Below are 72,089 nucleotides of genomic sequence, written 5' to 3'. Positions count from 1 at the left end.
GGCTGCGGACATCCGTGTATTAGTTTTGTTATTTGTGATAAGGCTTAAGGACAACTTCAGTTGTTATGTTAGTGTTATTCGGATACTGTGTTTGTGACGAAACCGCAATATAATTTCTATTTCAAACAACTTTTTTATTTATTTACAGTGAGTTCATTAAGCTTGCCTCTTACTGTTTGGAACTAAAATTTGACGCAACTTTGCTGGTTATATATCAGTCCTCATTGGTAAGCAGCTAAACAAAATTTTAGGGCTGTAGCCGCGCAGTGATTTCTTTGTACAACATGCAGCTCAGAGTTTTAATGCAGTCATTAAGGCTGAGAAAAGTAGAGCCGACTCAAACTTCGTGGAGAGGAACTCCGAAGCAATGATTATTTGTATGTTTTTCATGTTACCCATAAGCTGAATTTACAAACACCATAAAGATGTAATATGTGGTAGCTGAAGATTGATACTTTTGCTTGGTGATGCGGAAGTTATTCAGTGTAACACAGATAGTTACTCTTTACATTCAAGTATTTATCATGAAAAGATTGTCAAGCTCGGTTTAGAGTAAATCAATCAGAAATACTTGATAAAACTTGCACAGTTAATGTTTACATCAAAAGTAGTGTAATTATGAGAATTCTAGGTCACGACAAACTGGCAACATTGTAATGAGCAAATGGAACATTTAACCCTGCACTCCAAAAGTGTACTACTATATAAAGAGAAGTCGTTGTTTAACATAGTTACCAAAAATTTCGATAAGTACTTCAAATTTTTAAACATTACTCTAATAAAGCGTGTGACGAACATAGACTATAAGATTGTGAATATATTTATATATGATCAAAGTTTTTAACAAAAATCTTGAAAAGTTATTGACCGATTTTCTTAATGATTTTACACAATACTCTAATAAACCTTCTGTCTGACATGGGCTACATATTTTTAATAAACTTGGTATATAATCTCTTATTTAAAATCCGTACCACTGTCCATAGTAATTTTACAAATGGGAAAAAAAACTGCACAACGCCTTCATGACCAAATTGCTGACCGGATTTTGATGAAATTTGGATGATGTTAGTTTTAACACTTAATTTAGAAACTGCGTAGCACAACATATTTATTAGTTCGGATAATATAACGCAAAATATGGAACAATAATTACTCTTTGTAAAAGCTGTTTACTCTTTGACTTCCAAACTTCATCACATGTGTGAAAATGCTCTTATTATTTGATATGCTCTACATAATACGATTGAACATAATGAATACAATGTTTACACAGTCTTCTACGTGTTAACTCCCTAAGACTCCTTACTTCCGTAGTAATATCAGTCACAGGCCTAAAGCATTTTAGACTCTGAGCGTCACGCGTCTCTTATATCCTCCGAGCTACTTGAATATCACAACGAAGTCATCGGTTAAAGGATGTATGACGAACAGAGAGAGCTGTTCCTTTACATGTGGAACGTGAGAGACTTTTTGTGAGGCTGCATTTGATTATGATCCTTCAGTTTACTATGTAAACCATAAAGTAGTATTTTAGGGAAATGGATAAAAAGTGTAGGCACTTTACTGCATTGACATGGAAGGAAGCAAGGGTTTCCATACGTTGCTCCGGTGGCAAAATCTCATATCCAGTCCTAGGCGACCCAGAGAAACCCATAAAATCTCTACTTCTGTGCGAACGTAATGAATCGACGCGTTTTTCCAATATAATTACAAAATATAATACACGCTTTCAGACTCGACAAACAAAGAAATTACAGAAACGCATTCAGTATGTATGTACATACCATCACTACATAAATTTGTAACACATACGTCTCTTAACCACTACATATATAGACATATATGAATCACTAGCTTGCTTACTAACCATCAATCATCATAACAAAACTAGTAATATGCGGGCGCAGCCGCTGCTAACTACTAGTATTGCATAAAGACAAGTCGACGTTCAAGGTTGTTACCAAAAATCTCTAAAATTTCTTGACCGATGTACTTCAAACTTTACATAAGACTCTAACGAACACTCGGACAACATAGGCTAGGCATATATACATATATAAAATCGGGGTGGAGGGTTGCTACCAAAAACCTCGAGAATTTCACTTTCGATTTACCTCATATTCTAACGTGATACACTAATCATTTATTCGGAGTGACATATATATTTCATAGACATATATTATATATAAATATATAAAGGGGACACCTTACCAAAAATCTCGAAAATTTCTAGACCGATTTACTTCAAATTTTTACTCTATACCCCAGTACACTTTAGAAGGAGATATGCTTTTCTTTGAACAACAACGTACAGATTTTCTGTTAAAAATGAGTGCGAGGATGAAAGTGGTGCTCTGTACGTTAGAAGTTCGCGATTTAGATTTCTTGCCCACGGTCTGTTTCAATCAGGTTAGGAGGGCCTGTCAACATATTGCTTCTCACATATTATACATTTTCGAACTATAATTTCGTTCACAATAATGGGCTGATTTGCTTTCTTCCTTGTCACCAGTTTCACAGAAAACAGAAGAATACCAGTTATGGCTTAACGACTTATAATTAGAGTACCACTACGGGATATGAATAATCCGAAAGTTTGTAATTATAACTGTTCGAAGGTTAAACTATGGAAAATGCTGTCGTTGACTCTACTATCCTCACAGATACAGTAGCTGGAGAGGTCTTATTCCCCGATTACCTATGATCCAAACCGATTTACCCATTCATTTTACGCAGCTTCAACTGCGTTTCTTATAACAGTATACAAGTCTCAGGGTCAGAGAGAGGGGTGAAGACAGAGGGAGCAGTGGGAAGAGGAGGAGATGGACAAAGGGAGGTCGGAGGAAGAGATGAGGAGACAGGAAGGGAGGTCGGAGTTCAGAATGCTTACCTAATTCCCATACATATTTAGCAGTTGTGAAGCATTGCCGGTTTCGCTAGTAACACATAGTCACACACAGACAGAAAAGAATACACAAGGAAACAAGCTGCGACATTGTCGCCAATAAAATGTAATTTTTCCTCCTATCTATGTAATTGTGTAGTTATGTAGTTCTCAATTCGTTTGAGCAATCAATAATTCATAATAGGAAACACAGTAATAACTCAGTCACTTAAAATGATTCAGAAATTTTACTTGTTAGAATGAAATCACGCGATGATTCTTCTTCTCTGCAGGCTCGTGCTTTGCGTCAGTCTGCTAATCTTTACAAATAAAATGCCTCGTATTTTTGGGAGCGTTGTATAATCAGTCAGGAAACCTCAGATCAAGCGGATATTTGGCTTTGATGAAGTTTAACCTTCCTAAGAAGTAATGGAGCTCTTGGATTATTAAATGCAGGTTCGTATCCAGTCTTTCGGAAGTTCCCTTCTGATTAACAACTACGCAATATATCGATGAATATTATTAATTCTCAAATGTCAAGTAATGTAAATTGTTACACACCTTTTGTATGAAGGAGCAAAATATATATATATATATATATATATATATATATATATATATATATATATGACTACTCTGCAATTCACATTTAAGTGCTTGGCAGAGGGATCATCGAACCACAATGATACTATCTCTCTACCATTCCACTCCCTAACAGCGCGCGGGAAAAACGAACACCTAAACCTTTCTGTTAGAGCTCTGATTTCTCGTATTTTATTTTGATGATCATTCCTAGCTATATAGGTTGGGCTCAACAAAATATTTTCGCATTCGGAAGAGAAAGATGGTGACTGAAATTTCGTAAAAATATCTCGCCGCGACGAAAAACGTCTTTGCTGTAATGACTTTCATCCCAACTCGCGTATCATATCTGCCACACTCTCTCCTCTATTACGTGATAATACAAAACGAGCTGCCATTTTTTGCACCCTTTCGATGTCCTCCGTCAATCCCACCTGGTAAGGATCCCACACCGCGCAGCAATATTCTAACAGAGGACGAACGAGTGTAGTGTAAGCTGTCTCTTTAGTGGACTTGTTGCATCTTCTAAGTGTCCTGCCAATGAAACGCAACCTTTGGCTCGCCTTCCCCACAATATTATCTATGTGGTTTTTCCAACTGAATTTGTTCGTAATTTTAACACGCAAGTACTTAGTTGAATTGACAGCCTTGAGAATTGTACTATTTATCGAGCAATCGAATTCCAACGGATTTCTTTTGGAACTCATGTGGATCACCTCACACTTTTCGTTACTTAGCGTCAACTGCCACCTGCCACACCATACAACAATCTTTTCTAAATCGCTTTTCAAATGATACTGGTCTTCGGATGACCTTACTAGACGGTAAATTACAGCATCATCTGCGAACAACGTAAGAGAACTGCTCAGATTGTCACCCAGGTGACAATTCTTTGGTTTTCTGTCAAAATAAGTTCAGTGATAGGTATCTGCCTGTAATGCACCTCAGTTACACACTATTTTGAAGGATGTTTATATCTCTTTTAATCGTACAATTTCGTATCAGTTATCTTTTGTCATAAATCTCAATATTCAGATTACAACTTTTCAAACAATGCTCAGGCCAATCGGCGCGAAGACAATCTCGGAAGCTTTTTTCTAACAACCACCAGAGAGAGTACTGCAAAGAATAATTTTGCGCTCATGGCATAGCTATTGTATGAAACTTCTTTCCTCATGGATTTTGCGAGCATGAAGGTAGAAAATTAGCAAACGCCATTGAAGGGTAGAATTGTATCAGAGTAATTCAAAAAATGGTTGAAATGGCTCTGAGTACTATGGGACTCAACTGCCGTGGTCATCAGTCCCCTAGAACTTAGAACTAATTAAACCTAACTAACCTAAGGACATCACACTCATCCATGCCCGAGGCAGGATTCGAACCTGCGACCGCAGCAGTCTCACGGTTCCAGACTGCGCGCCTAGAACCGCGAGACCACCGCGGCCGGCTCAGAATAATTCATCGAATATACAGAGATATCACAAAAACAAAGACCCATATTTACGTCTACAGTCACAAACTTTTTGTAAACAGATTACCGATTTCGGTCTCTAATGACTATAAACAGATCTGATGATGGTCATTATAAACCGAAACCGTTAAACTGTTAACAAAAAAGTTTGTGACCGTAGACGTAAATTAAAGGAAACTTTATTACACAAGGAAACTTACCGCCTAATCTCGTTTCTTAGTAATGATTAACTCACGGAATCTAGTGTAGAGATGTAGCGCCCGAGATGCTGCCTGTGAACAGCCGGCTGCAGCGATGTGTATTGCGTGGTTGCGTGCCGCAGCGCCTTCGCCGCGCCGCCAGCCGTGCCCGCGCTGGGGAGTGTATGCCGTCGTGCCCAACGGCGGCGCCGGCTCGCCGTGCGGCGCGCTGCCCACCATGGCCGTCGGCTGCGACCAGCCGGACCTCATGCAGTTCCTGCCCGCGCCCTGCCCCGAGGTGCGCTCCGATGCCTCTTCCAGTGAGTACCTCCCACGTTACTCTCTCACTAAACGTCCGTATGACACACGGGATCGAAGGGCCTCGAAGATTATCCATTGAGGAAGGTAGTGGCTCTCCTGTCTTTTTTTTTTTTTCGGTCATCAATCTACTGACTGGTTTGATGCGGCCCGCTACGAATTCCTTTTCATCTCAGAGCTACGTCCTCAATTATTTGCTTGACGTATTCCAATCTCTGTCGTCCTCTACAGTTTTTGCCCTCTACAGCTCCCTCTAGTACCATGGAAGTCATTCCCTCATGTCTTAGCAGATGTCCTATCATCCTGTCCCTTCTCCTTATCAGTGTTTTCCACATATTCCTTTCCTCTCCGATTCTGCGTAGAACCTCCTCATTCCTTACCTTATCAGTCCACCTAATTTTCAACATTCGTCTATAGCACCACATCTAAAAATCCTTCGATTCTCTTCTGTTCCGGTTTTCCCACAGCCCATGTTTCACTACCATACAATGCTGTACTCCAGACGTACATCCTCAGAAATTTCTTCCTGAAATTAAGGCCGGTATTCGATATTAGTAGACTTCTCTTGGCCAGAAATGCCTTTCTTGCCATAGCGAGTCTGCTTTTGATGTCCTCCTTACTCAGTCCGACATTGGTTATTTTACTGCCTATGTACCAGAATTTCTTAACTTTATTGACTTCGTGATCATCAATCCTGATGTTAAGTTTCTCGCTGTTCTCATTTCTACTACTTCTCATTACCTTCGTCCTTCTCCGATTTACTCTCAAACCATACTGTGTACTCATTAGACTGTTCATTCCGTTCAGCAGTTCATTTAATCCTTCTTCACTTTCACTCAGGATAGCAATGTCATCAGCGAATCGTATCATTGATATCCATTCACCTTGTATTTTAATTCCACACCTGAACCTTTCTTTTATTTCCATCATTGCTTCCTCGATGTACAGATTGAAGAGTAGGGGCGAATGGCTACAGCCTTGTCTTACTCCCTTCTTAATACGAGCACTTCGATCTTAATCGTCCACTCTTATTATTCCCTCTTGGTTGTTGTACATATTGTATATGACCGGTCTATCCCTATAGCTTACCCCTACTTTTTTCAGAATCTTGAACAGCTTGCACCATTTTATATTGTCGAACGCTTTTTCCAGGTCTACAAATCCTATGAAGGTGTCTTGATTTTTCTTTAGTCTTGCTTCCATTATTAGCCGTAACGTCAGAATTGCCTCACTCATGCCTTTACTTTTCCTAAAGCCAAACTGATCGTCACCTAGCGCATTCTCAATTTTCTTTTCCATTCTTCTTTATATTATTCTTGTAAGCAGCTTCGATACATGAGGTGTTAAGCTGATTGTGCGATAATTCTCGCACTTGTCAGCTCTTGCCGTCTTCGGAATTGTGTGGATGATGCTTTTCCGAAAGTCAGATGGTATGTCGCCAGACTCATGTATTCTACACAACAACGTGAATATTCGTTTTGTTGCCACTTCCCCCAATCATTTTAGAAATTCTGATGGATGGTTATCTATCCCTTCTGCCTTATTTGACCGTAAGTCCTCCAAAGCTCTTTTAAATTCCGATTCTAATCCTGGATCACCTATCTCTTCTAAATCGACTCCTGTTTCTTCTTCTATCACATCAGACAAATCTTCACCCTCATAGAGGCTTTCAATGTATTCTTTCCACCTATCTGCTCTCTCCTCTACATTTAACAGTGGAATTTCCGTTGCACTCTTAATGTTACCACCGTTGCTTTTAATGTCACAAAAGGTTGTTTTGACTTTCCTGTATGCTGAGTCTGTCCTTCCGACAATCATATCTTTTTCGATGTCTTCACATTTTTCCTGCAGCTATTTCGTCTTAGCTTCCCTGCACTTCCTATTTATTTTATTCCTCAGCGACTTGTATTTCTGTATTCCTGATTTTCCCGGAACATGTTTGTACTTCCTCCTTTCATCAATCAACTGAAGTATTTCTTCTGTTATCCATGGTTTCTTCGCAGCTACCTTCTTTGTACCTATGTTTTCCTTCCCAACTTCCGTGATGGCCCTTTTTAGAGATGTCCATTCCTCTTCAACTGTACTGCCTACTGCGCTATTCCTTATTGCTGTATCTATAGCGTTAGAGAACTTCAAACGTATCTCGTCATTCCTTAGAACTTCCATATCCCACTTCTTAGCGCATTGATTCTTCCTGACTAATGTCTTGAACTTCAGCCTACTCTTCATCACTATTATATTGTGATCTGAGTCTATATCTGCTCCTGGGTACGCCTTACAATCCAGTATCTGATTTCGGAATCTCTGTCTGACCATGATTTAATGTAATTGAAATCTTCCCGTATCTCCCGGCCTTTTCCAAGTATACCTCCTCCTCCTGTGATTCTTGAACAGGGTATTCGCTATTACTAGCTGAAACTTGTTACAGAACTCAATTAGTCTTTCTCCTCTTTCATTCCTTGTCCCAAGCCCATATTCTCCTGTAACGTTTTCTTCTACTCCTTCCCCTACAACTGCATTCCAGTCGCCCATGACTATTAGATTTTCGTCCCCCTTTACATACTGCATTACCCTTTCAATATCCTCATACACTTTCTCTATCTGTTCATCTTCAGCTTGCGACTTCGGCATGTATACCTGAACTATCGTTGTCGGTGTTGATCTGCTGTCGATTCTGATTAGAACAACCCGGTCACTGAACTGTTCACAGTAACAGACCCTCTGCCCTACCTTCCTATTCATAACGAATCCTACACTTGTTATACCATTTTCTGCTGCTGTTGATATTACCCAATACTCATCTGAACAGAAATCCTTGTCTTCCTTCCACTTCACTTCACTGACCCCTACTATATCTAGATTGAGCCTTTGCATTTCCCTTTTCAGATTTTCTAGTTTCCCTACCACGTTCAAGCTTCTGACATTCCACGCCCCAACTCGTAGAACATTATCCTTTCGTTGATTATTCAATCTTTTTCTCATGGTAACCTCCCCCTTGGCAGTCCTCTCCCGGAGATCCGAATGGGGGACTATTCCGGAATCTTTTGCCAATGTAGAGATCATCATGACACTTCTTCAACTACAGGCCACATGTCCTGTGGATACACGTTACGTGTCTTTAATGCAGTGGCTTCCATTGCCTTCTTCATCCTCATGTCGTTGATCACTGTTTATTCTTCCGCCTTTAGGGGCAATTTCCCACCCCTAGGACAAGAGAGTGCCCTGAACCTCTATCCGCTCCTCCGCCCACTTTGACAAGGCCGTTGGCAGAATGAGGCTGACTGCTTATGCCGGAAGTCTTCGGCCGCCAATGCTGATAATTTATCAAAAATTTAGGCAGTGGCGGGGATCGAACCCGGGACCGAAGAAGTTTTTATTATGAATCAAACACGCTACCCCCTTTTTTAATTTTTTATTTTTGCCTGAACCGCTTTCATTTTTTATATCTTTTATATTTTTAACTTTTTTTTACTTTTTTAAAGACGCTACCCATTTTTTATTTTATTTTTAGAAATCATAACACCTTAACCACTTTTTTTAAATTTCCCTTAAAGGCCCTTAGGAAAATGAAACTAAAAAAAACCTAAGTGCCACCGCCACTTTTCATCCTACAACAAAAAATCTGATCTACTTCAGGCGTTGGCTCCTGAGTAAACCCACCCCAGAGAGCTGCCTATATATCAGGGGAAATATGGAAAATCAAGGTTAGGGCTATCCTTCGCCACATCTTTTTTTTTTTTTTTTTTGTTACATGATTACATTTAGGGAACGTGTACAAATGAGAATTGTAGTGACTAAGTGTTACAAGTAAGTGTTACAACAACAAAGGTGGCATAAAAGAGTAATCCAGAAATAAAAACATAAATCACTGATGTAATTCCAACTAAAAGGTTCTACAATAATGTAACTGGTTCTACTTGGAGCCTCGTCATCGTTATCTGATATCTCCAATTGCGCCTTTGAAGGGCATCTGCAACGGAGGCATTCAGCTTCGCTAGTGCCTCAAGGAAAACAGCATCCTTGCAGCAGCTTGTCTCTTCCTTCGCTCATGGCTGACAAGGCAGAACGTTCAGCCGTTTGTGTGATGCGGCACAGAACATTAACCGCAGCTCGGCGCCCCCAGCTGAGTGGGGGGTTAACGAAAATAAATTTGCGAAGAGCGTACTGTATTTTGGTGTTCGTTCGAGGGCATTGTGAGCATTTTGCAGGGACCACCAGTAATCAAGCTGCTCTTTCTCTCCGCCGCTAAAGATGTAGGCGACGACAAGTCCTTTGAACCATGTAAGCGCATGCTATTTTGCAGCCGGAAAGTAAGTTCCATCGGGACAGAGTAGGGTCTGAGGGTCAATCATATCAGGTGTGACCCGGAGGTAACAAGCCAATATCTTCTGTGTTAGTCGCCAAACTCCGGACGATGATACGCAAGTAAAACGATGTTCATCAGTATCCAATAGGTGACAATCTGGGCAATATGGGGAGTCTGCCAGTCCAATAGTGTGAAGTCGCTGCAGTGTGGCATATTTTTTGTTGGCGATCTGATACCACTTCGAACGCAACGTGGATGACAGAAAGTTGTGGTGTATCGTTTTCCACACTCTTGGCCAGTGAACCGTAGGGTACTTGTTTTCCACCACGTTATGGGGAACAGCACGCAGAAGGTTGGTATAAATATCTTTCGCCTTTGGTGGACGTGTGGCGGAGAGGTTCGAGCTGACATAGCTGTAATCAAGAATGAAGGTCGACACATGGGAGAGCTGTGGTGCGACGTGCGCAACCGACACCGGCGGGACGTTAGAGACTGGCATCAGAACCTGTAGTAAACGACCCGTGAGAGAGGTATATTGACTTTTCCATCGATTCCTCATGTTGCTCATGTAAAGACTAGCTGCTCTCGCCCTGACGTTGACCAATCCCAGCCCTCCTTTGTGTACTGGGAGGGTAAGTGTGTCGTATCGTACTTTAAAGATATGACCTGCGGAAACGTAGTAACTGAAGGCCGCCTGAAGCCGGCGACCTATCTGCATCGGTAGTGGGAGGACTTGTGCCACGTGGTTGAGTTTTGATGCCACGTAGAGGTTCAGGTATTCAACACGTTGTAGCTGATTCAAGTCCCGGAGCAGGTTCTGTCGCACCATTGCGCATATGATCTGTAATAACCGTCGGTAGTTTGCTGCAGCTGTTTTACGTACATCTTTCTTGAACGTGATTCCCAAATATCGCAGATCAGAAACTGGTGGGAGGGGAGCGAGGGCTTCCGGTCCGAGACCACGCCCAATACCCAACGCCGCCGACTTGTTGATGTTCAGAAGACTGCCTGCGGCCTGTCCGTATCGCTCAATCCAGGTTAGTACGCTTTGAACTTCGTCGTTGGAACGAACCAGCAGTAGCAGGTCGTCAGCGTATGTCCTATAGCGAAAGGTGAGGTCCCGCAGCGTGATGCCAGATAGGCGGTGGTTAAGGCCCCCTAGGAGTGGCTCGAGTGCGATGGCATAAAGGTAGGTAGAAAGGGGACAACCCTGTCGTAGAGACCTCTTAATGGGTACTGGTCCTACCGTCCTTCCATTGACCTGGACGTGTGAGCTGGCTGCGGTCCAAAGACGTCGTAGGGTGTCGATGAGGCCCGGGGGAAATCCCATACAGTCCATCACTCGTAGGAGGAAGTTGTGGTGCACTCTATCAAAGGCGCGGTTGAAATCTACGGAGACGATCGCCGCTCTCAGACGGCACGCAGAAGCGATCGCTATTAAGTCCCTGCAGTCACCGGTGGCCATGTGTATGTTGGCTTCTTCCCCCTGCGACGTCTGCTGTGGAGCAAGGATCATCGGAAAAGTCGTCTTAATACGGCTCGCCATAATCCTGGTGAAAATCTTGTAATCGGCGTTCAGCATTGTAAGCGGCCGATAGTCGTTAATCGATAGCCCTCCATCTGGCTTGTGTACCGGTATGAGAAGACCTTCTACAAACGTTGGCGGCACAGCACAGTCTGTTGACATAAGTTCGCGTTCATTATAACCCAGCGAGGCATCATGATGTCACGGAAAGTCCGGTAGAATTCGATGGGCAATCCATCAGGTCCAGGAGACTTATTGGCAGCACCTTTGTCCACGGCGTCTTCGACTTCTTCGAGTGAGATTTCCTCTGTTAGTGCATTCATGGTAGCCTCGTCGATAGTACGTGTTACCTGCTGTAACACTTCAATAGTGGCCTCGTCATCGACGATTCTTTCCTTATAAAGATGACGAGAATGATCCTTCACCGCCTTTACTATGGTTGCTTTGGTCGTACATAAGCGACCGTCGTGTGTCCTGAGTTGTGTGATTAAATGTTGGCGTTGTCGGCGCTTATCCGCCACAACGTGGTGCATAGTGGGTTCCTCTGCAAACGTTCGGTCGTGCCGTCGCGAGCGGACGACTGCACCTTCTAGTCGGCGCTTCGTCAATGATAGTATGTGAGCCTTGATTCTGCTTTGATCATGTTGTCTCAGCGGGGAAGGGGGTAAGGCGTCGAGGTCCTTGAGTGCCGCGCAGTACAAATCGAGGGTCTGTCGATGCCACGCAGTCACGTCCTTGCCATATTGAATAACTGTCCTACGGATTGCTGGTTTGGCACAGAGGAGCCACCACTCCAGGGTCGAGGTGTAATGTGGATGTTGGCGTTCACAGCCAATCCACGTCGCTGCAACTTGCCGACGGCAATCCAGGTCCTGGACATGAGTTATGTTGAGCTTCCAAAAGCCATTGCTGCGCCAGACTTGTTGGGGGCGTAGGTGTATAGTGCAGATATAGGCACTGTGATCAGAATAGGCTTGAGGCCATAGTTCGGCGTCCACCACACCTTGTGTGAGATCTTGTGACACATATATGCGATCGAGTCGGCTGGCCGAATGACTGGTAAGATGAGTGTGGCCAAAGCGGTTACCGTGGACTTTTTCCCACGTGTCGCACAAGTGAAGTTCTTGGATCATCGCACCCAGTTCCGGATAAGGCAAGTAATGTGGGATTTGTGCCTTGGGGTGAAGTACGCAATTAAAATCGCCGGTGAAGACGCTGTGGTCGTATCGTCCAAAGAAAAGGGGGGCGACATCTGTGGAGTAGAATCTGGCGCGGTCGTGACGTCTTGTGGTATCCGACGGCGCGTAAACATTAATGAATCGCGTGTTGAGTGCCGTAAATGCTATTCCTCGCGCGGAGGGAAGAAACGTGACGTCGGTAACTTCAATACCTTCACGTACTATTATTGCCACTCCGGTATCTCCAGGGCTACCGGGCGTCACATGTGTGGTGTACCCGTAAAAGTGCGGGAGTGCAGTCGTTTTCACTTCTTGTAGGAAAGCAAAGTCAACCCCCATAGCTCGTATGGTTTCTTTCAAAAGTTGGATCTTGACAGGAGAACTGATCATGTTGATATTCATTGTTTCCAGGCGGTAGGCCTGGCAACGAGTTTTTTTTGGCGAGGTTATCCATGGTGAAAGTGGAGAGAATTGAACATCAGAAGTGATGTCACCCCCGCCGAACGCGGTTCTCCTTGTGCTGCTTATGCTGCATGATCCGGCGGCGCCTCAGCTGGCCGCGGTTCGGGATCTTGTGTCTCGACGTCCTCGGGCCACGAAGCGGGCGCGGATGTCTGTTCATGGTCCAGAGCCTCCGAATGTTTGATAGTAAGGGACCGGGCACTTCGCTGCCTGCACTGGTACCTCCCGCTGCTCACTGTTTCTGTCAATGGGCTGATGGTCTAAAGCTGCATGTTTTTCTGTCTGTTCTGCAAGGTTGGAGTCAGTGGAAACAGCGTCAACTTCATGGCTGGCTTCTTGAGTGGTCTGTTGTTCTTTCCCAGCCGAATGCGAACCGCTGTGTTCCGACACGGTCCGACGACGCCGCTTTCGGCGTTTCGGTGATCGCTGTTTCCGTACGTGGCCTTCATTGTCAGAAGACGGCACTGACTCACGCTCCGCTGGAACAAACGCTTCGGTCGGTACAATAAGGGAATCAATTGCCATCTTACTGGCGTCAATGTCTGTCGCGTCCAGTAGCTCCAGAGTCGTAGTACTATTTTCCACCACTGGCCAGGTTGGCGGATCGTCCAGGTTTTGTCCATGGAAAGCTGAAGCGGTCGGGCGTGTCTGTTGTGTGAAGAACGTCGTGAGCGCCGCCGCGTAAGTCACGGGTAGAATAGTCTTCGCCGCTGGTGGTGCAACGTCCTTCGGTGGGAGTTGTGTGATCCGACGCTGGAGGCACTCGGAACGAAGGTGACCTTCCTTACCGCATCCGGGACACGTCTTCGGTTGGCCGTCATAAATAACTATGTCCCGGCATCCACCTATCTGTAGATAGGATGGCACGTGTCGTTGGAGGTCTATGCGCACTTGGCGTACTCCATTGAGTACTGGATACGTCTTAAACTGGGTCCATTTTTCAGCCACGTATTCGTGTACCGTGCCGTAGGGGCGGAGCGCCGCTACAACTTCTGCCGCCGGGAGTTCAAATGGAAGTTCGAAGATGCGTATAGTCCGCAGTCCCATTGCGGCATGGCCGACCTCGACGTTGCCAACATTGCCATCTGAGTGGCAGAAGCGGAGTTCTTGTTTCATCTCATGAAGCACCTTTTCGCAAGTGGTTTCGTTTATGAGCTTTACATAGACCGTGCTACTGACGATCGAAAAGTGAATGCCGACAATGTCGGCAGCCGGGATCTTGGCTTCCTCTTTTAAAAAGCGTTCGACTTCTAGCGCCTTTGGTCGGGTAAAGTCGTTCCGAAACGTGAATTTCAAGGTTGATCTTCTGTATTGGTTTGCCATGGTCTTGTAGCGCTACAGCGTCACGTTTTTGCCGGCTGAGGGCTTAAAGGTTTTTCTTCCGTGGACCGCTTCGAATGAGAATTCCGGCATGTTTCAGCTCTGCCACAAGTATGTGCGACCGGCTGGTACGTGGGAGATCGGATAGGTTTGTACCATCTAGTTACGATGGCAACAGACATCGTGCTTTTGTTCACTGTCAGGTTGCCAGAAGCATTCTTCGAACGCCTATGCGTACCAGAGATTTTTGGGTTCACCGTCAAAATAAGTTCAGTGATAGCTTTCTGTCTGTAATGCAGCTCAGTTACACACTATTTTCAAGGATACTTATAGAGCTGCTTCCTATCGGAATTTCATGAAACTATAGGTACTGTTGCGGAAATGTTCCACGATATCCCACAACAAAGTCCTCATTTTTTCAACGAAAATTGGCCGAGAAAAAAATGCCCTGCACTGCTTATGAACCCCCCGTGAATTAAAACAAACAAATGCATAATGAATTTATATAACCAGTGAAATGGGAACTTCACCATTAAATGCAAGATTTCTTATTTCAAGCTGTAAAAATTACCACGTTTAGTTTATAGTACCTACATTATGGAAATAAATATTGAAAAAGTTTTATTAAATTAACAAATCATGATTGTTGACAATCGCTATAAACACAAAAACAGACCTAATTTCAAATCTAAAGTAAAGATACTCGAATTACCTATGTACACCATATCTAATTACGCTTTCTAAATAAAAAAGTAATTTTGAAACCCAAACTTCAGTGCACAAACACCAAAAAAAGTCTCTACTTTCCGCAAAAACACACGCTCATCAGTACATCCACACAGCTGATTGTCGAAATGGTACAAACGCATAATAAATTTATATATTTAGTCAAATGGGAACTTAGCTATGCCAGGTCTATCTCAAAGCAGTTTGCGTGGTTGTAAGATAAATTATTTAATGAACCGATAAAGTTTTGGAGACAAAAATCTTTTAATATGATTGTTCTTCAAACTAGAAAGACATGCCTCCAGTCCTGTGAATGCGACTTTTGTTGTTTTGGAACATCGGACTGTCAACACCATATTCGTGGTGAAGGTGTAGAAGAAAGGGAAACACTTTGTCAGCGAGTATGTTGAAAGAAACACATTGATTCACGTTCATGGTTAGCTGAACAACTAATCTAAAAGCATAGGACGGAAAACACATCCAAAACACCAAGGAACAAGCTGAGATCGGAGTTTCAGCGTCCACTCACACCAGGTTGAACATCTCCCTGGGACATCGATGACCTCGATGTCTTGCCCTGTTTTACGAACGGCCAACCGAAATCGGTAAAAAAATGACATCACATTCTGTCACTGTGTAACAGCAGAGCTTCTAAAGTGATCTGGTTGCTAAGACCTGCACATCTGTGCTATTTCAGAAGAAGACGCCCAATATGGTATACATTATAAGAAGTTTCCATTCTTTTGATAAGTGGAATGATAAAAATATGATGTAAAACTTTTTTACAAACTTATCAAAACACGAACTGGTTCCATTACAACTACTGTAGCCCATGCTCTATACTCTCCCAAAACAGTGAATACAGTTTACAGCAACAACAATAACGTATGTCTGCTGAATGCTGTATCTATTGACAATAACAGAAAAATGTATTCTCATTTGCGTACTACATTTTGTTGGTCTTTCGTTGTATTAAGAGCTTGCAATGTAACATAGGTGTCTCACAAAAGCGAAGATGAAGAAGTGCACACAGCTGTTAAGGTATGGCGTATTGGTTCCCACGTTTACTGGATATTTTTGTCTTGTTTTGCTCCATAATAACATCTCTCAAAATGTAGAATACTGCTTTTCAGCAATGTGCATAAGTGTTAAAGTAAAACGTCCTTTGCGGGACTGTAATGCCGCCAATTGCACTCCTCCCCCCTTTCATCACCCGCCATGGATCCGCTCCTAAAGGTACATAGGACGTGATAATTTGTGAAGTACTTAAAGATATCCTGAAAAAGTGTATTACATTATCACCGTACTTGGAATATTCTTAAGAAATTCATTGAATGTTTCTCTCGCTTGATGCTTTTGACATTCATCGTAGGGAGATGCCAAAATAAATTCATTTTCTTTTTTCAGCTGGATCTAGATGAACGTTTAACAGTGTACTTGTGTAAATAATTGTCACATCTGGAAAAAGGTCTGCTTCCTCAATAAATCCGTCACAGAGTTACGTTTTTATTCTGCTGCAGTATAATAATGGTTGAGATGGCGTCGCATGCCAGAAAGGAGTTTACTGCGGCAAGTAGAAAGTAATTTACGAGACAACTGTACGAAAAATAACCCAGTTAAAGCATTCCAAGCCATAAATTTATATCTTTTTTCTTTTCCCTCGCAGCGAGGAAAGGGTGGCAGCAAAAATTCTAGTTACCATTCTGTGCTGCAACGGTCACATTAACGAATAAGACTAAGTGTTCCATATGACACCTGTATGATATATTCAAAAGAGGGCACACTGCACATGTCGGCTGTATGAAATCCTGTGACTTCACCTTGTCATAGGCAGGTAATGAGAAACCAAAATTCATGTGTAATATGATGTTCAGATATCCCAAGGGAGTAGTTTCGTCATACATTGTATACTAACATGCGTACATTGTATTCAATGCTTGGAGTCTGCTCCATACGTTAGGGTAAAACGTACACCCATGTGCATTTTCAGCTGTGATGAAAATTCATTTGAATTCTTTTGACAGTAACGAAAAAACTGTGAAAGAAAAGATATTCAGAAAAACACTTGTATAAAAATGGCTTTGATGTTTTGTTGGCTGTTGGCGTAAGAAAGTGCAAGCATTGCAGTTTTGAAATAGTGGTTTTATGCGCTAGTTAAAAACGTGAGAGCCGGCCGCGGTGGTCTAGCGGTTCTAGGCGCTCAGTCCGGAACCGCGCGACTGCTGCGGTCGCAGGTTCGAATCCTGCATCGGGCATGGATGTGTGTCATGTCCTTAGGTTAGTTAGGTTTAAGTAGTTCTTAGTTCTAGGGGACTGATGACCACAGATGTTAAGTCCCATAGTCCCCAGAGCCATTTGAACCATTTTTTCAAAAACGTGAGCTCTTCCGAAGTGCTGGTGTTGGTCAAGAAGGTTGAAGCTTCCGTATACCTTTCTTCCACTGCGCTCTTGGTAGCGGATGGTACACGATACACCTAAGCGACTGTCGAGTAATCAGTCACGTGTCAACCTAGTCTTGTTTGTTGTAAATTTGAATTATTTATTGGTAATGTTATTTAATTCTAAAATTAGTTTTCCTGTTTGCTGTACGCTGTCGACGGACAGTCCTGCTTCTGTATTATTAATATTTCGTTCTATTTATTATAGTACTTATTTGAATCAAGTTTCCTAATGAATAATGTCTTCTGATGGACTCATGCAGGCGGAACTTTATGGATAATGTGATTATTAAATGAAAAAATATGTTGAGTTAACCGTTATTTATATAACTAACATTAGTTTATATAAACAAATAATTCCAACCTGGTTGTTGCTCTTCGCGCTGAATGCGTTTTGATTTTGTGAACACACATGCAGAATGCTACATACGTACTGAAACCAAACAGAGGATTTAAAATTTTATACGGTTTGTAGTAATATGTGTGACATTGCACATAATAACTACGGATTGTTTTGGAATAGGACAAGTATTTAGAGGGAACTGAATTTCATTGGAATAAGCACTTAACTGTTAAAGCATAACCTTCAACGTACAGCGTAGTACTACAGAAACGTTCATATATCGGTAGTACAAACCGTAAACGGGTGAAATATGGATACTACTGTAAATATCGAACCGTTTCATTGGAATCTCAGTAACAATGATATTGCTATAACTTCCTGTTGTGTACATAATTCCGCCTAGTCAGCGCGTACACAACTTTCCCACAAGAGCGCGCCCCGCTAAGCACAACAGCGCAGGAGCAGCTCTCGTCCATCTCCGCACTAAGAGATGGCGCTGTCATAGAGCCGGACCAAATGCTGCTTCCGCCGATCCGCGTATTAATATGTAACGCAGCCAATGAGATTGCTGCTAACGTAGAACCCTTTCTCCTCGCGGATCACACTCGCGCAGTGATACCTGAACGCGCGAGGTATTATAACGAGTGTACAGACCTCCGATTAGTCAGTCTGCATTAGTCTGCATTTGTCTGCAATAGTCTGTGGTCAAGCTTCAGTCTTCGCCTAACAAGAGTATCATATTCCTGTGCATAGCCATGAAGATAAATTTACAGACACTTTGTCAAGTATCAGAGATATGTGAGAATAAGATTAACGTACCAAGTCCAAAGGAACTTCAGACTGTCAATTGTAACTAGCATCCAGAATCAAATTACGTAAGGTCTATGATTTTTATTATTTTAATAAATGTGTGTGAAAATTAATGAAGTTCTGTTAAAAGTTGTTCACCGTCAATCAGCTACTCTAAGCGTGCAAGTGGCATTTCTATCGTCTGACCTAACGGCAGAAGATAAACACGCTACGATAAGACCACGAGACATATTGCTGACACTCGCCTACTTCGTTAGAGCGACAAGTGAAATAATCTGATGGTGTGTGTAACGAAGGTCTTACAGTGCGCACACCACACTTCCTCTTTTTCAAAGTTTCAACAACTACAAGGGCAAAACTGGAAAGCCCGTAGAATCATATCCTTTGCCCAGCAACAGACTCTACGTTGCCCATTAAGTTTGTCGAAAATGGTTCGATCTAGCTGTTAATTTTTTTGCTATCTGGGAATGGTCCGTTGCACAAAGTTTTCCATGAGACAACAGACGACCAGAGCTGTCAACAACGTCACACCATTCCAAAACGTCACCATTATAATGAAACACGGGTAAACGTGTGGTTTTAATGTGTTATCTCCAGCAACCCAATAGCAGGACATGAAAGTAAAACGGATGATGATTGGAGGTAGTGATTGCAGCTGCATGCCATAGCCTATAACAGGTGATGAGCTTGTGCACCAAAAACAATGAAAAATTACGAGGAAAGAAATGCAACATTTTATGCACTGCATGAACCATAGTTCACAAAATTATGGGCAATCTTCATAAAATGTTAGGAATTTGAACGTGTTTGTGAAATCACTGCAATATTTTAGTCTCCATAATTAATGCCAGAAACATAAGGGGGAGCTGCACTAAGCGCAGTAAACGATGATGAGCGAGATGAATTTAAGTACACAAACGAAATACTAAAGAACGCTGGTGTATGACTAACTTGAGACATGCTTGTGACTTCTTTTCACAATTACATTTGGTACAAACTGTTGACGATGACACTGATGGAAGATTACAGGCAACAGTCCGTCACACACTTTATGTTACAGCAGCTGTTCCTCATTTTGTGCCATTAAGAGGAGTCGTTTGCACTAAACAGCGTTGTTTAAGACAAAGCTGATCCTATGGCACGAAAAACACATCTTTCACACTATTGTGTTTGCGCACTACTGTGACGTTTTCTGCTCAAGGTGGAGTATCGACAAACGTTAAAGCCTAAGAGTCTGGGTGTTCGTGGATGTCCAATACTGTCAATTTCCATTATGACCTTTAAGGCAGATCCATTTTTAGTACGCAACGATGAGATGTCCATCATGTGGTACTGTCTATTTTTATAATTCACGTACGTTATCTCGTTCATATATGACACTGTAAGTGATTAATACTTTTTTCTACACATCCTCTGACACAGTAGGTGTTGACTCCTCCATTCTTATGGTTTCTGTATTTTCATTGTCTTCCGTTGGCTTACGTTGCTCGTCTACAGTTGGAAGTCATTTCGAGACTGAGCGCTGTTAGGCTTGTGTGAAAGTTTCCGCATAACGTTTTCCCTAAATACGGAACTAAAAATTTGGACAATAAATCAGTTACAAATTTTTAATATTAACAATATTCTGCAAATAACTCCTGCAACATTTCTGTGCAAGCTTCTAGTAGTAGTCATTTCAATACTAACACGAAATCTAATATGTAATATGATTAACATTCACCATCAGCGGTGATCCAGTTAAATTTATGCGCTCGTGACTCGTTTAATTTTGATCTCTTGAAATCTATAGAATTACTTGTGGAACACAACAATAAAAATTCTGAACAGAAATTTAGTTGTACATGAACGTGTTCGAAGATCCAATGCAGTGAAAAGCAAAACACACAATGTATCAGGAGAATGGCAGATAATTCAGATTGATAGGCTCGCGTTAATGGCAGCAGCAGACGTTTCGTAGTAATGGTTACTGCAGTACTTACAATATCAGTATTGAAACTTCCTGGCAGATTAAAACTATGTGCCGGACCGAGCTTCGATCTCGGGACCTTTGCCCTTCGCGGGCAAGTCTCGGTCCGGCACACAGTTTTAATATGCCAGGGAGTTTCATATCAGCGCACACTCCGTTGCAGAGTGAAAATCTCATTCTGGAAACATCCCCCAGGCTGTGGCTAAGCCATGCCTCCGCAATATCCTTTCTTTCAGGAGTGCTAGTTTCTGCAAGGTTCGTAGGAGAGCTTCTGTAAAGTTTGGAAGGTAGGAGACGAGCACTGGCAGAAGTAAAGCTGTGAGGAGGGGGCGTGAGTCGTGCTTAGGTAGCTCAGTTGGTAGAGCACTTGAGCCCGAAAGGCACACGTCCTGAGTTCGAGTCTCGGCCTGTAACACAGTTTTAATTTACCAGGAAGTTTCATATCAGCGCACAATCCGCTGTAGAGTGAAAGTATAATTTTGGGAGTATCAGTATTGTCCATAAAGAACAACGTGTTAGAATTTCCATTTCTTTAGCGGATGGAGGAAACAATGTGGGGTTTGGGGGAAGAGGGCCTCGCATTATAAATTATTCTCGCCTAGTGCACGAAAATATCTAGAAACAGCACTTCTCGACAGCCACTGACAATGTTGTTCAGTGCACAAAAGTAGTCGGTAGAAACAAGTGAGTACCGAAATAGTTATCGTCTTTCCTCAAACACCTGCCACACATAATGCGAAAAACATTTCATAGAGGAAAAATAAATACAGTTTAGCCCTCTTCTTTTCTTCCCTCATCTCTATTTACTGGTTACATTCACACATTATCGTTTTCAGAGCCAAATATTTTCATGTTCAAGCACCTTACAAGTTGCTGGACTCAGACCACATTAATAATCTCGAAATATGCTATTTGTATGAAACTAGTCATTTTAGGTTATGTGACATTATTTATGTATACGTACTTTCAACATGATTCTTCCATAACTTTTAATGATGATAGCTGATTTAGGGCACTCAGCACGAAGGTCAGTAGCGTCCTCGCTGGATACTATCATTCATATTCTGTGAGCTTCACGATGGCTGTTGTCACAAATAACATTATTGTAACGTATCCCCAGAAATACACATTAGCAATTGTCGTTAGAATGTCGGAATATGTCCACACAAATATGTAGTTCAATGATAAAATGAATTGGTGTGTTACATTGTCAAGTGTTAAAATCCAGATAGCCTTCGGAGAAACGTTCTTATAACATACTTAACTATCGCACCTAAAATATTCAGCTCACAGTGTCTACTATGGGTGTTAATTAGTATGTCTTCATACCCTAGCGTCTTTATGGTTCAAGAAAACTGTATTGTTCCTAACTGCTTAATGGAACAAGAATCTGATAGATATTTTTCTAAATTATTAGGCGCTATGGTTCCGCCTATGACAGCTCTCCCTAGTATGCTACAAGTCGTTTTAGCAATCACAGTGGCTATAACTGATTGGTTGCCCGTCAGTTCCTAATATTAAATTTGTGCGCAGAACGAGCAGTACAGGAAAACGTAGGAAAAACCAGAGAAAGGAATTAGAGTTCAGGGAGAAGAAAATAAAACAGAGGTTTTCCAATGTCATAATAATTCTGTCAGAGACGGCAAATGACTTGGAAGAGAAGGTAAACGGAATGGATAGTGTCTTGAAAAGAAGTTATAAGATGAATATGAACAATAGTAAAATATGGATAATGAACTATATTCGAACTAAATCATTCGATGCTGAAGGAACTAGGAAATGGGACACTAAAAGTAGTAGATGAGTTTTCTCTATTCGGGCAGCAAAAGATATGACGATGGCCAAAGTAGCGGGGATATAAAAAGAAGACGGGAGATCAAGACTTGAGAACAGTAAGCAGGTTGGAACGGATGTGGCTTGCAGTAGCTACGCAGAAATGAAGAGGCTTGCACAGGATCGAGTAGCATGGGGAGGACAGAAGACCACGAGCAAAGCAATGACAACAGCAACAGCACTTTTTGAGTACAGATGTGTATTAATAGTTGAAACACGAGAGGACAGTGCTATTGAAATTAACTGTGGATAAATAAAGTTGTAACATATATTATACCTAGAAACTGCAAAGCACAATATGCACAAAATACGTTAGTTCTGGCACTTGTCAGTCAGCGCATGGTACAAACCGAATATACAGAGGGATGTTCAGTAAGTAAAACAATGCTTTTTCTCGGCCAGTTTCGGCTGAAATAATGCAGAATGTGTAGCGGGACTTCGTGGAGTATTTAATCTTCATCCCATATAGTTTCATGAAGTTCAAAATGATGGCGGCGCTATACGTAGCTTCCAAAATGGCGTCTGTAACTGAGGTGCGTTGCAAGCAGAGAGCTGTCACTGAGGTTCTTTTTTGGAGCAAAACCAGAGCGTCGTAGATATCCGTAAAATATGTCTACAGAGACCTGACCGTGAATAAAAGCACGGCGAATCTTTGGGCGGAGCGTCTGTCGTCATCGCAATGTCACTAAAACGTCTCCGATCTCTCGTGTGCCGGCCGATCGCACACAACTGTGACTCCTGCAATGTTGGTGCTTGCTGACACACTCATTCGAGTTGATCGACGGCTCACAGTCAGACGCTGTGCTGCTCAACTGCACTCAGCAGTAGTTATTCTGTTTTATGTCCTCCACAGTTGTGGAACGTCTCTGAGGTGTACTCAGCTGTCAAGAAACTGTAGAAACGACTTCAGCGTGTTCGTCACCACATCATCGTCATCATCATAATCAGTGTTCTGCCAAAAGGCAGGTTTTCACATGGTAGTTCTCCAGGCTGTCCGGTCTTCTGCCAGCCTCTTCAGATCTGCATAATTTCCTCTTACCTTTATGTCGTCTATCATCTTGTATTTCCTTCTTCCTCTCAGTCTTCTGCCACAAACCAGTCCTTCCAAAGCATCTGCTAGCAAGCACTCACTTCTCAATAAATGTCCCAACCAGTTCTGTTTCCTTTCTCTTACAATCTTCAGCAGACATCGTCTCTCATCAACCCTTTCCAATACTCTTTCATTACTCACTCTTTCCATCCAGCTTATTCTCTCCATTCTCCTCCACATCCACATCTCAAATGCTTCTAACCTTTCTTCATCCTCTTGTCTGAGCGTCGATGTTTCTGCCCCATATAGTACCACACTCCAGACAAACCATTTGTGAAGCCTTTTCGTTAGTCCTTAATCTAATTTGCCACATAAGAGTCTCCTCTTCTTGTTGAATTCCTCCTTTGCTGTGGTAATTCGAGTTTTCACCTCCTGGTGACATCTCAAGTCTTCAGTTATTGCGCTTCCGAGATATTTAAACTCACTTACTTGGCTATTGGTAGATTGTCCTATTTTAATATTGGACAGTCTGCGTCTTGTACTGATGACCATGCTCTTTGTTTTTGCTGTGTTTATTTGCATCACATATTCCACACAAGCTTCATTAACATCTTTCAGCATGTTATTCACTGTCCACTCACTTTCTGCCACTAATACCATGTCTTCAGCAAATCTAATACATTCTGTTCTCTTTGCACCAATACATTATTCCTCTTTTCGTCGCCACAAAAAATGCAAATAAACTTCTCCTTTTTAATGACAACGCAAGGATTTCCTCGTGTCTGCCCACCCGTGAGAAGATCATAAAACTGCACTGGACTGTTCTTCCGGACCCACCCTACAGCCCGGGTCTCGCACCATCCGACTTCCATCTGTGCAGGGAGACATTGGTGGTAGCATGCTGCCATACATGCCGTCACATTTCACGGAGATTATGTTGGAATAAAGAGTTTTGTAGCTAAAAGAGAATGGCTTAATATATAGTATTGGAAATCAGAATAAAAGAAACTTGCTTTTAGCGGGAAGCCTTATCGCACATCGCTCGTAGATTAGTTCATGCGTCTTGGAGAACGAACCTGAAAAAGGTAGCACGTAAATCTGACATTAATAAATAAAGCTCATCGCATAGAGAAAAGAGTTGAGAAGGGAACAGGAATGTTATTTTATTTTATCCTACAAGCTGGTGTACTCCTCGATCAAAACGGAAACCACAATGTTATCATCCTGCTGATGACCCCTGCTGCTCATAATCTAACAGTGGCTGTCCTGCTGGCCTCCGGCCCGGAGTGCGCCATTCCCTTTAAGTCGTAAGACGGCCTCCTCGCGGACCCACGTTTCGTCCCGGCCATGAATTATTGAAACGAGGGTAATTGCTCGGACTGGCCGCGTAAACGGTCGCGAATGGGCTCTTTTACGGCCGCTAAAGCCGTCCCGCGGTAGCGCTGCGCGAGCAACTAGACATCCCAGTGAGGCGCGGGTCGGCGGTGCTGCTGCCGGTGGTGGTGGTGGTGGTGGTGGTGTGTAGGTGTGTGTCTGTGCCGCAGCGTACTCGTGCCACGGCTCCTGGGACGAGGCGGGCCGCAGCTTCCTGATCGCGGCGCCGGTGTCCCGCGGCTCGCGGGCGGCGCGGCGCCACTGCTTCATCTTCGGAAGCCCCGCGGGCGCGCAGGACCTGCAGATGGCCAGCGTCACGCACACCTGCCACCGCGACACCGCGTCCGCCGCCGCCTGGGTCTTCAACCTCACTGCCAGAGGTAAGCCTGCACCTCCAAGTCCATTGTCTGATCAAAAGTATCCGTATCCGGACATCTACTATTGGTGTGCGCCCATCTTTCACCTTCATGATGGCTTGAACTCTGCTGTGTCACTTGAAATGAGGCCTCAATCTCTGCGGAGGAATAGGAACCCAATCTTGCTCAAGAGCTGAAACCAGAGGATGTTGGACGCTGGGATCTGAAGGGAAGTTGGCGATCGAATCTTTGCCAAAGTCTGCTGTGTCACTTCAAATGAGTCTTGGTGTCTATAGAACAATGGCAGGCGATTCTTCCTCAAGTGCAGAAACCTGAGGTTATAGTGATGCTGGACACTGGGGGACTGTTGCAAAGATGATATTCTAACCTCTGTCCAAACCTGTTGCGTCATTTCAAATGAGGTCTTAATCTCTGTGGGGGAGTAGGAGCCCATTCTTGCTCAAGAGCTGAAACCAGAGGAGGTAGTGATGTTGGAAGCTGGGATCTGAAGGCAGGTCGATGATCTAACGCTTCCCAAAGTCTTCTTGGTCACTTCCAATGAGTCTCAATGTCTCTAGAGCAATGCCAGCCGATTCTTTCTCAAGAACCGAAACCTGAGGTTGTAGTGATGTTGGACTGTGGCGTCAGAAGCGAAGTCGACGTTCTAACCCTGCCCAGCCTGCTGCTCGCTTCAAATGAGGCCTCAATACCTAAAAATGGCAGCCTATTCTCCCTCAAGAGCTGAAACTACAGGTAGTAATGACGTTGGATGCTGGAGTCTGGTGCGACGTCGATATTCTAACCTTTCCCAAAGTCTGCTGGGTCACTTGAAATGAGGCCTCAATCTCTGTGGAGGAACAGGAGCCCATAATTACTCAAGAATCGAAACCTGATGATGTAGTGACGATAGACCCTGGGGTATTAAGCTAAGTCGGCGTTGTAACCCTTTCCAATGTTTGCTGGGTCACTTAAAGTGAGGCCTCAATATCTACAGAAAAACGGCAACTGATTCTTCCCGAAGAGCAGAAACCAGAGGCTATAGTGATGTTGGACGCTGGGGGTCTGTTTCGAAGTAGATATTCTAACCTCTCTCCAAGTCTTTTGCGTCATTTCAAATGAGGTCTCAATCTCTATGGGGGAAGAGGAGCCCATTCTTGCTCAAGAGCTGAAACCAGAACCGGTAGTGATATTGGACGCTGGGGGTCTGCTGTGAAGTCGGTATTCTAACCTTTCCCAAAGTCTGCTGGGTCACTTCCAATGAGTCTCAATGTCTTTAGAGAAATTGCAGCGGATTCTTCCTCAAGAGCCGAAACGAGAGGTTAAAAAATGGCTCTAGGCACTATGGGACTTAACAGCTGAGGTCATCAGTCCACTAGAACTTAGAACTACACAAACCTAACTAACCTAAGGACATCAGACACATCCATGCCCGAGGCAGGATTCAAACCTGCGACTGTAGCGGTCGCGCGGTTCCAGACTGTAGCGCCTAGAACCGCTCGCCCACCCGAGTGCGATCAGAAGGGATGTCGACGTTTGAACCCTTTCCAGTCTGCTGGCCACTTCAAATGCATAAGCATCTATAAACGGTAGCCGATTCTTCCTCAACAGCTGAAACCACAGATGGTAATGACGTTTTATGCTGGGGTCTGCTGCGAAGTCGATATCCTAACCTTTCCCAAAGTCTGTTGCGTCACTTAAAATGAGGCCTCAAAATCTATGGAGGAACAGGTGTCCATACTTGCTCAAGAATCGAAACCAGATGCTGTAGTGATGTTAGACCTTGGAGTTTGAACTGAAGTCGACGTTCTAATCCTTTCCAACGTCTTCTGGGTCTCAAGAATGTGATTTTCACTCTGGAGCGCAGTGTGCACTGATGAGAAACTTCCTGCCAAATCAAAACTGTGTGCCGGACCGAGACCTGAACTCGAGACCCTTGCCTTTCGCGGGCAAGTATTCTACCGATTGAGCCACCCAAGCACGACTCACGACCCGTCATAACAGCTTTAATTCCACCAGAACCTCGTCTCATATCAGCGCAAACTCCGCTGCAGAGTGAAAATCTCATTCTGGAAACATCTTCTAGGCTGCAGCTAAGCCATGTCTCCGTAATATCCCTTCTTCCAGGAGTGCTAGTTCTGCAAGGTGCGCAGAAGAGCTTCTGTGAAGTTTTGAAGGTTGGAGATGTGGTATTGTCAGAATTAAGGATGTGATGACGGGGTGTAAATCGTGCTTGGGTGGCTCAGTTGGTAGAGCACTTGCCCGCGAAAGGCAAATGTCTTGAGTTCGAGTCTGGGTCCGGCACACAATTTTAATCAGCCAGGAAGTTTCATGTCATCTGGGTCACTTAAAATGAGGTCTAAATTTGTATAGAGCAGAGTCTGCCGATTCTTCCTCAAGAGCCGAAACCAGAAATAGTCATGTTGCTGCTGGGGGGTTTGTTGCCAAGTCGATATTCTAACCTTTCCCAAAGTCTGTTGGATCACTTCAAATTAGGTCTCACTCTCTGTGGAGGAGTGACAGCCTATTCTTCCTCAAAAGCCTGAGCGAGAGGAGGTAGTAATGTTGGACTCTGGCTTCAAGAGGGAAATAGATCTTCTAACTCTTCCCAAAGGTGTTCCAATAGAGTGAATTTGGCTTTAAATTCAGACTGGTAGTCAAAGCATTGAAAATCATGTAACATTATTTATTGAAACTCTGTCTTTGACAATAAGGTTATAAAAAAACTGGTGCCAAAGTATATTTCTGAATTGTTCATAATTACTTTCGTAAAAAAGGAAGAATGATTAAAAATACTGTTAAGTTCCATTTACTTTAAAACTGAAAACAGTAGCCCTGGACCACAGTTAGCAAGGTGAAGATTCGTTTGGTATTTTCAGTGATGGTGAAAAAAAATAAAGTTTCAAATTACTCTGAGCACTATGGAACTTAACATCTGAGGTCATCAACCCCCTAGAACTTAGAACTATTTAAACCTAAATAGCCTAAGGACATCACACACATCCATGACCGAGGCAGGATTCGAACCTGCGACCATAGCGGTCGCGCGGTTCCAGACTGAAGCGCCCAGAACCGCTCGGCCAATCCGGCCGGCCAAATAAAGTTCCCTTTCGAAATAATTGTACTCATAAATGTTACCGAACTTCGTGAAAATAAGGGGCTTAAATGGTAATTAAACACAAAATGGCTTTTGCAATAATCTTAAAAGAAAAGTTTTAGTATTTAAATGCTTTCATTTTTTACTGGAAAGAGTTAAATTTTTTCTCATGCGCAATGAAATCATCTTTGAAATGACGCTTTAAATTCCTATTTAATCTATACTCATAATCAAAATTCATTAAATAATGCAGCTCAGCGATAACAGTCATCTACCATATAATACAGACGAAGTGTCTCTGTTTACAGTGATGAGTCGTATCTGTAATAATTAAGTAACACAAATATCACTGTTTTTTACAAACGTTACTGTTAATGGGCACAAAGTTCGCTTGTCCGTGCATCTCACAGTCGACGAATTACCGATAGATGAAATATCTTTTCAATTACGCATGATTAATGGCGTCATTATACAGACATTCGTCTGGACAATGGGGAATTTTTTTAATATGACTGTGACGTGTACTTAACGGTGTTATTACGCAGATATTTATATGGATTAAGGGGGAAATCTTTTTGAATATGCCAGTGACACCACAGCCTTCGAAATATTCCTCTGCTCTTCTCAGTACATAATGCTGTAAAACATGTTCATATAATATTGTATTTAGCGTTTTTGTAAGCCCAGTTAGGGGACCACATCCTACCGACGGAAATCATCCCCATACAGCAACACTACCTACTCTGCACTTCACTGTCGGTGCTATACATGATTGTAGTTAATGTTCTCCAGACATTCAACGATCCGAAATACTTCCACCGCATTTCCAAAGGATGTACCGTGATACATCACTCCAGATCAGTCGATTCCAGTGATCCACTGACCAGTTGCGCCGCTCTTATATCACCTCAAGCGTCGTTTTGCAATGACTGTAGAAATGTCTGACTTATGACTCTAATAGCACACACCAAGCAAGTTAGCTCCGATCTTAACGATATAGACCGCATTATAAGTATTTGCTGACGACCAACTCCGTCTAACAGGCCTAGCACCCACGGATATTAGACGAAGACAGTAGCACAGCTCGAGAAGGAAAAAACAAGAAACTATTACAGGCATCCCATGTTTGGAAGCGAAGCGTCTTGACCTTGGTTGTAATAGAGATCAGGCAGTTCATCTCACGCATTCACCTTTCGTTTGCACACCTCACACTTCATCCAACCCCATAAATAAAACTGTAATGGTGAAAGACCTTTCGATCTTGGTGGCCAGTTTATTTTGGTGCCACGACCAAACGAGCGAGTAGGATGAGACAGATATGTGCGCGCCAGTAGCCCAAAATCAAGTGTCGTTTTATGTGTTGTAAATATATGTGTGTTACTATTCATGTTGCTGTGATTTTCCTCATCACATTTGGCGAGTCATCCTCTGTGTACTCCATTTGCAAGTTCTTGTAAGGGATCGGATTTTCCGCAGACAATGTAAAGGTAGTCACTATTTGTTCTCCAAAGAGGCGAAATGGTGCCTCTTAAGAAACTATGACACTAGTGACTCACGTGCATGACCTGCACCTTAGGCAACTGTCGAAGGTAATACCTAGTGATACCCAGAGGTAGCAATCAACTTACAGTTCCTTTGGTACTCCTGTCTCTGTTACTGTGGAGGAGTCTTGCACCTTACCTCTTTCTTACATACCACAGCGCCTGAGAACTCCGATTATCCGAGGTAAACACCACCATGTATATTTTTATGGGCAAAAACCGCCCAGATAGTATTGGGTCCCTTAGTGGCATACCGATGATTTAGTCGCAAGAGGATCCCACGCGTTGCATGGCCTAAGATTTCAAACGACTGTTGCTGGAGCTGTCACCGTGGAGGGTGCATTAGTCAAACTTTATCTATGTCTTAGCTGAGAACAACTTCCACTGCCCTATATCAGCGTGTGGTCTACAAAGGAGCCCTATAGTGGCCAAAAGACGCTGTATACTCTGTCCCCATGAGACACGGTTCGACATTTCGAATGAATACTCAGTGACTTACATCCAAAAATATGGAGTCGCCTGTTCAGGGTCTAACAACATTTTTTGGCAAATTTTCATATCCGCTAGCTGTGGATCCATCCCGTTGCGCAAGCACGAGTTAAGTCAATCGAACGAGCACCCGAAGATCAGCCTAGCTCAGAGGCCGAGGTCATAGTGTGTAGTGTGAGACAAATGCAGCCAGGTGACTGATTCCTGCTACTAGGTAATTACTGCTATTGTAAAGAAAAACGTCCCTGATAAGTGCACAAACCGTCCAATTAGAAGAGTGCAGTTAATATTAGACCGACAGCCTTGCACCTGCGGCTATTGTTGAAGGGGAAACAAAGTGTCGGTAGTTACACCCAGGCCAGGCACGTTGTGCCATTGCATCGATGTAACCGTGGAGTAAGCAACGTGTCGAGCTGTAAATGCTGAAGATTGTAGTTTGTCAAACTTGCCCGTAGAATCCGAGCTCCTCCGCAGCTTTCTTCATAGTGGTCAAAAACGTGTTACTACACTCCTGGAAATGGAAAAAAGAACACATTGACACCGGTGTGTCAGACCCACCATACTTGCTCCGGACACTGCGAAAGGGCTGCACAAGCAATGATCACACGCACGGCACAGCGGACACACCAGGAACCGCGGTGTTGGCCGTCGAATGGCGCTAGCTGCGCAGCATTTGTGCACCGCCGCCATCAGTGTCAGCCAGTTTGCCGTGGCATACGGAGCTCCATCGCAGTCTTTAACACTGGTAGCATGCCACGACAGCGTGGACGTGAACCGTATGTGCAGTTGACGGACTTTGAGCGAGGGCGTATTGTGGGCATGCGGGAGGCCAGGTGGACGTACCGCCGAATTGCTCAACACGTGGGGCGTGAGGTCTCCACAGTACATCGATGTTGTCGCCAGTGGTCGGCGGAAGTTGCACGTGCCCGTCGACCTGGGACCGGACCGCAGCGACGCACGGATGCACGCCAAGACCATAGGATCCTACGCAGTGCCGTAGGGAACCGCACCGCCACTTCCCAGCAAATTAGGGACACTGTTGCTCCTGGGGTATCGGCGAGGACCATTCGCAACCGTCTCCATGAAGCTGGGCTACGGTCCCTCACACCATTAGGCCGTCTTCCGCTCTCGCCCCAACATCGTGCAGCCCGCCTCCAGTGGTGTCGCGACAGGCGTGAATGGAGGGACGAATGGAGACGTGTCGTCTTCAGCGATGAGAGTCGCTTCTGCCTTGGTGCCAATGATGGTCGTATGCGTGTTTGGCGCTGTGCAGGTGAGTGCCACAATCAGGACTGCATACGACCGAGACACACAGGGCCAACACCCGGCATCATGGTGTGGGGAGCGATCTCCTACACTAGCCGTACACCTCTGGTGATCGTCGTGGCGACACTGAATAGTGCACGGTACATCCAAACCGTGTTCGAACCCATCTTTCTACCATTCCTAGACCGGCAAGGGAACTTGGTGATCCAACAGGACAATGCACGTACGCATGTATCCAGTGCCACCCAACGTGCTCTAGAAGGTATAAGTCACCTACCCTGGCCAGCAAGATCTCCGGATCTGTCCCCCCTTGAGCGTGTTTGGGACTGGATGAAGCGTCGTCTCACGCGGTCTGCACGTCTAGCACGAACGCTGGTCCAACTGAGGCGCCAGGTGGAAATGGCATGGCAAGCCGTTCCACAGGACTACATCCAGCATCTCTACGATCGTCTCCATGGGAGAATAGCAGCCTGATTTGCTGCGAAAGGTGGATATACACTGTACTGCATACACATTGTGCATGCTCTGTTGCCTGTGTCTATGTGCCTGTGGTTCTGTCAGTGTGATCATGTGATGTATCTGATCCCAGGAATGTGTCAATAAAGTTTCCCCTTCCTGGGACAATGAATTTACGGTGTTCTTATTTCAATTTCCAGGAGTGTATTTGTCTTTGCTGTCACCAGGTTGGAGGTGTAGCCAGCGAAGACGATTACGCTCTTCCTCCAATGTGCATTTTACACTATGTGAACCAACACTGATAAAGATAGCTTAGGTATAGATGCCGACGTCGCTAGGTAAATATGAAGAGATAGAGAAAGTGTATGATGATACTGAAAGGGTAATACAATCCGTAAGGGAAGATGAAGAACTAATAGTCATGTGGGACTGGAATTCAGTAGTCGGGGATGGAGTAGGGCTGGGTGATACGGAAATATTTTAGTTGCATTGCAGCACGGTCAGACAGAGATTCCGAAATCAGATACTGGATTGTAAGGCATACACAGGAGCAGATATAGACTGATACCAGTATGTAGTAGTGAATAAGGGTACGCTGAATTTAAGAGATTAGTCAGAAAGAATCAATACGCAAAGAAGTGGAATGCGGAAGTACTAAGGAATGACGATGTACGCTTGAAGTTTTCTAAGGCTGTATATGCAGCAATAAGGAACAGTTCAGTAGAAGATGAATGGACATTTCTAAAAACAATCACAGAAGTTGGAAAGAAATAGATAGAAATAAGGTAACTGTAAAGAAACCATTGGTAACAGAGGAAAACGCTCGATGAAAAAATGAAGTACAGCAATGTTCAGGGATATTGAGGAATACAGAAATACAAGCCACTGAGAAATGAAATACATAGGAAGTGCAGGGAGGCTCAGACGATGGCTGCATGAAAAATGTGAAGAAATCGAAAAAGAAATGTTGGTCTGAAGGACTCACTCAGAGTATAGGAAAGTCAAAACAACGTTCTGTGAAATTAAAAGAAGGGATGGTAACATTATGAGCGCAACGGGAATTCCATTGTTAAATGCAGAGGAGAGAGCGGCTAGGTGGAAAAAGTACATTTAAGGCCTCTACGAGCGGGAAGATTTGTCTCATGTGATAGAGGAAGAAACAGGAGTCGATTTAGAAAAGATAGGGGATAAAATATTATAATCAGAATTCAAGAGAACTTTGGAGTTCTAAAGAACAAACAAGGCAGGACTGGTTGGTAACGTTTCACCAAAATTTGTGACATGGAGGATAGTGCATTTGTTAAGACATCGGGGAATGACTTCCACGTTACTAGAGGCAGCTGTAGAGGGTGAAATCTGTAAATGAAGAAGGAGACTGGAATAAATACAGTAAATAACTTGTAAGTCCTACTCTGAGATGAAGAGTTTGGTTCGGGAGGGGAATTCGTGGCGCACCGCATGAAACCAGTCAGAAACTGATGACAAATAAAAAGGGCCACCAGTGAGTATCTAAGATGGCTGTTGAAACTGCTGTCTGAGCCATTAATTCTTTCGATAATGTAATCAAAGAGCAACATAACTTGTTTGCCCATTGCTAAGCAATCGCCTGTTTCGTGTCTCACAAGAGCACAGGTTCTCTTGCCTGTCGCGCCGTCTTAAAGGCGGCTCGGATGAGCCGGATCACAGTCACTGACCACCCATAACTGGAGAATGTACACCCATCGGCAAGTCTGGCAGTTACGTTGGACATGGGCGATACGAGCAATTGCCGGAACTGAATATTATTTTAAGCTGCTGATCTCTAAATTTACATTTCTTAGAAACACTTCGCTCGGATTTGATGGAATGTGCCCTTGATATTGCGTCTGCTGTTTGGTAACTACAGAAATCACGGGAAAAGTAGAATGGCTAAGCCGTATGGACTCGTTGGATGACCTATGTGTGTAGACAGTACAAGCTGCTATTTCGTGCGATCCAATGAGACATAGAGTTCTTTATACTGTTGATTTTAGTCTTTTTTATTTGTCATCTGTCTTCTCACTGGTTTGATGCGGCCACCCACGAATTCCTCTCCTGTGCCAACTTCTTCATCTCAGAGTATCACTTGCACCTTTGTCCTCAATTGTTTGCTGCATGTATTCCAATCTCTGTCGTTCTCTTCAGGTTTTGCCCTGTACAGCTCCCTCTGGTACCATGGAAGTCAGTCCCTGATGTCTTACCAGATGTGCTATCGTCCTGTCCCTTCTCCTTATCAGTGTTTTCCATATATTCCTTCCGTCTCCGATTCTGTGCAGAACATCCTCTTTCCTTACCTTATCAGTTAACCAAATTTCCAACATTCGTCTGTAACACCACATCTCAAATCCTCGATTCTCTTGTGTTCTGGTTTCCCCACAGTCCATATTTCACTACCATGGAATGCTATGCTCCAAATTTACATTTTCAGAAATTTCTTCCTCATATTAAGGCCTAGATTTGATGACACTAATAGACTTCTCTTGGTCAGGAATGCCCTTTTTTCCAGTGCTAGTCTCTTTTTGGTGTCCTCCTTGCACCGTCCGTCATTGGTTATTTTGCTGCCTAGCTACCTTATAGTCTACCCATATTTTTCTCAGGATTTTCTCAGCTGTTAAGCTGATTGTGAGATAATACTCACACTTGTCAGCTCTTGCAGTTTTCGGAATTGTGTGGATGATATTTTTGCGAAAGTCAGATGGTATGTCTCCAGACTCATACATCCTACACACCAACGAGAATACTCGTTTTGTTGCCACTTTTTCCAATGATTTTAGAAATTCGGATGAAATGTTACCTATCCATTCTGCCTTTTTTTTCTTAAGCCCTCCAAAGTTACCTTGAATTCTGATTCTAATATTGGGTCCCTTATTTATTATAAATCGACTCCTGTTTCTTCTTCTATCACATCAGACAAATCTTCCTCTTGTAGAGGCTTTCAATGTATTCTTTCCACCTCTCAGCTCTCTTCTCTGCATTTAACATTGGAATTCCCGTTGAACTCTTAATCTTACCACCATTGCTTTTAATGACACCGAAGATTGTTTTTACTTTTCTGTATGCTGAGTATAACCTACCGACCATCATTTCTTTTTCGATGTCTTCACATTTTTCCTGCAGCCGTTTCGTCTTGGTTTCCCTGCACTTCCTATTAATTTCATTCCTCAGCGACTTGTATTTCTGTATTCCTGAGTTTCCCGGAACACTTTGGGTTTCCTCCCTTCATCGATCAGCTGAAGTATTTCTTCTGTTACCCACGGTTTCTTCGCAGTTATCTTCTTGGTACCAATGTTTGTTTGTCCAACATCTGTGATGGTCCTTTTTAGATGTTTATTCCTCTTCGACTGTACTGCTTACTGAGGGTCATCTGGTTCTTCGGTTTTAGACGAGAAAACGTTGGCCGAGTTAGGAAAGACTATGGACAGAAAGCCGTGAATATCGTCAAGCCATGTATCATTTGAGTTTGTTGTGTCAGCACTGTCTGCTTACAGAGCTTTACACAAACTACGTAGTAATTTTTGTGTATCGACTGACTAACAAAGATATCGTTGGCCGATGTCAGCACTGCTAGTGGATATTGCAGTCTGTGCATGGTGGAGGGACTGTTACTCATACGCTTTCCTTTGTGATGAATCATGGCTGTATATATGGTGATTTGGAAACTTACGGTACAATGGATCTTGGAGTTCTGAAAATAGTTATATGTCAGAGACTTTGCGTAATGGAGAACGTGATCTGCAACTTCTGCGACATCTACTGCATCTACCTGTTTCCAGTAATACATAGCTTCTATTAGGTATACGTGCAATATATTGCAACGTTTTATTTCAGGAAATATCAACAAAGTCCTAATGTAATTTTTTGCAGGACATTGTAATGCACCAGTACGTCTTCGACAGTATTACGAGCTGCTTTCCAAAGCAGAACGATGGTCGAATCCGATTGCGGCGATCAAGACCTGCATACCGCGTTATTGGTTTCTGTGCAAGCCGAACACAGAGGTTGCGTCATACGTAGAAAATACTGCACTCCCAGCTATTAGACAATCTGGCGCTGCGTAGCAACGCTATGTCCTCGGAGTTGAACCTCACGTTTTCTGTTATGTAAAGTAGGTCGCAGCCCTTCCTTAGTTTTATTTTTCTTCTCTCATTTACCGAGGTAAGGCTGTAACAATTAAAAATAAAATACCTTAAAACGCTCCAGTGTTTCTGACAGACCAGGAAGAAAACTATTGTCTTGAATGTTGATAACGTCACAAGAATTCTGTTTCACAAGCCGCAATCACCCTCTTTGATACACCTATCAATCTGGTAGTCTCTGTGGTCCAGGAACCTGTGTTATCAGGTGACCAGAATCTTCGCATTTTTTGACACCACTAGGCTCTTTCCTCTCTACTGAACTCGAAGATGACGTCCACGTACAAGTTCCGATGACAAACAACGGCCCGCATCTCGTGGTCGTGCGGTAGCGTTCTCGCTTCCCACGCCCGGGTTCCCGTGTTCGATTCCCGGCGGGGTCAGGGATTTTCTCTGCCTCGTGATGGCTGGGTGTTGTGTGATGTCCTTAGGTTAGTTAGGTTTAAGTAGTTCTAAGTTCTAGGGGACTGATGACCGAAGCTGTTAAGTCCCATAGTGCTCAGAGCCATTTGAACCATTTTTGAACAAACAACGTGGGATGTAAATACAGAGGGCCGAGCGGAGACACCTCTGCGTGATGCTTTAACGACGCCAGTAGAACATTGTTAGAGTACAGTTATTTATTCTCACTGCTTACAAGTCCTCGTTATTCTGCAGCAGCCTCAGCTGTTGCTCGTTCAGTTGCGTGTTGGATTCTATCTGACATCTGTCGATCTTTACTATAGGGTGGAGACACCTCCACGCTCACACCTTGCACGATGGCCAACACAAAACATCTACTGCCATCCTTGCATATTGGTTAGTTTTCACTAAGTGAGGTTTCGCAAGGTATGGATAATGCGATGTTTCCGTACGTCTGGTTATGATTAACCATTAATACGCGCTGATCTGGAGATAGATTGGTTCGAAAGTTGAGCGAAAGGTATTTGTTTGAAGGGCAGAGTTGGGGAAAAAAGTGCCAAAGCAACAGCCAAGGGAAGGAAACCTGTGCGATAGTTGGGTCGGATGGAGGGAGCAGTAACGGATTTCTTGCTGCCTGCGACAGGTCATGCAAGGGTAAGAAGATACTTTTGACGTTGCGGCTGCAGCTGGGTTCCAGCGTTGGTTACTCGACCAGCATCAGTATACCTATAACAGGTAGGTTCACGAACGGCTAGTCCCTATAGGTCATCTACCGGATTCACACTGTTGGGGACTGTTGGCGGTTTGTTTGTGCATAAGTGTGCGAACTTGTCGGCTTCCCTGCTTTTGCCTGCTGTGATAGGAGCTGTCATATCCAGTCAGTACTGCTGAAGTATAGGAGCTTGCTAATGTTGTCGCTTGCGAGTGTATGTTAATTCGCCGTGGGTGGTTCTGCCCTAGTGTCTTCGGTCTCTTAAGCTGCCACCTATGGTTGTGATCATATTTCCCCAGAGTAACGATAAAAGGATTGCTCGAGTGACTCGATGAAGCGTTGGTAATGATGCGTAGCACTTTGTTCTTTACTATCTGCAGGCGGCGCAGGCGTGTAGGAGCTGCATATCCCCAGACGGCCGCTGCAAACATCAGAGGTCTCATCAGTGTGATGTATATGGACGTCGACGCTCTCCTATTTAACGTGCTTTCCCTGTTGAGCACTGGGTAGAGTTGTCTGAGTCTCGGGTGCGCTCTGTTGGCAACGTATTATACTGAGTTACCTCAGCGGTAGCACGCCCAGGAGAGGATGTCAGCGACTGTGGCGCCACGCCGGGCAGTCGGCGAGTAGGTGAGGCTTCTGCCCCACGCCAAGTGGTTCTCGTGTTGGCTGCTGGAATGTCCTCAGTCCCATTCCTAATTTTACGCTCACGATTGATGACCCATCCGCGATGTATCTTGTGTCAGAAGTCAGGCCGGTTGATCCCCTCTTACCTTTGGTAGATGTCAGCGCCCGACTGTGCCTGAGTCTTGGGCAGGAAAGGGGACCCAATAGTCCCTTTTGAAGGAATCCGCGTTAAAGTCCGGTATTGGCAGCGCTCTGCGATGTGGTGGGCAGTCACCACCAGGAGGTAGTTGGCAGCGAACAACTTGAAGTTCAGCAAGTGAGGACCATTATCTTCAGTACATCGTGGGCTAGCTCACTGACTGTGCTGGAGCATCTAGGGCGTAGATTCAGTACAGTACCGCAATCATACTGTGAATGACATCCATCCCAACGATCAACTCAGGACGAGAGCTAAAGACGTGGAGTATGGTCGAATGTGTGCACCTTATTCCGCTTAACAGGCTGTTTACTGTTGTGTCGATCTCTCGCTATGTGCTCTTATAAAAGATATACGAATATGTTTGGTTTGCTGTCGGAGTCTCCTTTCTGCTGAGTGCGTATCCTTACTCGGCAAACCGAATACTGTTTGCAAGGGTAGATTTTAGATCGCATTGTAAACGTAATTAGGTTTTGCATAACTGTTTCATAGGTATTTTTCTTTCATTAGCCTCACGGGAAAGTCTAAATTCATAATGTTAACGAAACAGCCGATTACGACGATGGCATAAGACAGCGAGAAATTAAAAATGACGCGTAGTGCGCATGCGCTGCAGCTTACGTGGCTTTTGTAGACCACTTTGATGCGGTTTGCAGGCTTGATAGATCACAAGTGTCCCGTATCAAGCTGTTTCTCTCAACTTGCTCTATAACACTGTAGTACGAATTAAACAGTTATCGTTTACAGACTGTTTGTTCATTAGCACTCTCGTACTCACACTCTATAACCCCCTCTTTCTCCATCTTGATTTATACTGATGAGCCCAGTTATTATCACCACCTGCTTAATAGTTTGTTTATCCGCCTCTGTAGCAAAAAACACCGCTGACTGTGCTTATCAGAGATCCGACAGTTTGTTGATAAGTTTGTGGAGCTATGTGGCATTAGATGTATCCGAGCAGGTTGTGTAACTCGCGTAAATAACGGATCATTGATTTGCGTACGCGGTAATGGCGCTCGATAGCGCCACAGATGGGTTCTATAGAATTTACATCAGGCGAATTCGGTCTCCAGGACATCAACGTTAGTTCACTATAATGCCTCTCAAACCAATGTAGTACGGTTCAGGCTCCGAGACACGGACAGTTAAATTTCTGATAGATGACATCACCGCCGGAGAATAAATCAAGCATGAAGGGATGCAGGTGGTTAGCAGTTGTCAGCGTGTCTTCGATTACTACCACGGGTCCCGTGGTAGCGCAGGAGAATGTTTCCCATAGCAAACTACTGCTCCCACCAGCCTGCGTCAGTGGCGCGCTCCATGTGGAAACGACTATCGACCTACTGTAGCAAAAATGTGATTCAACCGAAGAACCGACACATTTTCATTGATCGACCGTCGAATGCTGATGGTTCAGGGCCTGTAATCGTAATTCACGATGTCGCTAGTCGACATGTGAACACGTAGGGGTAATCAGCTGCGGAGCTCCATGTTCAACAATGTACGATGAACGGTGGGCTCCGAAACACTTGTACGCCCACTAGCATTGCGCTCTTTAGTCACAGCTGCCACAAATCACCGTCTATTCTACTTTAGAGATCAGGCAGGCCTCCGAACCCCAGTTCTGTGAAGAGTCGTGGAGTCCAACCATTTAGCGTCTACTGATAATTACACTGTCCTGTCTCATTCCGTAGATGTTCACGACAGTAGCACGTGAACATTCAACCAGCTTCACCGTTTTCGATATAGTTCTTCACAGGCTCTGTGTAATAATAATTTTTCCTTTGTCAAAGTCACTTCTCTCAATGGATTTCCCCATTTTGAGCCCTATGTTCTCTGGGGTGATCACCCGCCCGTATCTGCTCCTCTTACGTACTTTTGTTACGGTGTCACCTGAGCGCTACACTACGAGGCGGCATCAAACGTCGAGGTGGTCAGTGCTCATAATGATTCAAATGGCCCTAAGCACTATGGGACTTAACATCGGAGGTCATCAGTCCAATAGACTTACATCCACTTAAACCAAACTCACCTAAGGACATCACACACATCCATGCCCTAGGCAGGATTCGAATCTGCGACTATAGCAGCAGCGCGGTTCCGGACTGAAGCGCCTAGAACCACTCAGCCACAACGGCTGCTGCAGTTCTCATAATGTTTTCTCTCATCAGTGTATATCAAGGGTGTCCTCCTGAGTCGTCAGGCGTATTTGTTCTGGTTTTCCGGAAGAATGTCGTTTTTGCAGTGCGTAAAGGGAGTCGTCCCAAATAAATACTGCTCATTATGTCACACGCCCTGTGTCGACGGAAAATGTCGGTTTGTTTCCCGTTACGAAAAAAATCGGAATTTTTCATGCTTATTCGATAGATCGGTGCCAAATCAGCATACTGTGATGTTAAGTTTAGCGATATGTATTAATAGGGGCAGTAAAACACGATAAATAACCAGTACTCTAGTAGCCACTGAGTAGAGCCGCTGTATGGTGGCTGTGGCTGCTGGAGTACTGGTTATTAATCGTGTTTTACTGTCCCTGATAGTACATATCGCTACACTGAATATCACAGTAGACTCAATTGGCATCGATCTAACGAACGAGCAAATAAAATTACGTCGTAAAAACCATTTCCTTCGTAATTGGAGAAAACGACGCTCTACGGGGACACTGGGTGGTCTCATGAAATACTTGAAGAATAGTATTTGGACCGACTCCCGTTACACATTGCAAAAGCAGAATTGCAAATGTCTGCCGAAGCACTAGAGAAATTGTGCGCCGGCCGCTGTGGCCGAGCTGTTGTTTTTTTTAATTGCATTTTGTTCGTTGTTGATCGTTGCGTTTGGTCGTTGTGGACGTCACATGACATCGTTCAAGTTCGTTTTTGTTGATCCTTCCACTCAGTTTTTTATTACAGAAGCCAACCAGCTCTCTGACCGAACACGCCGAGCTACCGTGCCGGCATTCTAGGCGCTTCAGTCCGGAACCGCTGCTACTGTCGCAGGTTCGAATGCTACCTCGGGCCATTGATGTGTGTGATGACCTTAGGTTAGTTAGGTTTAAGTAGTTTTAAATCCAGGGGACTAGTGCTTGAGCTATTTGAACCATTATTGGAAATGCGCCCAATGATTCTTACGAAGAACACTCTGTGCATAATCGTGTCTCAGCTGGGACGAAGAGAGGGTGACGCAAGAGAAATACGACAATGGTAGTGGTTGCTTGAGTTAGAGGAGGAAAGGGTGAACTGTGGAGAGAAAGAAAATGTAAATTAATGCAGATGAATAGGAAAAAGACTACTGTAATGTTTGAATACTCCATTAGTAGTGTTGCGCTTGACACAGTCACATCGATTAAATATTTTGGCGTAACAGTGCAGAGCGATATGAAATGGGACAAGCATGTAATGGCACTTGTGGGGAAGGCGCATAGTCGTCTTCAGTTCATTGGTAGAATTTTGGGAAGATGTGGTTTATCTGTAAAAAGACCGCCTATAAAACACTAATACGACCTATTCTTGAGTACTGCTAGAGCATTTGGGATTTCTATCAGGTCGGATTGAGGGAGGACATAGAAGCAATTCAGAGGTGGGCTGCTAGATTTGTTACTGGTAGGTTTGATCATCATGCGAGTGTTACGGAAATGCTTCAGGAACTCGGGTGGGAGTCTCCAGAGGAAAGGAGCCGTTCTTTTCGTGAATCGCTACTGAGGAAATTTAGAGAACCAGCATTAGACGCTGACTGCAGTACAATTTTATTGCCGCCAAGTTACATTTCGCGGAAAGACCAGAAAGATAATAGAGATTAGGGCGCGTACAGAGGCATATAGTCAGTCATTTTTCGCTCGTTCTGTTTGGGAGTGCAATAGCGAAAGAAGATGCTAGTTGTGGTACGAAGTACCCTCCGCCACGCACTATATGGTGGATTGCGGAGTATGTATGTAGATGTTGACAGGACTTGCGTGCAGTCGCTTGTGTGTGTGCGTGTGTGTGTGTGCGTGTACGTGACTGTCTAACAGTTGTTCAGAGCGTGTGTGTGTGTGTGCGCGCGCGCGCGCGTGTGTGTGTGTGTGTGTGTGTGTGTGTGTGTACGCGTCAGCCATTCCGAGGCTGGAGATGACCGTAATTTACGTGTGTTCCAGGCGAATGTGTGAGCAGCTCATCTGCTGCCCCCCTGCCGACGCCGCCGTCACACGCAGCTGCACTGCTGGTGACCGCCCTGTGCTTAGCTCCTGCGCACCGCAGGTGATGCTAACCAGCTGGCCTCCGACTCCTTTACCTGGGCGCGCCGGGCGCTAAGTCGCTACTGCAGCCGGCTTCCTGTGGGTGGCTTGAGCCGAGAAGGAGTCTTAGGAGACGAGACGAGAAGAGACGAGACCTGGTGGCGGAATTCAAGGCTGAGAGTGTGACAGCTTCACACAGCAAGAGCTTAAAGACTTTCTTCATTTTACTACAGAGGAACTTTATACACGATGACCTGTCTCCACGAAGCGCGATACTTTACTTTTTTCCTTGCGATGTTACCATATTAGCTGAGATCTATACCTGACGAAGATGAACCAACGGAAGCACTATTTCCTATTGTGACTTACTACAGCCTTGTCATTTATTATAAGAACTGTTATACTGTTTGAACGTCCTTTTCCACAGGACATTACACTATCGGAATATTTGCTCTCCGGTTTACTTTTGCACTCAACACATTTGCAGACAGTGCAGTATCCAAGCGGTAGTTCCAAGGAATGTGCTGTTTCAACTTTCACACTCATCTATGCATTTTTTTTCTGTATCCTAACCAACAGACCATTCTGATTTAATAACCATACCCGAATTAGGTTCTTAGTATCGTGGCTTCATCAAAACCATTTTCTAATGAGCTCTCTGTAATATAACAACATGCAGTTTTGGCATTTAATTTTCGACAAACAGCCTGCTATCGGAATAGCTTCACTTTTTGATTTCTGATTATTCGTTCACGTTTGGACTTTCCAAGGACTGGAACACGCACGTAGATAGTCCCGTAAAGAAAACTGGAATATTAATGTATTGCGTAATATTAAGGGCATTATGAAGCGAGACGTTTCTTTCGCTGAGATGTGTTGATTCATTTACGCATCCTTCACTTGATGTTGATATATTGTAATAAATGTTATTTTCGTAAAATATTAGAGTTAGCTTGTTGACGTTTTATAATACTTCGAATAAAGCGCAGTTTCCTTGCCCGGGTCCGTGCAAATACTTCCACTTTAGGGACCACTGTTGAAAAGCACATCCGTTAAATGCTGCAATCTTCACTTCCCGTTACCACTGCACATGTTTCATCGTTACTTTTCATGCCGTCCTATCGGCACTAACCGAATAAAGTGCTTATTTCACGTTGCAAACAATGACTATATTGTCAAAATACAACATATTCAGAACCAAAATTTTGATTACTTTGGATTAGATGGCAACTTCACAAAAACGTCAGAAAGGTGGCAGATCCGTTGCAAAGCTATTAACCACATCACGATACTATCATCGCCATCGAACGATACGTAAGCGACAAATATGTGAGGTTATTAGAGGTATGGAACTTTCAGGCTCCAGTTCTTATGGCGAGATAGAAAAGAGCTCAGAGAGTTACAACAAGTCTTCAGATATCTCCACAGAAGTACACTTCTACACTTCCTCTGTTGCGTCACAAGTAACATTTCTGATTAGCATAATTTGGTACAGAGGGCGATAAACACAAGGATGAAACTATTGTGGACGGACGTTAGCATACGACCAATTTTCTTTTTCAGAGGATCTTGACTATATGCTGCAGTTCTTTCTATCCACACCAATAGATTCTACTAGGTTCAGGTATTGCACAAAGCATTCGCATTATCTTTTTCCGTACAGTACTCCACATCTTTTCCTACAGTGTATCCCAAGCACTAATCCTCGTAGTGCCAAGTTATTAATTCCCATTACACTATCCCTTCTATTGGAAGGACATCTTGTATTCTTACTTTCTGCTATCTTTTCCTTTGGTACTTCATCTAGTCTTTATCGCAATTTAAAATCGTGTCAGTTTATCATCTCTGTAGCTCACACCAGATGTACACATTCAGGACTGTCTTCATTACTGCCACACCAGTCCTTGATAGTTTAGTTCAAAAGTATTGCCTGCACTACTCAACGTTTATTTTTACTCTTTCTCCAATTTTTTTCTGTAATCCTAGTCTCTGACACATTTTACGGCGCAGTTCGTTTGGTAAAACTCTAATTGTTCTCCTCGCTATTCTTCTATATCAGTTTTTTATTTCCTCGGGTTATCTTTATTTATTTGTTAACTATGATGTTCATGCCATTTAACAAGTTCCTTCCATTCGACTAAGAGGACGATATCTTCTGTGATACCTGACATTTTACTACTGATGGAATTGACGTTACGTGAAAAACTGATGTGGAAGCGAAAAGCAAATACAGTAGTTAGCTTATTACGGTTTCCTCACTGTATCCCGTACCAGCTGACGTAAATACAAATAATCACAAACAATCTGAAGTGAAGATACAAGGTTCAAATCTATGATAATGACCTTAATGATTCCGATCTGCTTTCCTCTCTTTAACAGCAGATCACCATAATATAGCTGATGAGCTGATGTCAACTGATATTTTCCTACAGTAAAGGCCAAATCCTGCGAACCCTCGATTTCGGCCAACTGTAGGGCACTAGGCGGGCTTCTTCTTAAGAAATGATCAAAGCCACGACGCTTCCTTTAATCGCAGAAGTCGAGGTGGCAGGGGAAAACGGAAGTATCTATTTCGGACTAAGAGCAATCAGTGGAACACTAGTCAAGAAAGTGCAAAGTGATCAACGATGATACCTGTAGTTGCTCTGCGCAGTCCAACACACTTAGAAGGCGCATGGTCGTAGATTGACAGCAAGGTGCTGTTTCCTTTATTTCGGTCTCCAAGAAATAAAGGAAAAAGAGAAAAAGTAAGTGGAGAGCGAGAGAAGGAGAACGAGAGAGGGAGAGAGAGACAGGCAGAGAGAGAGAGAGAGAGAGAGAGAGAGAGAGAGAGAGGAGAGAGAGAGAGAAAGAGAGAGAGAGAGAGAGAGAGAGAGAGAGAGAGAGAGAGAGACCGGGGGGGGGGGGGGAGGAAGCGATGAAGAGGAATTGGTAAAGAGTGGAATAGACCATTTATAATCAAGTAACGCTTTAGATCGCTTCTGATCTTCGTGGTCCCATTAAAAGACGTAATTTATTTTCTCGGAAGAAACACATGGTCTGTACTGAGGATAAACACGTGTCGTCGAATTTCGTATGCACGTATGCTAGTCACTTCTTACCTTCGTTATTAATACAATTAATTTTGTTTAAAGTAACATTAATGATATGTAAGTTTCGTGATTCCATTCTTTTGCTGAAGACTATAGACGAATGGCCGAAAATTCGATTGAAACCCACGCGTCCGAAAGGTATCTGTGATCTGGTCGTGGGCTTTGTATCACTTACTTCCTGCTCCAGACAACAAACGTTTCTATTAGGCATATATGCAACCAATTGAAATGACTAATTGATCGGTTTCTCAGGAATATTAGATTACAGGCCTGCAAGGAACAAGTAAAATTTATGTATTTTCTATTCTTCTAAACATTCCGCCTGCTCCTGCACGTATTCCGTATTATGACTTTCGACCTTGATTGTCACGGGAAAGGAAGCACAGCTACCTAATCCCTTCACAGGTCATACTTCTGAGTGATTCCCGGCTAGCTTGCTGAATTTCGTCGAAATCTGTGGTTTGCAGGATGTGGCCTATCCTTGATAGCGTTCACTGTTTCACGTAAAAATATACATCTATATAAAGTTTGCTGCTATTCAGGAGAATTATTAAGCTGAACCACATTCATAATGTTAATCGCATTACAATCTGAGCAAATTCAAATTGACTTGCGGAACTACAGGCTTTCAACACAGAGTCAAACCATCACAAGAATGACAACACAACGAATAAAGGCACATATCACTTTACAAAAAAAATGGGACATTGTTTCGGGTAAAGTTGTCTTCGTTTACCTTTTTTGGCAGTGCTGTTATCATTTAAGTAAATGAACATTGTAAATACCGTTGCGATATTACAGTGATTGTGTTGTTAAGAATTACGATGCAACACATTGGCTGCATTATCGCATTTATCCGGGTATCCAGGCAGCGACTTTCAATTAAAATGTCCTCCGCTGTGCGGAATATCACAGTGTGTACGAGTGCAGGTTGTGACGAATGAACGAAGACACTTGGAAGTTTGGGTATGGCCACGAGTAGTGTACGGATAGCAAAGCAGTTAAGGTGACCACTCGTGTAAAGCACGAATTCCGGGTTCGAGTTCCGAACCGGCAAAATTATCACTGTCGTCAATCCCTTATACACTTAATGATTTTTCGCATTCGCAACTGTGAATACATGTCGAGTAATTATCTTTAACTATTAAATTACAACTGCGACCTCGTTCTATCGAGCTGTGTATGAGGTAGTGACGAAACTTTAGGGGTGCATTTACTGTGTGACGCCAGGCTCGCTCCCTGCGAGAAAAGTGGACAGAATCCTTAACGTGTATTCCTGAACGGGTTGATTCGTGTTTGTGCTGTGTATATGCATGGACTGTGCAAACTTTTTTTTCCATTCATGCGATCCTTTGTTTCAACAATAACAACGAAAGTATTCAAGAAAGGTGCCACATACTTTTATAACTTTATTGGGTAAAGTTGCCTCTTAGATTCTCTTTTAGTTGCAGAAACAGTCCTGGCAACATTAAAATTTTAGAACCTACCCACATTTTATTTCCAGGTGAGAGGTAGATATAAAGTAAACCATGAACTACACCGTCTGAAGAAAAAGAACACCGTGCCAGTAGCAAATAACTATTTACGTCCGACGTAAATCATTGAAGTAAGCAAAATGTTTAAGTTAGTCACTTTACTCACTGAAAGTTTCGTGGCAACACACTAAGTTGCGATAAACAATCTATGTACGGTGTTTGTCAACTTTAGATAACTTCCCAAGATATTGCCTATCTGGTTACGCCGGCGAAAGTCTGACATTCCGTAGTATTAGTTACTGGGAGTTTGGAAGTAGTTAATTGGAGACTACATATATCCCAAATGATACTGAAAAGCTGGTTAGAGACTGAATATATTCAAAGAGATTTGGAGGACCAACTGAGGCGAAATGCATCTCAAGCATATTCAGTCGGAGACGTGCCTAATCGACATGCCGGCCTGTGAATGACGATCCACCAAACAAAGCTTCAATTGTGTTACTGGAAATTGGCGCCAGTAATGTCAGAGAAGTAACAGCACGCCTGTACTTTGTACAGGACCATAAATGGGGCGACTGTTGTTCAGAATAACAGTCAAGATTCTCAATAATTTCTAGTAACGCTCTAGATCATAGTCAGATATTCATCTGACACGCCGCCACAAATCACATGATACAACATGCCATCCACCACACTACTGTATAGTGTTCACGTTCTCACACACTTGTACGCTCGTACGTTCATGTTCGTGGATGACTGATAATGGTAACGATTATTGGGATCATTAAGATTATCATTCATTGCAGTGCGATCTGTGATCGCTAAGTTGCAATGAATTGAAGGCTGTCGTGTCGTAGGTACCTATATCGATTACTAGAGATACTACAGAGTTCGTTAATGTTATTTGAAGAGAAAGACTAATCAAATTAGTGACGTATGGGTTCTCATTCACTCATTTTGCTGCTTCCAGTTAAATACACACCACGTTAGCAATGTCCTCCGGTGTGAAATCTCCGCCAGGCGAAGATTGCAAACCTGACGACCCCCTTGGGGACATTCTCTAGAAGAACCCGTCTGTCTGCTGTCAGGCAGACTCTGCGCTTTGCATCAACAGCAATACAAACACGAAAGTCCATCATTGTCATATGCTTTGTACGGGTTCCCGCGAACGAAAGAGTACAGCGTGTCTCGAAAAGATTCTTCCGAATTAACAAGACATATCTCCTACATTAACGAAGGTAGAAGTGTATAATGGGTCGAGTGACCAAAGCACAACTATCATATGACGTCTCCAAGACAGTAAAGCTGTATGTATACCACTCGTACAACTTGTAATTCAAGCTCGTAAGTAACGTCTTAGTACAAAAAATACTACATGGTGGGATTCCTACTTCTTCTTGAGACTTGTAACCATTTACAATTTATATCTCTTCCTGTCTGAAACAATTTGGTTGTTTGTTATGTTCTCCGCTCTCGCCAATTTTTTTTTTTTTTTTTTTTTTTTTTTTTTTTTTTTTTTTTTTTGAGTGTCCAATGTATCTCGTACATTGTTAATATTTCACATGGTGTTTGATATGTGGAAAGCAAATTTCGTGAAATAACATATTTCTAATAGTATAATCTGCCTTCTTCTGCGTTATTTCACAGTTGTTGAATGACTGTTAATGCTTTAAGTTAGGTAGTTCGGGAAAATGGCTAGCGAATGGTCGAAATGTGTGAGTAAAGTCTACTAGCACAGTTGCTTTCATAGTCGTTACACTATTTTTGCTTGATACTGTCCCATTAAGAAACTTTTATCTACAAACATAAACAATCATTACTTTTCATTTGTTTGTTTATCTAGTCCAAATGAGGACCACTAGTCGCCTCGTTAAATAGTAACAAAGGATCTTTCCTACTATCATTTTGATGTCACATATCAGATATGTTAGTAAGGAACATTTGTTGCTTTATTGATGTCCATTCCGAAGACTGGTTTGATGCAGCTCTCCAAGCTACTCTACCCTGTGCAAGCCGCTTCATCTCCGGACAATTACTGCACCCATCATTCTTTTGTATTCGTCTGTTTGTCTCCATCTGCAATTTTCACTCTTCACACTTCCCTCCAATACTGAACTGGTAATCTTGTGACCCCTCAGGATGTGTCCTACAAAACCGATCCCTTCTTTCAGTTAAGTTATCGAAAATTTTTTTCTCCCCAGTTCTACAGAATACCTTTACATTAGCCACGCGATCTACTAATGTAATCTACAGCATTTCAAAACCTTCTTCCGATTTTCAAAATCTTCTATTCTCTTCTTCTCTGCACTCTAACTTCCATACAAAACTACACGACAGACAATTTCCTTCAGAAAAGACTTTCTAGCTCTTAAATTTATATTTGATTTCAACAAATTTTTGTTCTTCAGAAATGCTTATCTCGCCGTTGCCTGTTTGGATTTTATATCGTCTTTACATCGGCCATTGTCAGTTATTTTACTACCCAAATGGAAACACTCATATAATTCCTTTACTGTCATGTTTCCTAATGTAGCCCCTCAGCATCGCCTCATTCAATTCGACTATAGTCCGTTATCGTTTTGATTTTGTTGATATTCATCTTATATACTGCTTCCAATAAACTTTCTAAGCAGTTCAGCTTCTCTTCCAAGTTCTTTGTTTTCCCTAACTGACTTAAAATGCAATCACCAAATCTCGAAGTCCTTATTTTTCCTCTAAGTTTTTCTTTGGTTTACTTTACTGTTTGCTTAATGTGTAGATTGAATAAGGTAGGGGATAGGCTAGAACCCTTAGAGTTTTATAACTGCCGTCTAGTTTCCGTACAAGTTTAAAAACTCTTATTCCCTTTACTTTACCCTCTCTATCTTCATAATTTAAAAGAGTACACTCCAGTCAACATTCTGAACAGTTTTCTGTATGTATACACATGATATAATCATAGGTTTGCCTTCAACCTATAGTTAAAGACTAGTGGTAGGGAGATTATTGTTTCCCATGTTCCAACACTTCTCTGGAACCCAAACTGATATTCCATGAGTTTGGTTTCTACTATCTTTTCCTGTCTTCTGGAAATAATTTGTCTCAATATATGGCAACCATGACTTATTAAACCGATACGTGGGTAATATTCATACCTGTGAGAACCTGCATTCCTTGGAATTGGAATTATTACTTCCTCTGGAAGTCTGAGGGCATTTTTTCTGTTCCATACATCTCGCACACGGGGTGGAATAGTTTTGTCACGGCTGAGTCTCCCAAGGATATGAGTATTTCTGAGGAAATGTCATCTACTCCAGGGGTCTTGTTTCGATTTAAGTCCAACAGTGCTCTGTTCAATTGTTCTCGCAGCATCATAAAAATCAAATGTGTGTGAATTCGTAAGGAACCAAACTGTTAAGGTCATCGGTCCCTAGACTTACACACTGGTTAAACTAACTTATGCTAAGAACAACACAAACAGCCATGCCCGAGGGAGGACTCAAACTCCCGGCGAGAAGGGCCGCGAAGTCCGTGACGTGACGCCTCAAACCTCGCGGCGCAGCATCATATCTCCCATCTCATCTTCCGTTATTTCCGTTTCCCTTTCTGTAATATTGCCTTCACTTCTTTTGTGGTATAGCCCATTTACATACGTTTCCCACTTTTCAGCTTAGCTTCTTTATTTACTACTGGTTTCCATCTTAGCTTTTGGTACTCATACTCCTGATTATCTTTCCTCCAAAAACCTCTTTAATTTTCTTATAGGACATATGTACCTGTCCCCTAGTGACATATGCTTCTATGTGATTGCATTTGTCTTATAACTATTCCTGCTTAGTCACTTTGAAGTTTTTGTCAGTCTCATTTTTAGACGATTATATTCACTTTCGTTTGCTTCATTAATTGGGGCCCTGATTGAACTGAAATCTATATTAATCAGTAATTTTCACATATTCCATTATCACGTCATATATTCTGAAAACGCAATGTATCGGTTAGATTTGTTTGAAAATTAATTCATGCACGAGAGTTCGGAATGAATAAAAAACCATGTGATGCTCTGTCTGCCGATCTCAATAAATTGCAGTTAAGTCGTCTTTACAGAGAACGCCTTAATTACAGAAGTAATAAACATAGTGATAACAATAAGAGACATTAATGAAGGAGGTACTTATTTGTGAAGAATACTATATTAGTGATAATTTACAGGCAGGAAGATGTACTCTGTGAGCCATGGCAGCAATGGGTGTGTGGTAAGACACACAAAAAAAAGAGTGCAACGGAATCCAGCTGACGTATGGCAATGAGGGGCGCTTAAAGAGGTTTAATATATTGATGTGCTATCCAGAACCATAACAGGGTATCGTTTCGTCAATAAAAGATGCTCTATTAGATATAAAAGATACCACACTTTTCATCACACAGGTAGTAAAGAGCACTCTTTATGTTATAACATTCTTTCGATACCTCGAATTATCAGTGGAGTATTAACGATACACAGGTTGGACCAACATCTAGTAGATTATTGTTGGACAACATATTTTTATCTTGCACCGTACCTTCCAATTTCTGAATTAACCAGCGCACTTTCGCGCGCTCATCAACTCTAGGTAATAATTATGGATACTTGTACGTAATTTACCGAAATACTTCAAGATTTTAAACATGGCTGAAACAGCAACTGTTGAAATTCTTCACGATAAAGGATGACAGCCAAAACAGTTTCAGGATAAAGATTTATTAAAATTCTTGACCAAGGTTTCGGTTTATATCAATATACCTTCATCAGAAGTAAAAAATCCTGAACAGGAATACACTTGGTTTCGCTAGTATGTATTTTACCGCCTACGATACGCGACATTATCGAGCATTAGACTAGTGTCCTCTCTCGTTAGATGTGTTCCATAGCGCTAGCTTCATCTGTTTGACACTAGGACATAGGTAAATTGGTTCCATATTTTCTGTTTCACATAAATGTTTTTAAATGGTCTGATATGTTTTATTTATTAAGACATAAGGTTTGAATTAGCCCAACTTTTAATAATTTTGATGCGATTATGTATGTATCCATGAATTTTAATATGCGCGAGTGTCTGACACATACCACAAGTGCCGTCTCTCGGCGAAACCATCTGCTCTAGTGCTTTCTCGTCTCGATAGTTCATAGGCGAAGTACTGTTGCTAAACTGTTCTCATTGACCCTGTGCCTCTAATCATGTGGTACAGATGGAGAAGATGTCTTAATTATTGACGACGCCTTTGGCACAATTGTTTTATTAATCTCCATTGCATGATGTAATTTTAGTAAGGAACTAAAGGATTTTGTGCCTGTATTACTTTGGTAATTTCACTGTTACTTAAGCTTTAGTGTTTATCATTTCCGATCCTCTCCCATCCCCGCCCCCTGCCCCATTGTGTCCCCCCTACCCTCCATCTCTACACCCTTCATCTCCTTTCCCAAGGTGGCATCCATCAACTCCTCCTCCCGGATGATGCCCTCTCTCCTTCCATTTATCCCTCCTATAAACTCTGATCTTCACTCCCACTCCTTTCCTCTGTCTTTTTCCCTGGCTCCCTCCTCCCTTCCATCCTTTTTTTCCCCACCTCTCCTCTCTCCTACGAGTCCTTTTGCATTTCCCTCCTGTGCCTCTTGTCATTCCCTGTCGCGTCTGCCTTGCCCCTCTCCCCCCTTATGAGCCCTCTCCCTCCTTGGTCCCCCCCCCCCTTCGTTTTTTCCTCTCCTCCCTCCTTGGTTTTTCCCACTCCTCCAGGTCCCCCCCTCCATCTGCCTTTGACTTGGGAGTGTCATCTTTGTGCTGCCATTTTCGTGCAATGTTTTACAATGAGTGATTTTACAGTGAATGTTCCGTGTTGTGTCTTTTGGGAAGTGTTGCGAACGGCCATCATACTGTCGCTGGGTTTTTTATCTCTTGCGAACAGAAACCAGATTGTCGCCATGTTTTTTAATTCTGTGTCTACTATGCTACTTGTCTGATTCCGGTGTATTGTATTAACATTGGCAACCCCTTTGCTTTCTCTTTTAACTTTCCGAATTTTTCCGCTATTTTTTCACTTTAAGTCACTGTTTTATCACCTGTTTTTCTTGTTTCTTTTCTTCTTCCGTTTCTAAAAAAGTCTGTAGGCTGTAGAGCAGCATACTAAGCTGTTGCCAGCCCGCTCCCTTTGGGGGGAATTGAAAATCAATAAAGAAAAAAAAATATTTTCCGATGCTAAGGTTTTGCTAACGAAAGTGTCTTCCCGTTGAGGATTTTTTACTCCTGATGAAGGTATATTTATACATACCGAAACCTTGGTCAAGAATTTTAATAACTCTTTATCCTGCAACAGTTTTGGCTGTCATCCTTCATCGTGAAGAATTACCTAAATACCTTTGGAAACAGTTTGTTACGATCCCCATAAGCGCGCGCACACACGCACACACACACACACACACACACACACACACACACACACACATACAACGCAGACTAAACTAGTGGCTGAAAATACACGTACATCTGTGTCGCTATACAGAGTTCCAAACGATCCCTGTATTTGTAACACCATCGGTCTAGATTATCTGCAGAACAGACGGGCGCCTCGCACACTGACGAAGCGCGTCGCTCGCTACGTGCGTGTCGCAGTGGAGAATCCGGCGCGTCACCAGGCGCTGCCCTGATTAAGGCAGCCGGGCTCCGGAATCCGGCCTCTAATTTGCGGTGACGAGTTTCCAGGCTTCTGTGTCGCGAAATGCGTCGCGACGCAACGCTGCCAGACGCGGGACGCGCGCCGCGCGCATGCGCTGTTCGGACGTGACTCGCGGGAGGGCGATGCAGGAATGGCGACGGCGGCTATTGCGTCGGCGTCTAGCGTGCGATCGTGTTAGTTCAGAGGATGGGACAAGGATCGGGCGCTAAGTTTGCACGGGCCTGGCGCAACCTGCCAACACTGGCGTTAAGTGAACAGAGCGCTTTATTTTTCACGTTTTTTGGGCCAGCACAGCGTGGGAAAATGTATCGATAGGGTACCGAAACGAGACAATACGGAGATTGAATCCTCGAGCGAAGACTGCAAGTTAACTTGTTGATGTTGTTGATTAGTGTTTTAAAAAAGTTTTTCGGTGTAAACGGTGAAAATTAACTTCCTGTTGTGCGCTAACATATCTATAATGAAATAATTGTCATACGCTCCTCTGTCATATTTTGTGTGTTATCAGATAAATTCAGTACAGATATCTGCGTTCGGTCAGACGTCGTTCTCTTTTGACTTCCGTTGCTTCCACCATTTAATGTTATTATAAATGTGTCGATTTGAAAAGTTTCAGATATTGCATATTCGTCGTACATCTAAATGTTTGTGCAAAGAAATATGTGTGTACAATTGTTTGTAACATATCTTCTGTGTTAAATATGTATATAATAAATAATATATCATTGTGCCAGAAACTGATGTTTTTGAAATGTAAAACCTGGTGCCACACTACTCTGATTGTGTCCCGACGGCAAGAAACAGTTACATACTGATACCATCGTATTTATTCCCGATTACACAGCTCTAAATTGTCGATCCTTCCCTTGTGTCTCCATCATAATGCAACAATTATTTCAATACACTTATTAATGAGGGTTAAAATCCGAACCACTTAGAACAGGAAACACTCTTTATCTCTCTCTCTCCGAGGCATTACTTACATTACGGCAGTGTACAGAACTTACCTAATCAGATATGAAGTCTTCACGGGTTGTCAGCCGAGTAGCATCGTCGTCTCGTAGTAACGCTTCGATGGAATGCGTCTTCAGCCTGAAGATGATGGAGACGCATTCTATCGAAACGTTGCTACGAGACGACGATGCCACCCGGCTGACAACCCGTGAAGACTTCATATATGAAATTCGCCGAGGAACCCTGCACTCGAATATTACCTAATCTGTTTTATTAATGGAAATCCACACATGAAATTCAAAATATTATCAATTTAGCTATCGTGTCGAGCCAAATTGTATGCAAGATTTTCATCCAGAATATTCAAAAAGATATTATTTGTCCCTGAGGAAAGAAACTGTAAGAATTAGAGATACATTTAATATTACGGTTCATTACTAAAAGAGAACAAATTTGAGGGTACAAACATACAACTCTGAGACAGAAAATTTTTGTCGCGCCATTTCATTGTACGCTGGCATTTGAGATTAACTTATGTACTTCCAGTTAGAAGATGTAACACAAGTTTCAGATGCAGGTATAATCTTTCCGATCACGTTACACGAAGTACTTCATGTACGTTGTTTTTAAATGGAATAGTCCGCTGTAAGTGTCTAAGAATAAGTTTGTTAGGGGCATCATTGAAACTAAAATATTTATATAGACATAATCTGAAATGAAAAATTCATTTTCACTTGTGCCGTGCGCTGGCTAAATACTGGTACATTACACTGTAATTAGTAAGTTAAAGTTTTGTTCCACAGGAGAATAAGCAGATTCAACTTTTTCGCCTGTCAAGAGTTAGATTTATACACTATGAAATCACACTGTAAACATGCAATGATTTCGTTATAGATGAAAAAATGACGAAAAATCGTAGCCGTTTATAATACGTTTATAAAGAAATCCTTCTCTTACAAAACGTTTAACACGATGAGAGAAACACAAATATGCTCTAAATTATCGTTGTAGATATGGTACAATCATATACCGTAATCTTTTTGTTACATACGGCGCATCGAAAAAGCGAGCACTTAAATTTTCCTGTGCGAGACCTTATGTCTCTTATTTTTTGATAAAGTAAAGTGATCGTCGCACATCCGCCAAGCCTGCTTCAGCCATCCGATACGCGGGTCACAAGCCGTGCACAGCTGTAGGCCTTCTTTTTTTAGTGTGTTGTCACAAATTTTTATCTCCTTCACTTCTTTAACCACGCTATCATGGAAACTATTACTCTTTGTAATAACAGGTACCTCTTCGAATGAGATGCTATGTCCGTTTTCTAGAAGATACACTGCTACCTCTGTTATCTCAGGATAGCAAATTCAAAAGTACCCCTCACTTTCTACACATCGCTGTTCAAAACTACAAACAGTCTGTCCGACATAAAACTGTCCAAATGCACTCTGTATTTTATGTACCGCTGGCGTTCTGAGACCTATATTGTCTTTCAAAGATCTCATGAGTTTTCGAATTTCTTTCGGAGCCCTAAGGACCAAATCAACTTTGTGCCTCTTTAGGAGCCGACTTATCTTGACTGCTACTGAGCCTTAGAACGGCAAAACTGCAAGCTACTTCGAGTCATCCTTGGGGCCCTTCTGCTTCTATGTTTTCGGATAGATGACTTGCGAAATCTGAGAGTTGTTCTAGCCGTTTTTCTTGAATACTCTCCGTAAGTGTCTCAGTACCCTCGGCAAGTTTTCAGCGACCGAAACGGCTTCCGCTCACAGGACCAAGGTCCTCAGAACAGAACGTTCCTACAACGGATAATGATAGATGTTAGCGAACATATATCGGTACGTTTGTGTGGGTTTGCAGTAAACATGTGACTAATACATCAATTTGGTTTACGGCGGACGAGGACGTCATGGAACGGCAACGCACGATAGGTCTCTAATCTCATCGTGAACTTGATGTTGCCACGGATGTTGTTGATGTGGTCCAAGAATTATCCCACCTTTTCACGTCTAAGAGACCAAACAACGAACGTGTCGTTTACATAACGATAAATGCAACCAGGCTTTGCAGGACGAGTGTTCAGGGCGACTTCCTCAAAATAATCCATAAATATATTGGCTATAACTGGAGCTAATAGGCTCCACATACAAAAAATGCGACGAACTCAAAGTTTGCATAAACAGATCCACAACATTGTCGTCAAATAACTGGGAGCGGCAATGTAGAATCCTGGATGGGAACACGTGGGAATCGATCCCGGGCAGTTAGGTATGACATTCTGTCACGCTGCCCACCAACGGACTCCTTCCTGTTGGAATGACTGGAACTGATGAGCTGTCGGACCCCCTACGTCTAATAGGCGCTGCTTATGCGTGGTTGTTTACATCTTTGGGCGGGTTTAGCGACGTCTCTGAACAGTCGAAGGGAATGTGTCTCTGATAAAATATCCGCAGTCAACGTCAACCTTCAGGAGTTCTGGAAACCGGGGTGATGCAAAACATTTTTTGATGTGTGTAGATAAACTACGTATAGAAATGAATGTTTAATACCTTAAATTTTGTTCGTTTTTACCTTACCTCTCTTCGTGACCTTGTTTCTACGTGATCCTTAAAAATAAACGTAAAACCACCCTGTAACAGAGAGGGAATACTTCGCAACACGGACGACACCTGTAGTTTATGCACTTCTTTCGAATGTAGACCATTTCCGATAACAATAATGGGGGTCGACATTAGAGCTGCGACCTGATCAACGGCAGGAACTGGCTTCGCCATTTAGGCAGACTCCAGTAGGAACAAGGTATGGTTGCAGATTTCTGGCGAGTGCGCAAAGCTGTGCAGCTCACAGCACAAATAGCTCGATAGCTCTTGTGAAGACAATTACAGTGATAAAGCATTTGTTAATGTTTACGTTTAGACCTGTCGTAAAAAAATTCGAGAAATGTGTTAGAATTTGAGAGCACAGAGGCAGGAAACGGAATTTGCTATGTAAACGTAGTTACGCAGGAGTCTCGGGCCAGGCTGCGTAGTTGTATGTATGGTAGACCTGCGCTATTAGAGTAAAGCTTTATTTTCCCATGAATAAACTTACGACATAGATGTGGATTTACCTACGGATGTTGTATATCTAAATACGACAAAGAGTCTAGTATCATAAAGGGCTCAAGAAAACTATTTCAAATTTGTGTATCTTCCTAGAAACAGGCAAATCAATTGTCCACTCTTCAAAAATAGAGTCTTATAAGCTGCAAAAAGCAACTATATTAATAAATATCTAAATGTTGGAAGATTTGAGCTATTTTTTTCTGCACGTGTCTGTGTGCATTCTAGAGGTGAAAAACCCGCTGTTGGTCAATTGTGTCTACATACACTGCAGTAAGTCGTATCACAGGGCATACACTGTACCAAACATTTTATTAAAAATACTTTGCTGACCACCGGTACACCGCAAAATAAATATTCTTCCTAACGTAACGTCCTTTCACGCAGAAACGTAAACGCGTAATGACTGTGTTACCAGCTATGTAAAATACATACTGTTGACTTATTTGACAGTGCAGTGCAATTTCATACACACGCAAATGAAATGAACAATTTACTGATAATGATTTGGTAACCACCCATATCACATAACATAAACTTTGTCTACCTAAAAATAACTTTATACTTTATTTAAGGTTGTGTTCAAACTGTTACCATCGACCGAAAGGCCCATTAGCAAACGCTGTTCGAAAGAACTATGAGCAGATGTAACTACAGTGGATGATACGGTAGAGCGTGCGTAGGGGATTCGGCGACACATATCGTCTGGCGTAGTTGGAGCTTCGTTGTAGACGGCATCTTTGAGTGCTCTTCAAAGGAAGAAATCAAGAGAAGTCTATTCGATGGACATCGCAGACTGTTTCACAACAGAACTTCGTCCTGTTCGACGTCCAGGTAAGTTCTCATCCAGTACTTGTTTAGCAACATGGGACGAGTGAGCTGGAGAACAGACGTTTTGCGGCCACATATGCTGTCGAATATCCAGTGTCACCTCTTCTAGAAGAACCGGAACACTGTTCGTCGGAAAGTGTTCCTAAGAATGTCCTTTTAGAACGCCCGGGATCAAGTAAAATCTCACAATGTAATTTCCCATGATGCCGCACCACACGTTTACGTTCCACGGGTGTTGGTGTTGCACTTGACGAAGCCAGTGTTATTTTCGGAAGCCCAGTAGTGTGGTTTATTCAAATTTTACATTAACGTGGTTAGTAAGCGTTTCTTCATCGGTAAAGAGCACACTCTGGAAAAACGTAGGGTTGCTGAACCGCAGACAAACTGAATTCTGTACGATGTTAGAAATCACAATCGTCGAAGGCCTGACGTGGGCACATGATATGGACGGATATTCTTCCGATGTAGGATGCTAATGAGTCTCGTCTGGTTGAGTCCACATTTCTTGGCGATACATCGAGCGTATTCATTAGCGTCGTAGCCAGAACAGGTTTTTCGTGGTCTGTGTAAGTTGCAGCCTTCTTTCCTGTCCCATTTTTGACGTTCAAGCTACCTGTTCGCATTTGCGTCTTAATAATTCGTGCTGCTGCCTGGCGACACGGATAGATAGCCCCATATCGCTGTACAGTTTCACGGCATTTCTGTTACATTCACCATATAAAAATAGTATATCCATCTTTTCCCCATTGTTGTACATGTTTGCACGCAACGAATGTTTAAGCAGAAATGATGGGCCTACAGGGCATACAAGTAAACTGGCCAATGTGTTGACATTCTGATACAGTGTTGCACGAGATCTCTGCTTGGCGTTGTTTGCACAGCTAATGCTGATTCCGGCCACCACGCTCTCAAATTCTAGGACATTTCTCGACTATTTTATCTGTGATTTCAGCGTCAACATTAACAAACGGTGTATCACTGTAATTGCCTTCTCAAGAGCTATCGAACGCATTTATGAAAAGCAGACGGTTCCATTTAAAAAGACATAGTTGCTTCAATATCACCGTTGAAAAAATATTAACAGAAAAAAAGTGCCCATCGATGCTTCAACTTGTGCCAAAAGCCGCGTTTTGACATGTGTAGTTGTTCACGAAATAAATGCAGTGTTACGTCTTAAGTGACTCACCCTGTACATAGTCTCAACACTCGTCGTCCAATTCCATCGTAAACTGTTGCAATTGTGAGTGGAAAATGCGTGCGACTTCAGAAATTTTACTATTCGTAGCACCAACTTCTTCATGTACTGCTTGCCTGCAAATCTAGAGCAATGCTTCTTGATGTACAGAACAACGAATCCCACCTGTCGATCATTGTAATTTTTTGTTCTTTCATTGTCAAATGCATAGTGTTGCATTGTTATTTCATAACAAATTTGCAGGACACGTGGCTTATGCGACTGTTTAATACATACCGTGAATTCTCACCCCATCTCTTCTGTCATTCCAATTCATTTTTAAAGACTTGTGACGATAGTAGGCAGTTAGGCTGTCTCTTTTTGTGCAGATAGCACTGACCTGTGAACGACGCTCACAGCACGAGCAAACAGCAAAAAACCCCGATTCTGCCGAAATGAAGAGAGTCGTGTCGACCGAGAAATACCAGACTGCAACACTAAATGCAATGTCGCGCCGTAGCGGGTACCTCCGAGAAGGGCCGAGAAAAACTGAGACATACCTAGCTTTGTCCCGCACACGGGCTGCACACGGTGAAGCTTCGGACACTGTGGTTGGCGCTGCTCGAAAACGTTCCAGTCATGGCAGCACCTTTCACTTCTCCATCCTTGAAACAGTCCGAGCATGCTCTCGATCTCGTTGTCGCCAAGATGTTAGATCTCAACTTTCCTTCCTTCGATGGGAGGTGACTTGGCGGGTGCAAACTGGAGCAAATGCGCATACACTACTTTCATAATAATATTTAACGCTTTATTCAATAAACGTATTGAAAAATTGGTGGAACGGCAGCAGATGATAAAAGTCTCATGAACACAAACTGATGTGGCGTTCTCAAGGCTGATATGAGGTCTGTTAGAAAAGTGTTACACCTTTGGCCGGAAAAAATGGCCTATCTGGAGCACTGAATACCTAATCACCCCCAAAGTACATTCACGCTCATAAATGAAGGATAATGCTCATACATGGTGAAACAACGCCCTTGTGTTCGGTTTGCGGGTTTAAATCACCTCGGGTATGACCATGCGGTGAATTTGATCTGTGGTCGTCGTACGGAGGAGCTAGTAGCAGTCCATATACGCAGAGGTGTGTTGGTGCATGTCAGAGTACTGTGCAGAGAGTAAGTGTGCAGACTTTTTCAGACTTACTAATGGTGACTGTAATTTGAAAATGGCTCAAAGAACACATATTGATGTTATGAGGGGTAGAAAACTAGGGCGAATGGAGGCTGGTCAAACACAGGAGGTCGTAGCAAGGGCTATCCGTGTGCCACAAAGTGTGATTTCTAGATTATGGCAACCAATCCAGCAAATAGGAAACGTGTCCAGGCTCTACAGTACGGGACGTCCACTGTGTACAACACCACAATAAGACCGATATCTCACCATCAGTGCCCTCAGACGGCCACAGAGTACTGCAAGTAGCTTTGCTCGGGACCTTACCACAGCCACTGGAACAGTTTTCTCCAGACACACAGCCTACAAACGACTGAACAGACATGGTTTATTCGCCCGGAGACCTGCAAGATGCATTTCACTGACCCCTGATCACAGGAGAGCCCGTAAAGCTTGCTGTCAAGAACACAGTACATGGTCATTGGAACAGAGGTACCAGACTATGTTCACGGACGAGTCCAGGTATAGTCTGAACAGTGACTCTCGTCGGGTTTCCATCTGGCGTAAACCAGGAACGAGATACCAACCCCACAATGTCCTTGAAACGGACCGGTATGGAGGTCGTGGTTTGATGGTGCGGGACGGGATTATGATTGGTGCACGTTCACCCCTGCATGTCTTTGACAGAGCACCTGTTACAGGTGAGGTGTATGGGGACGTCATTTTGCACAGTATGTCCGCCTTTTTAGGGGTGCATTGGTTCCACCTGCCTCCTGATGGATGATAGCGCACGGCCCCACCGAGCTGCCATCGTGGAGGAGTACCTTGAAACAGAAGATATCAGGCGAATGGAGTGGCCTGCTTGTTCTCCAGACCTAAACCCCATCGAGAACTTCTGGGATGATCTTGGTCGACGTATCGATGCACGTCTTCAAACCCCTACCACACTTCAGGAAGTCAGACAGGCACTGGTGCAAGAATGGGAGGCTATACCCCAGCAGCTGCTCGACCACCTGATCCAGAGTATGTCAACTTGTTGTGCGGCCTGTTTACGTGTGCATGATGATGATATCCCATATTGATGTCGGGGTACATGAGCAGGAAACAGTGGCGTTTTGTAGCACATGTGTTTCGGGATGGTTTTCTGAATACACCAATACAGTGGACTTACAAATCTGTGTCGTGTGTGTTCCCTATGTGCCTATGCTATTAGAGCCTGTTTCGTGTAGTGACACGTTGTGTGGCACCACATTCTGCAGTTATCCTTAATTAATGAGCATGAGTGTAGTTCCATCAGGACTCCACACACTTCTTCCAGCGGTGACGACATTGTTGGAAGCATGCCGAAAAAGCCTCTTTCGGAATGGAGAATTGCTCCGCTGTCGTTGCCTCCATAATGTCCTCTCTTGTCCTAAATCGTGTTTCTTTCATTGGTTTCTTCATTTTGGGGAACAGGCAGAAGTCGTAGGGGGGAATACCAGGAGAGTAAGTGCCTGTTTAAGCACAGGAACCTGGTTTTTTGCCAGAATATTCTGAATCATATGTGAGGATTGTGCCCGAACATTGTCGTGATGGAGGTGCCAATATCCTGTTGACCTCAAGTCAGGTCTCTTGTGCCTCACAGCTTCACATAGGCGACAAAGGAAATCCCTGAAGTACTCTTTGGTGACTTTTTGGCCCTGTGGTGAGTACTCATGGTGTACCACACCACGGGAGTCAAAGAAATCAATTAGCATCACTTCGAAATCGCGGCGCACTTGGCAGGCTTTCTTGGTCTTCGTGACAAGGAATGTTTCCTCTGTGACGACTGGGATTTGCTTTCTGGGTCGTACCCGTACACCCAGGACTTATCACCAGTGATTATGATGTTCATGAGGTCGTGGTCACAATTTGTGGAGTCCATCATGCCCTGTGAGACTTTTGTAACATGCTGCTGCTTTTGCACCGCATCAGCAGCTTCGGCACAGTGGAATGTGCCGGAAAAGTGCTGATGCCTACCTCTTCCGCTATTTCAGACGGTCCTGCATCACCATTGCGTTCAATTTGGCAATGATATGGTCATTTCTGAATGTAGATGACTGACTGGGGCATAGCTCTCTCTCTCACCGATGTGCAGCCGTCTTTTAAGTGGTTATACCAGTCTTCAATCTGTGTGATACTTATAGCACCGAAAGCAGTCTGAATCTTCCGAATGTTTTTTCACCTGGCTGCTGACAAAATTTGATGCAGTAGCTCTTCTGTAGTCGTTCCATAATTGTCCTTGAAATGAAAAATCGACGTGAGCACTACACATTACCTCACTCAACTGCTGCTTGCCACCAACTGACGCTATCGACACGCGGAAAAGTATTCACGCTTGCACATGGAGGTAGGGTCATGCAAGCACGCAACATTGAAATCTATCATGTGTTCGAAAAAAGAGTACGGTCGACTACTTTTCTAACAGACCTCGTATGAAAAGAGCTGCAGGAAATTCTTATAGAAATTGGTCCAAAGTCTTATAGGTTTTAATGCTGATCAAACTTACAATAAAGTTTTATAAAAATATATGTCAAGAAACAAATTCAAGTTGACATATCAGCCATTTCGTCCTATGATAACCGTATGTCTATTTACATTACATGAAGTTTAGCTACTCTTAGACAAGACATTCTTCGCTTCTCATTAAAAGATCACCAGTACACTTGCCTGCCCTCGGATTTGATCATTTTTGTGGGACATACAGTTCAGTGACTTGTGCACTAGGCGACGGCTGACGCGTAAAAAAGTGAACGGGGACCTACTGAGGCTCTTCAATCAGTCCATCACTTATGAACTGTTTGTGTCATGTACTATACTACGAGGGTTAGAAATTGCGCTGGTGACCCATCGTGCATAAAAAAATAGTTGTAAGCAGAATCAATTTTCACTCTACAGGGAAATGTGTGATGAAACTTCCTTGTGAATTACATTTCTGCGACGAACTGGGGCTCGAACCGAGACGCTTTGCTTTTAGCAACCAGTTGCTTTACCAATTGAGATCCAGGATCGTCATTCACAGCTTTACTCCCACAAGCTTACAAAGCTCAGTGTTCTCTGCACGACTACAACTCCTGAAAGAGAGACAAAGTTTCCGGGTTCGATTTCCGATCCTGTACAAAGTTTTAATTTGTTAGGAAGCTTCAAATCAGGGTACACTGCACTGCAGATTGAAAATTCATTCTGGAAACAATCCTTTAATGTTTGAGTAACAACAGAACATTCTCAAGTGCCAATAATGGATCTTGATGAAACTTGTCGGCTGTGTAGAGAGGACAAAATTACGCAATACGTATTTTTTTTCTGCCCAGTTTCAGTTTCAAGGACTAAAAACACATCCAGATAGGTAATTTGGCATATTAGGTTCGGAGGAAATATCTCAGAAACGAAGATATATGTACAATATTCATATAAAATAATCATAAAAAATGTAATTAACATTCTTTAAAACTGTGTAATCAAATTTTGTAATAACTCGGAATTTTGTGAAATATCCCACCAACAATATTGTTTCTCAAGTGCAGATTGAGACCATAATCATTCACCAGAAATAGATCTGAAAATCTTCTCACCAAGTTCATCCAACTTCGAGAGCCGTATACATCTGACAGCTGTAACTGCCGTCGAACACTTTGGGACCACCAAATGAACAAGTTCGTTGTAATCAGGTAAGATACTAAGCGCAGTTGATTCACAGTGACAGCCACAAAATGGTTCAAATGGCTCTGAGCACTATGGGATTTAACTTCTGAGGTCATCAGTCCCCTAGACTTCAGCACTATTTAAACCTAACTAACCTAAAGTCATCACACACATCCATGCCCGAGGAAAGATTCGAACCTCAGACCGTGGCAACCACGAGGTTCCGGACTGAAACGCCTAGAACCGCTCGGCCACAGCTGCCAACATTTATCACTAACAAAGAAGTGGTACGACGGAGTTATATCTGTTACAGGGGTACTGAAACAGTGTGCAATATCTGGAATTTAAGCCTTACTCAGTGCGACAAATTCTAGATCGTTCTTCAGTCGCTTGGAGTCCTTAGCAAACGTGACACAAAACGAAACGACGTCAACCACGAGCTACTAGGTTCACAGAGGACGGCATGGTCCAGATGAAAACATAACAGAGATGCTAAGGAAATTTATTTCGGAATCTTCCAGACATAGGCACGTTATTCTCATGTTGTTGTTGTTTTGGTCTTCAGTCCTGAGACTGGTTTGATGCAGCTCTCCATGCTACTCTATCCTGTGCAAGCTTCTTCATCTCCCAGAACCTACTGCAACCTACATCCTTCTGAAACTGCTTAGTGTATTAATCTCGTGGTCTCCCTCTATGATTTTTACCCTCCACGCAGCCCTCCAATTCTAAATTGGTGATCCCTTGATGCCTCAGAACATATCCTACCAACCGATCCCTTCTTCTGGTCAAGTTGTGCCACAAACTTCTCTTTTCCCCAATTCTATTCAATACTTCCTCATTAGTTATGTGATCTACCCATCTAATCTTCAGCATTATTCTGTAGCACCACAAATCGAAAGCTTCTATTCTCTTCTTGTCTAAACTATTTATCGTCCATGTTTCACTTCCATACATGCTACACTCCATACAAATACTTTCAGAAACGACTTCCTGACACTTAAATCTATACTCGATGTTAACAAATTTCTCTTCTTCAGAAACGCTTTCCTTGCCATTGCCAGTCTACATTTTATATCCTCTCTACTTCGACCATCATCAGTTATTTTGCTCCCCAAATAGCAAAACTCCTTTACTATTTTAAGTGTCTCATTTCCTAATCTAATTCCCTCAGCATCACCCGACTTAATTCGACTACATCCCATTATCCTCGTTTTGCTTTTGTTGATGTTCATATTATATCCTCCTTTCAAGACTGTCCATTCTATTCAACTGCTCTTCCAAGTCCTTTGCTGTCTCTGACAGACTTACAATGTCATTGGCGAACCTCAAAGTTTTTATTTCTTCTCCATGGATTTTAATACCTACTCCGAATTTTTCTTTTGTTTCCTTTACTGCATGCTCAATCTACAGATTGAATAACTTTGGGGAGAGGCTACAACCCTGTCTCACTCCCTTCCCAAACACTGCTTCCCTTTCATGTCCCTCGACTCTTATAACTGCCATCTGGTTTCGGTACAAATTATAAATAGCCTTTCGTTCCCTGTTTTTTGACTCTGCACCTTTAGAATTTGAAAGAGAGTATTCCAGTCAACATTGTCAAAAGCTTTCTCTAGGTCTACAAATGCTAGAAACGCAGGTTTGCCTTTCCTTAATCTTTCTTCTAAGATAAGTCGTAAGGTCAGAATTGCCTCACGTGTTCCAGTATTTGTACGGAATAAAAACTGATCTTCCCCGAGGTCGGCTTCTACTAGTTTTTCCATTCGTCTATAAGGAATTCGTGTTAGTATTTTGCAGCTATGGTTTATTAAACTGATTTTTCGGTAATTTTCACATCTGTCAACACCTGCTTTCTTTGGGATTGGAATTATTATATTCTTCTTGCAGTCTGAGGGTATTTCGCCTGTTTCACACATCTTGGTCACCAGATGGTAGAGTTTTGTCAGGACTGGCTCTCCCAAGGCCGTCAGTAGTTCCAATGGAGTGTTGTCTACTCCTGGGGCCTTGTTTCGACTCAGGTCTTTCAGTGCTCTGTCAAACTCTTCACGCAGTATCGTATCTCCCATTTCATCCTCATCTACATCCTCTTCCATTTCCATAATATTGTCATCAAGTACATCGCCCTTGTATAGACCCTCTATATACTCCTTCCACCTTTCTGATTTCCCTTCTTTGCTTAGAACTGGGTTTCGATCTGAGGTCTTGATGTTCATACAAGTGGTTCTCTTATCTCCAAAGGTCTCTTTAATTTTCCTGTAGGCAGTATCTATCTTACCCCTAGTGAGGTAAGCCTCTACATCCTTACATTTGTCCTCTAGCCATCCCTGCTTAGCCATTTTGCACTTCCTGTCGATCTAATTTTTGAGACGATTGTATTCTGTTTTGCCTGCTTCATTTATTGCAATTTTATATTTTCTCCTTTCATCAATTAAATTCAATATTTCTTCTGTTACCCAAGGATTTCTACTAGCCCTCGTCTTTTTACCTACTTGATCCTATGCTGCCTTCACTACTTCATCCCTCAAAGCTACCCATTCCTCTTCTACTGTATTTCTTTCCTCCATTCCTTACAATTGTTCTCTTAAGCTCTCCCTGAAACTCTGTACAACCTCTGGTTCTTTCAGTTTATCCAGGTCCCATCTCCTTAAATTCCCACCTTTTTGCAGTTTCTTCGATTTTAATGTACAGGTCCTAACCAATAGATTGTGGTCAGAGTCCACATCTGCCCCTGGAAATGTCTTACAATTTAAAACCTGGTTCCTAAATCTCTGTCTTGCCATTATATAATCTATCTGATACCTTTTAGTATCTCCAGGGTTCTTTCATGTATACAACCTTCTTTCATGATTCTTGAACCAAGTGTTAGCTATGACTAAGTTGTGCTCTGTGCAAAATTCTACCAGGCGGCTTCCTCTTTCATTTCTTAGGCCCAATCCATATCCACCTACTACGTTTCCTTCTCTCGCTTTTCCTACACTCGAATTCCAGTCACCCATGACCCTTAAATTTTCATCTCCCTCACTATCTGAATAATTTATTTTATTTCATCATACATTTCTTCAATTTCTTCGTCATCTGCAGAGACAGTTGGCATATAAACTTGTACTACTGTAGTAGGTGTGGGCTTCGTATCTATCTTGGCCACAATAATGCGTTCACTATGTTGTTTGTTGTAGCTTACCCGCATTCCTATTTTCCTATTCATTATTAAACCTACTCCTGCATTACCCCTATTTGATTTTGTGTTTATAACCCTGTAGGCACCTGACCAGAGGTCTTGTTCCTCCTGCCACCGAACTTCACAATTCCCACTATATCTAACTTTTACCTGTCCACTTCCCTTTTAAAATTTTCTAACCTACCTGCCCGATTAAGGGATCTGACATTCCACCCTCCGATCCGTAGAACGCTAGTTTTCTTTCTCCTGATAACGACATCCTCTTGAGTAGTCCCCGCCCGAAGATCCGAAAGGGGGACTTTTTTATCCCCGGAATATTTTACCCAAGAGGACGCCAACATCTTTTAATCATACAATAAAGCTGCATGCCCTCGGGAAAAATTACGGCCGTAGTTTCCCCTTGCTTTCAGCCGTTCGAAGTACCAGCACAGCAAGGCCGTTTTGGTTATTGTTACAAGGCCAGACCAGTCAATCATCCAGACTGTTGCCCTTGCAACTACTGAAGAGGCTGCTGCCCCTCTTCAGGAAACACACGTTTGTCTCAACAGATACCCCTTCGTTGTGGTTGCACCTACGGCACGGCTATCTGTATCGCTGAGGCACGCAAGCCTCCCAACAACGGCAAGGTCCATGGTTCATGGTTCTCATAATAATCTAAAAAAAGCGAATATTCTAGGAAGACAATCTGACAGTTCTGTTACCCTACAGGAAGGAGTACACACTACCGGAAAACTACGCTAACGATCAGGGCAGGTTACCGGGGCGTTAACGGCAACAAGGAAGAAAATACCGCAAGTCGCTGATAAGTAACGACCAATCTAACAGTTAAAGGCCGATTCCAACACACCATACGTTGCTGCTAGCCGAAGAGCCCAGGAAGTAACCACTGGCAGTAAATGAAGATATGTCGTAACAGTTGAGGTTCCGTAGCAGGTTAACTGATCAGTCAACTTCAGTGTCCAGGTTCAGTGGGCAACGAACTTCTCAGCTCTCGCAGCTAGCGCCTCACAATCTGACCACGCGTGCACACCGCCACCGGTTCCGGCCTGACTTTCAGCGCGGAGACTTCCTCGTTGCTTTGTCCGAAGCGACCTACTCAATCCAGCACGCACACAGCATTAAAATAACTGCTCAAGCAAAACCACACAAGCTACACACCGTTGTCCGAAAACACTTCCACAAACAACTTGAACAATACTAAAACGGTCACTGTGGAACAACAAGGACTAATCACAAGTCGACACACACAGAGAATCCAGAAGCGGTCGGTGTCCAAATACACGTCGTCCGATGAGACGATCGACCAAACGACCAACCAAGGTCGTCCACACTCATGTCATGTGTGTCGGCAACGGTCGGGCAAGTCATGACTGTTCCGACGTCATTGCTGCTTCTTCCCGAGTGAACTGCCGACACACAACGACCCGGAAATACTAGCGATCGCTCCAAAGATAGTACGACCGTGCTGTTACCTATAAGCGCTGTTGCTGCAACTCACTGGTAAGCAAAGCAGCAACTTAGAGACGCCAATAAATCGAATAAGAAACGAGACGGCAGTACTGCGAAGACAAGATGTCAAGCAATAACGGCACGAACACGAGCAGCGCACGGCTCAGCTATAGTTGATTTAGTTTCCACAAAATGTATATACATGACCTAGCAGTCTATATAATGTCGGATGTTCCATGAGACGGATGACGCTGTTGTATACAGAGAAGTCGCGACGATATAAATTTATAACGAAATGAAGGAAGACCTACAGAGGATCGACACTTGATGCAGAAAGTAGCTATTGATCTCCAACGTGTACAAATGTAACGTATTGTAACGTTATTGTATGATCACACAATTGCAGATCACTGGCAATAGTTAGTTCCATTAAATACCTAGCTGTATGCATACGGAGTGATCTGAAATGGAATGAAATGAAATCACGACAAAGGCAGATTGCAGATTGACATTTATTGCAAGAATCCCGATGAAATGAAGTTCCATTAACAAAGGAAGAAGCTCATAAAACCCTCGTTGGACCAATACTGGAATATTGTTTGTCAATGCGGCGTCCATACCAGATCGTACTGATGGAGGAAATCCAGAAGATCCCAAGAAAAGCAGCAGCCGGCCGTGGTGGCCGAGCGGCTCTAGGCGCTTTAGTCCGGAACCGCGCGACTGCTACGGTCGCAGGTTCGAATCCTGCCTCGGGCATGGATGTGTATGATGTCCTTAGGTTAGTTAGGTTTAAGTAGTTCTACGTTCTAGGGGACTGATGACCTAAGATGTTAAGCCCCATAGTGCTCAGAGCCATTTTGAACCCCTAGTGCTCAGAGCCATTTTTGAGCAGCGCATTTAGTTGAGGGTTCATTTAGTAGGGAACGAAAGCATAACCCAGATGATCAACCAACTGCAATGGCAGACGTTAAGAGAGAGGTGTTGTGTATCATCGTGTGGATTATTGTTAAAATTCCACGATCATACTTTCCTCCTGCGCATAACCCGCGATAAGAGCATGAAGAAGGAATTAGGGAGATTCGAGCCTACATGGAGGCCCGCCGGAAATCGTTCCTGCCGCGAATTGTTCCCGAGTGTAAGAGGGAAGGAGGGAAGCGACAGTTGTGCACAAAGCACCCTCCTCCACACACCACAAGGTTGCTTGCGGAGTATAGATACAGATATACAGGGGGATACAGAAGCGGCACTTCGAGGTCGGCATACAACTAATCCTGATTCAAGATAAGTTTATCTAGCAAAATCATATTGGGTGTATTTTGAAAACAAAAAAAATGAGGAGCTGGCAACACTGTTGCGATTGTGTAGCGTATCCCTTATCAACGGTCGTAGCTCAAAGTAGCCCATCATCTGACTGTGGGATACATCAAAGTGCACGCATTTGTTATCAACCGCGCAATGCAAAAACATATTTGATCCTGACAGATTCATGTAGTGCGACTTCCCGACGGAGTACGTAAACGATGAATACATCGATATGCTTATGGTGCCGCGTGCATCTGGTAACCACATTGCTACTGCTGCTCTTCCGTATGCTGCACGGTACCCTCAAAGGATTCATGACAATGAGAATGTTTCTCGTCATCTGGACCAGCGTCTTCACCCGTAAATAATGGAAAGAGGTCGTCCAAGAAATAGACGTACTCCACAAACAGAGGACGCGATTCTTGAAAACGTTCACCAGTTACCTCGGCCAAGCATCCATGATATTACAACGTAGTTCGAGATATTTCGAAGACCGGTTGTTGAAGCGAAGCACGATGAAGAACTACATCAGTGTCATTACAGATTAACTTCACACCAGCAACCAGAAGACAGTGTTCCATTACAGTTTTGTGAACGGATTCTGCACCAAATGGAAGATCACGATCGTATTGTAAATAAAGTGATACGGACTGACAATTTTAGATTCACTCGTGAAGGTATTTTTTACCTGTACAATGGGCATTATTGGTCAGAAATCAAATCACATGTCACCTTTGAACATGACTTTCAGGCAGGCTTTGGCATAAAGCTACGGCAGGAATAGTGGGAGAAGTGCTTTTGGGCCCGTACCTATTGCCGGACAAGTTGAATGCGCCATTGTATCGTAGGTTTCTTTGCAATACTTTTCCTGACACATTAGAAAACGTTCCACGATATTCGGCCGTAGCTATGGTTTCTGCATGATGGTGCACTGCCACACTGTAGAAAGAATGCGCTATACTGTTTTAATGAAGCGTTTCCAAGCGAAATGGACTGGTTGAACAAGTTCAATCTTCTGGCCTCCAGGCTCCTAAGACCTTAATCCACTCGATTTATACTTGTGGAGACACTTAAAGGAACAAGTTTATACTGCTCCGTCGATGGATGTCCACCACGTAATATTTCGCGTACATGCCGCTTCGTCAGTGGCTAATGGAAATTTGCTGCGTATGGTCCAGCAGAGTGTGTGATCCAGAGTGAGCCGAAATGGTGGTTTGCGCCATGGATGAAACAAGGTGCTCGCTTACGTCTGTAAGTAGTTCATGTAACGTCGCGATGTTTAAATAAATGTTACAGTAACAATAACATGTCCGAAAGAACAGACAAAACTTTGATCCAGCAGCTACTATGAATTAAGAAGCAAAGGAATTTACGGACATTAGCTGCGATGGCATTTTTTGAAATCATTAGGGAAATTAACGGCAAACTAGGTCTCGTGCTTACAAGACAGGTATTCTGACCTCTAAACCAACCAGACACAGTGGTCACTGCAACTTCACGGATTAATTTCGCACGCCTCTCGTCAGACCCCAATTCTCAACTTATCCACACACTACTGATGTAGTTCCCCTTGTCCATTATCCTCATTACTCGCCGACTCCCTAAGGAGTACGAGCCTGCGCTGAAGAGATCATTGGCCGTCTCTCCTTAATTAATATACACATACAGGGTGTTTCAAAAATGACCGGTATATTTGAAACGGCAATAAAAACTAAACGAGCAGCGATAGAAATACACCGTTTGTTGCAATATGCTTGGGACAACAGTACATTTT

This window comes from Schistocerca gregaria, chromosome 3 (assembly GCF_023897955.1).
Source record: "Schistocerca gregaria isolate iqSchGreg1 chromosome 3, iqSchGreg1.2, whole genome shotgun sequence".
In the NCBI taxonomy this organism is placed as follows: Eukaryota; Metazoa; Arthropoda; class Insecta; order Orthoptera; family Acrididae; genus Schistocerca; species Schistocerca gregaria.
The sequence above is the reverse complement of the archived record's forward strand: the minus strand, read 5'-3'. Positions refer to the sequence as shown.